Source organism: Megalopta genalis, chromosome 1 (assembly GCF_051020955.1).
Source record: "Megalopta genalis isolate 19385.01 chromosome 1, iyMegGena1_principal, whole genome shotgun sequence".
NCBI classification, from domain to species: Eukaryota; Metazoa; Arthropoda; class Insecta; order Hymenoptera; family Halictidae; genus Megalopta; species Megalopta genalis.
This window is the reverse complement of record NC_135013.1, coordinates 28,085,393-28,157,481: the sequence shown is the minus strand read 5'-3', so window position 1 is coordinate 28,157,481 and position 72,089 is coordinate 28,085,393. Positions and strand designations below refer to the sequence as shown.

Below are 72,089 nucleotides of genomic sequence, written 5' to 3'. Positions count from 1 at the left end.
CCGTGGACGGTAATCAGCTTTCCTAGAGCGCGGACGCAGTAGAAGAATTTGTTATTTACCCTCGGCGTAGCTCGAGCGAGCAAATTAAACGTTCCTTGGGGCGGTATCGGTGGGAACATGCCGGAGGAATTTGCCTCTTCCTCGATCTTGAAGGCTTCCGGCTGAAAATCCTGAAGATATGTTTCCCGGCGACTTCGAGTCTTCCGGAGGAAGAAGATTACCCGAGTTTACTCAAATTATTGGGGCACTGGCGCCGTAATACGGCCATTGTATGAGCAATATTATTCCAGTGTTGTTAATGGTATGAACTCCGTGCCGCGTATGAACTCCGTGCCGTCTCTTGTGGAAAATCGTCCAATAGATTTCTTAATTCTGGCACAGACTGTATCAAAAATAGTAAAAGGTGTCTAAATATATACAGTGACTCACAGAAGTGAGTTTAAAACGCGATAACATTTTAAAAACTGGCCTAAGTGACTTGAATCTTTTCTTTAGATAATAGTGAGACTAGTTTATCAGACGATGACCAAAATGCATTTCTTTAATTTTGCTATTACTTGGAATGGCAAAAAAAAAGTAAAAAACTCTCGTTTTAACTTTTTTGTCTGAGTCTATAAAGAAAATTTAAAAACTGCCCCCTCGATAACTTAGACTTGATTAATTACGAAAGGCATTTTTAAAATTTTCGTCAGAGGCTCCGATAAAAAAAAATCGAGAGTCAATCTTTTTTTGTCATCCCAAGTAATAGCAAAATTAAAGAAAGGCATTTTAGACTAGTCTCCCTATCATCTAAAGAAAAACATTCAAATCGTTTAGTTGAGTTTTAAAAAAGCTACCACGTTTTGGAAGTTGTACGAACCCTTTTGTGGCTCACCGTAAAGTGGAAATCTTCCAGAGAAATGTGTACTGTTCTGGGGTTGAAGTATCTTCGAGGGCGACGAATTAAAAATGTAATTTCCAGGAGCAGAAAGTTCCAAGACGCCGAGAAAGTAATTCGATGCCGAAAACAGCTAGCCCACCCCCGTCGGAGTGGCGAAAATTGTGGACAAGATCGCAGGGTGGTCCGTGCAAACCGGCGGACGAAAGGCGGCTGCAACGCCGCGGAGAGGAGATTAAATGCCGTTCCCGGGCAAAAAGCTTTAATTCCACTCTTTTTTTGCTGAGGTTTTAATCAACGGCCAGTTTCCTCGCGTAATCCCACCGGGGACGCGCTGTTAGAGCGAGCTTCTGCCAAAAACTATCGGATCGGATCCGTTCCGCGCGTACGATGAACGTTCCAGCGAGACGACGGGGCCGAGGGAAAGGCAAGGAAAAACCCGTGGGCCAGGGAAATCGAGCCGGTAATCCGAGCCGAAATGTTTTCTTTGATTCGCCGTTTTATTTCTCTGCGTCCGATTCCGTTCTACATGGTGACGGGCGAAACGACGGAACGTTTGGTATTCTGGGTGGTCGATTTGCCTCGACCACATCGATATATTCGTCACTTTTGAAGATACAAGCGTTCTATATCCCTTCGAGATCGTTATTTTGCGGACTTTCAAGTTATTGTTATTTTGCGTTATTTTGCGATTTCTCAGCAATGATGGCATATTTGCATTATTTTATACACTGCTCAAGAATATTATATCATAAACACATTTTGGATCAAAATTAGCCAACGTTAACTGACGATAACACCGCGAAAAATCATCGTAGGATGACGGCTTTTTCTTTAAATTAAAGCTTGAAACCTCTACTTTAAGATGATGTTTCTGTTTTTTATGTTCGATGCACCCTCTCCATCGTAACGCTTAAAATGCGAGGCCATGTTCGTCATATTGAAAATTGCCATGTTTGACGAAATGCGCGAATTTCGTAAAAAATATTTCGATGATTATTGCAAATTTATTTTGACTTTAAAGAAAAGTCACGAAATAGCTTTGGCAAACATTCACGAGTCAGGAGGAAATGAATCGACGATAGAAAATCATTATTCGCAATCTCTTTTTATTTCTGACATGAACGCAAGTTCTCGGTCGACGACGCTTTTATTCAGTGCTTTTATCCTCGTGGCACAGCAGTTAAGTATACTTACAATATGTTATAGGTCGATCCAATAGCCTGTAGCACTATGACCTTCGTTCAACCTTCGCCGCGAAATGTTCGAAAATAAATCTACCGTAAATGTCTGCGAGAGAACGTCAATTCTGTGCGAAAGGAAAGTCGCAGTTTCATTGAAAATCGTCGCACGCGACGAAACTTTTGCAGTTTCGCTGTAAAGATTTGCTCGGGCCGGCTCGTTCCCCGTGCGAAATAAACTACAGGGAAAGCTTGGAAAGGGTGCATGAGAATGTAGGACGAAACATCGCGGAGTTTCGCGGAGCGTTGGAAACAATGATCGCTCGCATTCGCACGGGATCGCGTGACTTCGTGATATCCGGCCCGATATCGGACACTTTCGCCGGCCGGCCGGCCGGTAAAAAACGCTCGCCGGAATGAAAACTCATCGATTGAATAATTCCGCGCCGAGTGTCGCGATCCGGGCTAACGAGATTTATTTCGTCCGCGATTCCCGGGCGTTCCCCTACCGGGGACCCGATAAAAGTGCAGCAGAAAGCGTAATTCGAGGAATCGAGTCGCGAATTAACGGAGCCGACGGAGCCCGGCAAATCCGAAGAAAATGAAATTCCATCCGGATCAACGGGATATCCTCTTCTCTCTGCAGTCGAAACTCGAGCATCCTCGCTGAAAGGATCCCTCGGCTCCCTCGTGGACGTTGAATGAAGACGTTCCGCCATCGCAGTTCTCCTATATCGAGCCTGACGTCCCGACGTGTGTATCCGTCGCTCGAGTTAACGAGAGATTTCCACGGAATGAGTTATTTCTTCGTCCGGAACACCGTATCGCGAACTTCCATTTTCCACGTAACTTTTATAACGCGAATCCGGTGCAACCGTGACTTTAAAACTGGTTGTTTGCGTTTAGAACAGCAGGCGATGACACGATTTGATTCACGATTCGACGGAACTGCGATTACAAAATCAACGAGTTTCCATTGCCGCGATTGTATTTATTATAATGTTAGCGAATTTTGAAAATTCGCTCGGCCGGGGCTGATCGCGACGAGCAAACACGAGTGTCAACAAGGTGGGTAAATGTCGCGGGTTAATCGATACGTCGCGACTAAACTACGAGTGTTTATGTAAATTTCTGTTTGCGTAGAATAATCGACGAAGGCGGCGATTAAACCGGCAAATTTCGCTTCATTAAAGGATCAGTTTAAGCACATGTAGGCGCAAAAGTTTTGGCAGCATTATCCAGTGGACCGGGTCATTGTTTCTGTCACGGAGAAACAGTGAACGTTTAAGTATTGCAAGATAGATAAGCAGCGTGGATAATTTGTGAGTAGATTACGGATCTCTATGTGAATTTTTACTCTCATGTATGTACTTATTGCTAAACTGCAAATTTTACTTGTTAGTACATTGGACATTTTGCTTGTTATTAGATTACATATTATGGATCTATTATTGGACTGCAAATTTAATTTATTGTCTAACTGGAAATTTTATTTATTATTAGACTGCAAATTGAATTTATTATTTAACTGGAAATTTTATTTATCATTAGACTGCAAATTTTACTTATTGAACTGAAAATTTTATTTGTTACTAGAGTGCAAATTTCGCTTGCTATTGAACTGAACATTTTACTTGTTATTAAACTACAAAAGTTTATGAATTATTGGACTTAAAATTCTTCTTATTAGATTATAAATTCTGACTTTAACAGCATTATTATTATCATCAAGTACAATTTCTCTGTGATCAGAAACGCTTAGTTTGCGCAAAAGATTGTCACTCCAGAGAAGATAAATTATTCCTCGCGGCGAAGTTCGGACAACGAATAAACATATAACGAGGAGTAAGGATTAGGTTTTCCGAAAACGCGGGGCCCGCAAACGGAATCCTTCATTTTGTTGACCGGAAGTTACCAGACGAGTCCTCGCAGAAAAGAGAGAGCGAGAGAGAGAGAGAGAGAGAGAGAGAGAGAACCGGCCGACGGAAATAATTAGCCAAACACCGCGTCGCTTTGACTCGGCTCGATCCTTTATCGGCGGCGATCCCTCGTCGTCAAAAGCTTGTTTCCCGAGAAATCACGGCGTGTAGCAACTGATAAAACATTTACTTTGGAGCCGTGCGACGAGCCACGAATATAGGTAAATGGACACAATTCTCTCGAAGACACCAAAACTAAACAAACATTCGGAGCTCGAAGTCGAAATTGAAATACGGTTGCCGCAAACCTTTCCGCGCCAATCGAATTTAATTAACCCGAATAAAATCGACAGTCGATGTTAATTGTTGTCTACATCTGACACAAAAGTTATATCAGCTTTCTTCTGCGAAAATCACATTTTCTCGATGCGTTCGTAATTAGTTGAATCCAACATTTCATTCACTTTTCTCGAACTACATCGGACACTTCAGAATCACTTCAGTACAATAATTTTTTATTTTATGTTAACCCGAGAAAGATAACCTACGTCGCAGAGGCGCCTGCGAAGACTGTTGATTTTTGTTAATTTTTCATAGAGGTCTTTAAAATTACTTAAAATATAAAAAAATATAATATAAATGCATTTTATTTTTACAATAATGCCAAACCTTTAAAATGACTAGATTAACTTAAATAAATATCCATTGTTAGTATAAAATTGACGCCTTAGAAAAGCATGCGCCTCTGAAGCGTATGGTTATCTTTTACGTACGTTGTCATATGGTTATCTTTCTAGGGTTAATACTGTAAAAATAGGAAATCCGCGAATTAGAGTAATTAAGTAGTTCGAAATCTGGCAGTTCGAACACAATTCGAAATAAGTAACCAAACAATGGCTATCTCCGCTTCATCCCGATTAAAAATTGCTATAATTATAAACGCAGGACTAAAATAAGAAAACCGATTATACATATGTTATATTCCAGATAGTACGATTAAAACTCAAGATCTAGTTCATTGCCCGATCACATCGTAAAGTTTGTCCCAATGATCCAGTTTCCTTTCACATTCCGCCGAATGGTTCGAACTAAACGAACCTCGGCTATTAATAGCCGGGGACAGGAGAAATCGTCGCAGCGAGGATCATCGTCGAAAGACCCGCTAATCCGATATGCAGTCGATGACGTACCCCGGTGGCGACGACCTCGTAATTTCGTTTTCGTCGACAATAGCGCGACGACAATAGCGGGCTACGTGTTTTTTTTCGAAGCGCCCGATGACGCCCGGGTGCCGCCCACGCGCGGGGTCCATACTCGCCGAAATTTTCCACGTTCCGTTTGGACGTTCCGTTGACGGAACGGCAGCTGCCAGAAGTAACTCCCGTTGTTAGCGGCCCGTGGACGCGTATCTGCGTCGCGATCGCAAGACGAACGTCGATCGGCCGACGATTTTTTTCGACAGCTTTAAACGAACGTCATCCTGTTATCCCGTGATCCTCTGGGACGGTCCGAGCTTCGGTTAGTCAGCGTTAGTCACTGTTTTGTTTCGGGTCGTTGCTCCTTCGGACCGCACAGTAAATTCTACTTAATTTTCCTTCGGCTTGTAAACAAAACTGGACAGTTTGGGAAGAGGAGACACGATCATTCGAGCCTCGCGGCTCATTTTTATAGCTGTCGACAGTTATGAAAAACGAGGTGCAAGGCTCGAACAATCGTATCTCCTTTTTGATAAATTGTCCATTTTTGTTTGCAAGCTGTAGGAAAATTAGGGAGAATTTAATGCATTTGTTCATTCGGTTGTTCTTGAAAATCTGTGATTCGGAGCTGGGCATTTCTTAACCCTTTACCATACTTCGACGAGTTTGATGGGTTTTTCTAGTAATGGCCTCTCAATTACGAATGTTGATCCGTTCTTTTTGGTGTTCTCTTTTCGTCAATGTTTAATCACCCAAGTAAATCTAGACGCATAATGGGTACTCCTTTTTCTTCTAAGAAATTAATACAATCGAAAAAATTCGAATCATTGTAACTGTGAAGGTAATAGCACGGAAAAGGGTTGAGAAAAGTAATATTATAGTTTCTCTATCCTGCAATTAACGCGGACAATTTTTATTTTGCACAGACAATCCGCAATCTAATTATCAAAAAATCGAAAACATTTTGAAAGAGACAATCAGAAACCAATTTTTATTATTATAGTATTAGAGTATTAAGAATGGAAAGAAGCTTCATATGATTTGAATAATTCTTTCAGATCTGAAATGACACTATCACTTTAAAAGTCGACATCACTTTGACTCGTTATCGATAATGCATCATATCGGTTAAGGCATCTAATAACTTTTTTTAGGATTATTATAGCATTATTATAGAATTTATTATTATCATTATTGTTATTATTGTTATTATTGTTATTATCGTGGTAGGAGATTTTGAAGGTCGCCGAGAGTGTGCTGTGAACTCGAAAGAATGTCAGAATGAAAGGAAAACTGAGAATAAAAAATTGGCAGTAGATCTACGTAGCACTGGTACGTTTCGTACCGCTCCAGGTTCTCCGAACGGTAGAACGTATTCATTTCCCGTATTCACAGCATGATGTGAAATAAATTGGGTGGAGACAATTCTGAAATTCTGATGCGGCGCTGGAGTTCCTTGGCAGCCGGTCTGACAGTCGGTGACGTCGGCGTGTCACGAAAAATTGACTGACTAGACGTTCTACGCTCGTGTCACGAGCGAACGAACACGTAACATCCTCGTATACGCGTGCCGAGTCACGAAGAGAGAAGCTATTTCGAGAGAAGAAGCGCAGATACTTCAGTCAGGTCTGGACACTGCGAGAAACAATGTTATTTTAAGGGTGATCGGTCGAATAACAAATTCTATTACGCAGCAGGCTATTAAAGGATCTACGATCTACTAGCGCCGGGACGCTGCGCTGCGGAGTGCAGAAATTTGTGTCTCTAAGTAACAATTTCTTAAACAATTTGAATATTTATCTTGGCGCTTTCGCGTTGGTCGGTGTAAAATAGCGTGGAGATCGCGAAGATAATAATAGGAACGGTGAATAATAATAATAACAATAACAGTGAGTAATAATTTGATAAATTGTTATATATAAATATGATGATAATTTGATAAATTACATATATATACATGTTATTACTATTATTACTACTATATTATTACTACTATTATTATTATTACTATTATTACTACTATGTTATTACTACTATTATTATTATTACTATTATTACTACTATATTATTACTACTATTATTATTATTACTATTATTACTACTATATTATTACTACTATTATTATTATTATTACTATTATTACTACTATATTATTACTACTATTATTATTATTACTATTATTACTACTATATTATTACTACTATTATTATTATTACTATTATTACTATTAACTACATATATATTACATAAAATACATATATATACGTACGTATGCATGATAGTGACACATTCTCTTGACAAGTTCACTATTCCTATTATTAGTGTTGCAATCTCCACACTTTAATTATTTTTTATTTTTTTCATCTTTCCTATATATATATAAATGTTTCACCTTGTTCGCTTAAAATGCTCTCATTGCCATAATTATTCTCCACAACAGTTAGAACAAAGGAACTAATTAAATTTTTCAGGTATAACATGTTATACAATGTATTATATTAGAAATAACATTTCATTGAATTTTGTAACTGAAATTATAACATCTCTATCGATCGATTATTAATTATGTTACTGGGTCGTAGAGGAAATGTCATTCTTTCGAGCATAGAGATCGTGTCATTAGCGACATAATGGCCCGTTTTGCCTCGAATTAATCGGAACGAGGTGTGTATTACGGAGCGTGTCGCGCAAATTCGCGAAAACGTCGAGCTGACGCGTCCGATTCGATTATTTATCGGCGTGATCATGCTACGATGTATCGGCGACGACCAACGGATTGCAAGTTGAACGAAGCCGACGTCAATTTTCCCAGTGTTTCCAGTGCATATTCGATCGGCGATTTACTAGCCTGTCCCGATAAATTCCGACGATAAAACCCGCCTGAAAGAAGCTCGATCCCTAGCGATGTTTCGTCGAGCCACTGGAAAATTAACTGCAACAATGTTCCAGCCGCTTCGACCTTATCAACGTTCCTCCAAGGAATATTCTTAAACCGGTCCACTCAATTTGCCATAAAAATTCGCAGTTTTCATCCAGAGGAGAGGTCGCTTTTCGATACGCGTGCAAAATATTCTTCCATTTAACATTTAGCTCGGATGAATTAATTGCACACTAATTTCTCAATCAGAATATTAAATTCCGATCGATTCGCCTAATGCAATAGTAATTTACCCACGGGTACCTCTAATAACAAAATTATTGCTAATTGGAATGTCCCACTTTCGTAACTGCGCAATGAGTCCTCCACATCGGCGACAGAAATCAATGAAGATTAAATAGCTGAACTGTTTTATATTATAAACTGATAATGCATGAAAGCTCAAATACGGTTTCTGTAATTACGCTGCGGATTCGTGTACATCCGGTCGAAAAATAAGCAGATAAAATTTCAGAGCAAAGTCATATATAATCTACAACGTGTGAATGTTTTTACTTAACTCTTGTATCTTGAAATCGATGCACACAATTTTTGCATTAAAAAAACCTGCGATCTGTACATTACACAGTGTACCTCGCTCTCTGGTAAAATTCTTGAAAATCGTATTTGTATTTTGTAATTTAGCCGCAAAGTATGCTGAAGCACTTGAAAGCGACTTCACGGAGGATCGCAGAAGGCTTTCGCGAGCATGAGAGATCCGCTGAAAAATTTTTTACCTGAATTTACATCCAAGCTCTGCTCTGTCCGCGTCGGAGAACCGTTCGCCGTGTCACGTTCCCCGTATAAATTCAAGGGGGTTCCGCTAAAAAATCCGCGAGACGCACGCAACACCGGAATCCCGTTGAAAAATCGGCAGAGCGAACGGCCAGAGAGTCGGGGCCGATCACGTTTCGTGCGTCTTCTTGGAGAGGGGGGGCAGCCGCGAAGAAACGTGGAGCGGAGAAGCGGCCAAGAAAATAGAGAAAACAAACGATGTTATCAGGATGACGAAAGCCTCGGCGCGGTTCCAGGATAATTGAAAGTTATGATTGCCGAGATGCATCGCCGGCGTGGATCGCTATCGTTCCAGAAACGATTTCCCAGCGAGGATGACCCGGGCCCAATCGTTTACTCCTCTTTACGATCGCGAACCGAAAGGTCAGGTGCTAATACGATGCTAATGGAAACAGCGGCTCGAGCAGCTTCCGTGGCCAATTCGGTTCGCCGAGCTGTCTGCTTAAGCAATTCAAAGGTGCAAACGTAGTTGGCAGTTCGGCAGTAAGGGCCGGAACGATGTCAATCCCTTGACAATGTTAGCCGTGTCAGATGTTTTAAGAGAGATCATCCAATTATCGCTTCAGCTCTCGAGAGTTCGGAAATTCGAAAGTAGATTAAATATAACTCAGAGAGTGACAAATAACAATATATATATATATATATTTTAAGAAATACGGAAGTGTTTTTAATAAATTATTTTTGCTCGAAGTTCGATCCGCGAATAAGAGAAACCAAACTACGAACATATCGAAAATATTACATCATAAAATACCATTCATATCGCTGTACTCCAACAATTTTTGCACAGCCGATCGATTCTATCGTAAACTGCAATCTTTCGGCTTTAATTTGAATCCTTCAAAGTATGAAAATTCCCAGAGCAACACATCTTAAAATCGATTCGACGCGATCCTTCAAAGTACACCGCTTATCGTTCCCGATGTTGCGCAAAATCGATTTTTCAACACGATCTCGCATATTTCTGGAAACCTAGATGACCCTGTCGCAAAGTCCATTCTTTCACCTTTAATTCGAGACCTCGAGGGTTAAAAAGTTCTCACGGGAACGCGGTTGAAAACTTGCTGCCGCGTGTAGAGTTCCGTGACAAAGTAGGCAACGTTCCTTGGAGGTAACGCAATTACGCTCGGAATCGACGCGAAGGTAGTAGCTCTGTGCGCCGGTTCCGCGGTTTCAGTGCAATCGCGGATAGGCCATCGCGACGGTAATCACGTTAATACGCAACGATATTCAACAACGAGACCGTAAATCGCCAATAATATTGGGCCTGTCCGCATAAATTTACGATTGCGGCCGGGCGGTTCGGCCGCGGCCGGGTGCAACGAAGTTTGCCCACGCGGCAATAATTGTGGAATAAAACATCGGATTGGCAAACGACGACAATCATATGGAAATGATACGTTCGATCGGTTACGATGCCGAGGATCCGTTGGTTCGACAATGATTATAATGCCAGCGATCGTGGCTGGTTGGGCAATCGTTCGCTTGGATCGTGCGGACTTGATATTTGAGATTTCCGCGGTTTCGTCCCTTGTCGGCACGTTCAACCGTTTAGTGATTAACAGCATATGTCATTAAGGAGAAGTGCTCATAAATCTTTTATTGCAATTACACTGCTGATATTTAGGCATTTACGATGATCGAAGTGGGTACGCGCAATATCAAATGCTGCAAAAAATACGAACAACCAGACATGCGAGTTGATGTCTTCTAATTTATTAGAATTATGTAATTAAAAAATCGAGTGTCTAGCTTTCTCCTCAACTGATAGCGAAGATTTGCATTTTGCATAAAAATCTACAGTCTATTTACAACTACTACTAAATCATATATTGACAAGACAAGTGGTTCTTAATAAAGTTGTATCCAGTCTCAGGTGATGAAAAAATTCAAATCTCTTATCGGACCTGGTCAAAAATTATCTGATCAAATATCTTTCAATAATTGATACGAATTCGAATCTTTTGACAGTGTTCTCTCCAATAATATGTTCTTAGATCTTCCTGCAATCCTGCAGAAATCCTGCTGCATCCTGCAATCTACAATCTCACCATAAAGTATAAAAATTCACAATTTAATGAAAACTAAAATTTGTCATTGATTATAGAAAATTGCTGGTTGCAGAGGGCTTTGGTCGCGAGACTGAATTTTAGGAAATTGATGAGAACTGTGATCTCGAATAAACGATTCATTCACACAAACTAGAGAGAATATGGCAAACTTTTCCGACGGGGACACTGCTCCCGGAAGCCTAAACGCGCGTAGAAACTTAGGCGAGGACTCGGGTCACTTCTTAAGTTTATTGATCGGGGATTGACGAAGGGTCCGATGAAAGCTAACCGTGCAGGATGGCGTGCCTAGACGCGTGGGATTCGCGTTTTATCTGGCCTGGCCAATCGGTGGAAAGGCACAGGTGTGCACGCGCCCGCTCGAATAATAAATCCTAATCGGATCACGGAAGCGCGTCGGTGCATCTTCGACTGAGAGTGGCAACTGCGACGCCGCCGCCGCTGCGCCGGGTGCAGCTGCATCTATCCTAGGGATCGACGACCTGCCTGCGAACTGAAACTTGCCCGACCCTCGAGCGAATTCATGCGATCCGGGGCCGAGAGTTTTAGGCTAATCCTAGATGAATCCGAAATTTAAGAGCTCGCGCGATCCAAATTTCAGTTTCTTAACGCGGACAAACAAATTCGCTCCTCGCTTGAGAAAAATGCATTTGCACTTTGTCTGTTGCATGGGCGACCTTAAAAATTTCATAATGTTAAAATACTTGATTTCGTCGAATTAAGATGGAAAAATTGAGTTGTATAACATCAATTACTTTCTCAATATTCTCACGCTAATTAGGGAGATTATTCAGAAGAAGAATTAATTTCCATATCTGAGCAAATTATTCCGTCTCCCACGCGTCGATGACGTGCAGTCGAAGTATCAATGCGACATTTATTTTTATTTTGATTATATTATTTATTTATTATTTTGATTATTTTGATTCTGACCTTTATTTAAGATTATTATCATTAAACCGTAGATTTTGTGAATTCGTGACAAAAATGGGAGGGCATAATTTGAAACAGTGAAAAGAATAAAAGAATTTTTATAATAAGTAAACTTTCTTTTCTTTTATTACTTGACTTTACACACTTGACTTTATATTGGATAAAAATCCGCAGTCCAATTATCCAATTATCCCGCCTGAAACCCAGACCTGCCGATCACCATCGCTAAACTGTGGATCGTTAAGCTTTTATGGCTCGTGTTACAACATAATAGCGTTTTTATTTCACTTTTAAAACACGGGGAATTTCACAGGCCAAGATTTATAAAGTAATCTACTCGTTAACCATCACTCTCGTTCAGGTACAATCTAAAAATCCCCATGCATCAAATCTGTCGACCGTGATGACCTTTAGACTACCATTAGCCTGCGCAAAAAGTACATTATAGTTCTTCGGACTCAATTAATTAATCATTCCTAACCGGTCGTTCTTCTAGCATCTTCTACCACCGACAGTTACAAATCAGATGGCTGTCGTTATTTCCTCTCGGTCTATTGATACGCAACAATCTAGAAAATTGTGGAGGATCGTTAGAAGACTTCGGTCTATAAATCTGTAGTGGATTCAGTCGCGGGAAAAATTCTTGTCGGGGACAGAATTCTATTTAGATTGTAGCATTGTTTTTTTTTTTTGAGTAAACGCCCCTAGTTTTCCTCCTATGCGATGCTGTCCGATGCAAAAACATTTCAGAATGAGCGATGAATGGAGAAAGTAGAGGCATCGAGCTTTAAAACTAGTCCAGTTTCAGCTCACCGTCGTGATCGATTGAACGTGTGGACAACGAGATGTTTAATCTGAGTACCTACAGCAATACTCTCATCTTAACGTCGTCAATATTTCAAGATTAGCTATCTCAAACATTTGATGTCAATTTATCTTCACGAATCGTTGATCGAAGCAAAAGTGTACAAAATAATCGGGATTCGGAGTGATTTCGCGATATTTTAGGACGATTTTATTACAAATCGTTTTCGCAAAAAGTCAGCTCTGTTTCATCGAAAGTTAAGAATTCGATAGAAAATTCAATATTCACGTCGCGAGCGACTGCACAAAATGAATTTCTCCAGATCTATGATTCTTCGTTGCAAAATTCACAAAGTTTACGAACAGTTCGGATGTCGACAGTTGTTCGAAAATCGGAAATATAGCATCACAATTCGTTTCGCGACTGAATGCGTGCTCAAGGAGACATTTAATCAGCGTTCTGGCAGTAACGTCTGCCTTGAACTAAAAATAAAATTGACGAAGTCAGCAATTTTATCAGTCGTATACATAGATAGCCTATTTATTCCGATCAAAAGTTAAGAATTCGATAGAAACGCTCGTTTCTCGAGCGACTGTAAACATGAATTTCGACATCTTAAGATTCTCCTTTACGAAATTATTTACACTAGGTTCGCGGAACCCGACAAAATGACGGGTCACTAATCTTTTAATGTATGATTATTCAGATCCCGAAGATACGTTCATGAGCTGTTTGTTCAATATATCTATTCAGCTATTGCTATTGCTATTCGGCTATTACAATAACACTCGCTCAAAATCAGAATAAATTATCGTTGCTTTCACAAACTAATATAAAACGGCTGCTTTCGGTGCTCCGTAAATCCAGCGTTAAACCATTGTTGTCCGATGATCAGAAATTTATTGTTCCGATTGTTCAAGCGTGGACAAGCATTTAAGCAGCGCACCTGCGGTAACGCCGCAGAATTTTCTGTTCGAAAATCGAATCGGCGATGCCAGACAATTTTATCGTTTGATGAAAAGTTAAGAATTCGATAGGATATTTCATGTGGATTTCTTCCGGAGGCTGCGGATATTTTCGCCAACTTTTCGCCGAGCCACTGCGGCGGACTAGAATTTCACGGGGACAGTTTCCAGGTGACAGGGAGTCAGAGATCGGCGAAACCGCGAGACGATCGGATCGAGTGTTAGAAGCCGGAGGAACTGTCTCGCGTGGTACACGGCTTTCCTCTAAGGTGGCCACACTCGAGCGCACAAGTCCGCAACGTCGACCAGGATACCAGTTATCCGGGAAACGGAGTTCGGAACTGCGACAGCAGAGATTGCTACTAGGATACTCCATCAGAGTGGAGAGACCCTCTCCGGTGCGGATTGATGTTTGCCGTGGCCGATCGAATATTGGCAAAATTACTCTGCCGTGGGGACAGAGAACGTTCTCCTTTCGTCCGGCACCGGCGCGGCCCTCTGATTGGCCAACCGGTCGGAGGGCTCTTACCGGGGCCGGAAGTCAATGAGCTTTTTTTTCGCCTCCTCTTCCTCTGGCGTCGAGGAGCGTCGCCCGGGTCCCGATGAATTTCGATTGCGGCCCGCGACGCGTGAATTTCGGCCACGTTCGGCGAAGTTTAATTGGTCTGCGGGCTGCGATCAGCATATTTCGAGTGGGCATGAGTGGCACCGGCTAAAATGCCGGCGGATTTGAATACCTCGTTATTTCTTCCAGCGGAGCAATGTTCTGGTCGAGTCCGACTTTTCCTTCTTCGTATTAATTTTGCGTTCGTTGCGTCGATATTCCTTGACGAGATGAAAGTCCACCGAATTTGGACACTTGGATTGTACGTTGTACAAACGCGAAGTCTGATCTTCTGGTAGCTTGTTCGACTTGTTGCAACACCGAAACAGTAGGAATTCGAAAATGTTGTAAGGATATCGCTGGACATGAATTGACTTTGCTTGAATTGGGGGATATCGTCGGACTAATTCGATTCACGAATTTCGTACGCGTGTAAAAGTGTAATAATTTTGATAATCATTCGGATATGTAGTGAATGTAAAGAATAAACGAATACCTGGTCAATCTCCTTGGAAATTATAATTATTATGATAGAGTACACTCTACCATAATAATGGAAAAAAATAAACGAATACCTGGTCAATCTCCTTGGAAATTATAATTATTATGGTAGAGTGTACTCTGATCAGGTATTCGTTTATTTTTTTCCATTATTAGAGTGTACTCTACCATAATAATTATAATTTACAAGGAGATTGACCAGGTATTCGTTTATTCTTTAGATTCACTACATATCCGAATAATTATCAAAATTATTACACTTTTTATAACGACAGTGAAAGGAATCTAAAAACGATCGTCCAGACTGGCTGATCAATCGAATGTTTTATTTCTCTGGCTAATCTGGTTCCTCGTGAACAGAGCCAGTATGATAGCAAACTAAACAGATGAAACAAATACATCGATTGTCATTTAGAAAATATGATAAGTTTTGCACTGATTACAACAATGCGTTAAATTCGCGAGAAATTCTATCGAAGGGACGATTGAAGGAACAATCGATGCGTTGGAGTATTTATACCTCGATGCTGGGCGTGTCCCGCGACGAGATTATCAGCTTAGGGTATAGCAAAAGCATTTTCGTAAGAACAGAGGGAACCGGAAGTGGTGCCGGCATTGTTGGCCAACAATCGGTCTCTCTGAATTATTCTCCGAACCGCGGGCGCGAGTAACCGATCGTGGAAATCCGAGCACAAAGGAGACGCGCGGTCCGCGGCCGCAACGATCTTTTCTCCATTGTGCGGGGCTCCATTTTTGCGCGTTTTCCACGTGCCCGGTTTCCTTTCGTGACGGTTTAATGAGCTTCGAGCACGAAGACGCTGCGGGGCACCCGCGATCCGCGAGGATCCGCCGAACGAGTCCCGTCACGAGACGCTTTTCATTTGCCCGGACGTGAAAACCGGCTGAACCGTCTCGTTTTGACCCCGCGATCGATCGTTCTGACAATGGATTGCACGAACGGCCAACTGGAAAAAAAAAGAAGACTAAACACGAAATTATCCCTGTCAGTGGATGTTATTTTCGTACCATCAGATCTTCGATCGAAGTCTTCCAGGTTCGATGTGATTTCTGTAAATTCTGGACGTGTAAAAAATCCTGAAAAAATTTACTAGAACACTCTTGCTAATGCACACTATTGTAAATGCTTGAAAGAAGTAGAATAGTTTTATATTTACGATTATTTTGTGATAAGAGGACTTAAATTACACAAGTGATAATAATAATAATCGCTTCATTAATCGACGGGCTAATTAAGATGTTCTATACGGTGAAATCAACTCGAAAAAGTAAGTCATTTATTTATTCACACTACCAGTGTTCCGTTAAATATTTGAAAGGGAGAACAAGGAAGAAATCTCGATAATAAAATAACTTTGTATCTCAAGCTTTGTCTCGTCCGAGACATGTCGGGATCGAGGACGCAACGTTTCAACGCGAACGGAGAAGGATCTAAATACGAAATTAATGCGAAAACTGTTTGACAGAAGGTTCTCGCGTTGAGGAAGTTTGATGTCGCGGCGCGTATCCCTCTTCGGATCCGATTTTTATTCATTCCGGAATAACTTTAGTCGTTGAATCTAGTTAATTCTTTCGCGGCGGACTTACTGTCGAAGCTTCTTTGAAAGATCGACGAACAAATTCAGAGGTAGCTGGCACGGGCACTATGTAAACCGGCCCGTAATGCCGTTCGAGCTCGTTTAGCAGCTGCGCTTAAAATGCAATTTTAATGCTACTTAATAGAAGTTTTTATTTCAGTATCTCGAGGGCTCGCTTAATTTCAAGGGGCTTCGAGCGATTAATAATAAGTACTCTTAGGGAACTCGCGCTGCTGCTTCGCGGAGAATCGTGATCGAAGATCTAATGATCCGTAAGAAGCATAAACTTTCAGAAGCAATATTAACAATTCAGATCACCGTGTAATGGAGCAACAGCTTCGCGTAATCTTCTAAGGTCGGACGTGTTTGTATCGGTGCAAAATGGCCGATGTGACGCGTAAACCAGCGAAAGAAAACCAGGAAACGCAATCCTTTTCGACGCAAATTAACAACGAATTCGCAACCGTTGAAATTGTTCAAATTCGCTACGACGTGTAAAATAAAAGTTCGCAAAAGTTGCAATGCACAATCTATTTGATTACGAAGGGGAAACGACTTAACAGCATGCCGCATTCTGGTTAAAAATGAAAAATGAACGTTGATAAATCAGCATGTGATTTCTCAGAATTACAGCGAGCTATACTGGGTTAATAAATCGGGTTACGTGCATGCTTGCCGTTCCGCTTCATCATCGTCTCGCTTCGCGATTCTTAAGTAAAAAAGACAAATATAAATTGGTTTCTCGTTTTCTCTTATTTTTATGCGAGCGTAAAAATTGTCGATATAACTTGAAACCGGCGAATGTGGGAACGCAACCTTTAGACATAAATCAACAACGGATTCGCTATTGTTAAAAATGATCAATTTACTCCGACGTGTAAAATAAAAGCTGAACGTTGTAACGCGTAATCTCTTTGATCACGATAAAGAAACGCATTGTGCCTAAAAATGGCGGAATAAAAAACGGAATAAAAGACATTGATAAATCAGTACGCGATTTCTCAGAGTTACAGCGAGCTATACTGGGTTAATAAATCGGGCTACGTGCAGGCATGCCGTTCGCCTCATCATCATCTCGTTTCCCTTTTGTTAAGTAAAAAAGACAAATATAATTTGGTTTCTCCCTTTCGCTCATTTATCCAAGTGAGTGACGGACAAGCCGGCCTCTCTAGTTCGCTCCTCTCACAGCTACATTTACACCAGCCGGATGAACAGAGGAATGCACATATTATGCAGTCGCAACAATTCCTCCATTGACGGTACTCACGATCTCTGCACTCGGATCCTCGAACACCTGTCAACCAAACGAATCGAATCTCCTTCGTGTGTGAGCTGCATCAAGGAAGGTCACACGGGATGGCAGAGTGCCGCTATTAATTATAGTCCATCACAGTCATCCGCGTTCAATGTTTTTGTGCCGATCTGCCACAATAGCAACTTTCTCGCGCCTATATTTTCTAAATACTAAGAACCGATCGATCTGTACACATCATTTTCTATTCGGAAAATTTATAGAACCTCCCAAACATCTTCAATATATTCTCGATTTTCTATTCGAACAGAAAGCATTGCTTCATACCATTTTTTTAATGGGAGAATTCAACACGTATAGATTTTATTATTACATTTATTATTATATTTTACATGAATTTAAAAACGTTGCTATTAAATAAAAATTTTAATCGCTTCATTCGTTAAGAATTCGACGAGGATTGAAACAGAATAAAGATATTATCAAACTGCATTCTATCTTTGTAATAACTGTAATATTTCTGTAATGGATACGCAATACAGTAATCAAATAATTCGATTTTCGTTGTTTCACACTTTTCAACACAATTTTCTCTCCGATATTTTTCGTTGTTCAAAAAATTGTACCAAGATGTGATTCCCTTTCTGCATTTCCTTGCATGTGCAATATTTTTTGATTTTTCTCCTCGAACAGAATCCATTGCTTCCTGTAAAACTTTTCGATGAAAGAATTCACATTAAAACACAGATTTTATCTCTTGAAGAAAGTCTATTTTATAAATTGAGTACACATCGATTTAATAAAGTTGCAGTCAAGTAAGAATCGTATTCAATGCATTAAAAATTCGACGAGGGTTGAATTGAAATAAAAAAAAAAACATTAATCTACCTTCTATTTTTGTAATAAACGTAACATTCTTCTAACTCATTGTGCTCTCACTGTGCTCATTGTGCTATCACCCATCTTCATTGCTTGACATAATTTTTTAACGCAATTCTTACCTCGATATGTTTCACGGTTCAAAAAATTGCACCAAGATGCAATTTCCCCTCTGCATTTCCTTTACGTACTAATCCCGCTGTCCTGGATTTTTTTACACGATCCGTATCCGTTCTTTTTCTCGTCTCTCTCTCTCTCTCTCTCTCTCTCTCTCTCTCTCTCTCTCTATGTCGTCTCTATGCGAACGCTTTTTCCTCGAGAGGTTTGTCGCGTGATTTACGCCCCGGCCGTGGATTAGCGATGCTCGAGCGTGCAGAAAAATCCCGTGAAAGACACTCGACGCGTTCTGAGGCGTCGAAAGGATCGATCCTTGCGAGCGAATAAATCCTCGTCGCGGATGAAAGCGTGTTTCTCAGAGGCGTGAGCCCGTTTCGGAATGAACAAAAGCGCGACCGAAACAAAGCTGGCGGCCGATCGACGCGGATCCAGCGATCTCCCTTGCTGCTGACACCGGTTAATCAATCTTCCTTTTGTCGCGCGCTCAACGTCTTATTTGCTAATACGTGCACGATGATGGATGACCCGAGAGGTCGGCGATCTTAGCACCGGAGACATTCGGCCTGTACAAATTGCAGTTCTCTCTGACGCTCGTCGAACTGTTAGCTAATTATCAAAAAAGTGGACAGCTTGATTAATACGATTCGCTTAGTATCGACACCCGGAAGAACGTCCGAAAATCCAGAACCAGAATCTTTAACTGCTTTCGACCTGTCCGAATTTATGTACGCTGCTGTAAGTTTCTCCGAGCATGATATATAAATTATCATATTTTAGTGCAAACATTGACGGCGACATGAATATTCGTACTCTACGAAAACAGAGAAGTGAAAGCAGACCTCGTCGTATATTTTCGCCTTATCTGCCACGGAAACGTACGGTTTTTATTTTATGTCCCGGGGATCGCAGTATATTTTAGTAAAATCGTTCATGGACGACGTTGCGCGCGATCGAGAAACGCGCTGAGAAAAATAGAATCGATTCCGGGGACCGGTGACATCGGATCGGGCAGATCTCCCTGAAATTCTATATGAAATCGTGAGCGACAGCGAGCATGGAAGCTTCCCTCGGAGCTCCTCGGTATTCCGGATTTCCATGGAAAACCGGCGTGCTCTGGTTTCGAAAATTTTCACGAGCGTCGAATCGCCCGGTTCGCAGCTCGCCGGAAAATTTACAGCGCGGCCGCACGCTCCGCATCGTATCGCGTTGCATCGTTAATGCAAACGCGCCGGAATCACGCGACTCGTCGCCGTTTTCCTCGGCGAACGTTTCTCACGTGAATCGCTACGAACCGGGAAACACTGGTGAACATGTTCCCGGAACAAAGAAGCGAACGAGAAGTTCGCTGGAACTTATCTTGTCCTTAATTTACATTTTACGGCGATGTCTGACAGTCAGGTGACCTAAAACAGCGACGCTCGCGAGTTTTATCTCGAAAGCTGCGAGTCTTTATTAAAAAAACATGTTTCCGGTTTGAAAGAGACTTGTTTCGCAGAGTATCTCGTAATTTTTTTATTGGAAAATATTTACGAGTTACGGAGTTATGGCTGACAGGGTCACAGCGGACGTGATCAGAGGCTTTTTGACAGCACCTCCAGAGATCAGCTATAACTTTGCAACAAATACATTTTTTGGAATTAAACAATTTTTACGTACTCTGAACAATCTGCTATTTTAAGTGCGAGAGGATTTTTTAAAGGACGTCTTTCTGTTTTTGAGAAAAAAATTCGCTAAGATTTCTCTTTTTACTATGATCTCACGAACCTTTGGTGTTGCGTACCTAATAATGCGGATCTTTAATAAATAAATAAAAATTCTCTGCGTCGATTTCAACAAGCACGAGTTGAATAAAAATTCATGTTAATTTTTAACATTTTTAACAGCTGAAAGTAATCTGCCAGCATTGTTATATTTATCATCTGCATTTATTCCACCAGTTTTATAATAAATGTACAATGAAGATCCGCAGTCCGGTAATAATATTCTTACAGATGCGTGAAACCCAAGGACTAGTTCTAAGAAATGTTATTAGAATTTACACTTGCGTTACGGTAATTCCGGGAAAGCGATGTTGTCACGAATTAAAGCACCATATAATCGAATCGTCGCCAAATCAGGTATCGGAGGACGCAACCGGTTCGTTCTTCTACGAACCAAAGGCGCCGATAAACTCGCAGCAAATAGGGAAAAACAATGACGCAGGCAGAAGAAAAAGAAATGTAAATGAGTGTCGAATGATGGGTAGGCAGTGGCGTTGACTGACGCAATCAAACAGTTGGCTGACCGATGGGTGAAAGGTGCCAGTTCTGTCCTATCCATGAGAAACGTCCCGCCATTAGGCCGCCGTTAAATAGCCTTTCGAGTGCTTTTGTCCGTCGATCTTCCGTAGACGTCCTTAAGGAGCGGAGATCTCGATGCAGTGGTGTCTTCCGATCAGCGGGATCCACGCAAGTTTCGTAGAATAAAGAAAGTTGCACGTTCTACTCCGTCGAGGTGACTGATCCCTTGTCTACGCAGCTTAAACGAACATTAATCAAAACGTGATTCCGTTTCTCTTCTCTTTGTAAACCATGCAGGATGATTTGCGAATTGTATAATCGAGTGTGTTGGATCTTCTTACGCGCGAAATGCGAGAATGGACACGGCACGGGAATGGTCCTCTCTGTGTTTGAAATATTTGTTCCTCTGACGGATTGCTTGTTGCATTTTTCTTTCGTGAGCGCTTTCTGCGCGTCGCTTTTATTATGCGATATTAATTGCTTAGGAAGGTGCTGAAATTTATCGTTTTTGTGAAATTTCGATCTTAACCGGAAACATTCCTGCCCTTTACTATAGTCTTTGTTACCATAGAAATCGCTCGGCGAATACTTATAATAAACACTCAGCGTTAATTGTACAATTTTTATTGCCTGCGATAATTCTTCTCCGTTCATGAAAATTGTAATTTCTCCGTGAACAATGTTTCAACTAGTTGCAAACTCGAACGTTCGAGCATTTATGGTTCAGAGAAATCTTTGAAAAATATTGTAGCGCAACGATGTTTGACGTGCGACATCGTGAAAATCTGCAATTACTGCGCGAATTAATTGCCCGCAAGAATGGACGATCTACGAAGCGTCTGCGAAGATAAGTCTATCCGACTGGAACATCTTGAAAGGTAGCTTAGCTCGTTGACTTTCGATCGAAGTCGAAACCGGTGGAGAAGGAGACAGAATAATGGCTCGCTCGATATCGCAAGAAATAACAGTGATCCGCTCGAGCTCGCTGAAAGGGGGAAGCGATTTAAAAACTAATTACCGAAGGAACACGGTGATCTGTAATCGTGGAAAGTCCGGGCTTTCGACGGGCCACGGTTCAAAGCGGTTGGCGAAAGTGACGACAATTGCATTCCGCGGCGACCAATTGATGGAACGGTTCGTTTCTCGTTTGTCGTTTAATTCGCCGGAAAAAAAGAGTCGTCACTTTTGCACGCTGGTGATCCCGCTTCCTCGCTTCCATACCGATCCGCAGTTTATTGTCCGCTGAAACGCGTAGAACCATTTCCTTACGTCGATTCATTAAAATTCACCGATGACAATTCTGAGGAGAGATAATTAAGCGGAAACGGTATAGTTTCTCTTATTACACACATAGGGACTTATTTGAACGAAATTCAATTAAATGTAGAATTACGTTGGAAATTTTTTATTACACCCATGAAACAATAGTTTTCTTGAATCATTGATTTGTACGTTCAAAGAGCACTCCATTTGTTTTCAAATTATCGCGTGTTTCACGCTTTTCAACGAGATTTTCGTAACCAATATTTGTTATTTAATTTTTAAATATTATTGGATATACTATTGTATTGTATTTTATTAAAAATATTTATGACAAAGGCGGACCTAATGCGAAGGCTAAGAAAAGGTGAAGAATAAGCGAAATATATTAATATAAATATATCTATAGCTTTTCAACTATAAAAAGAAACTTTCTCTTCGAGCCAAATGTACGGATTCTCCAGTTTTTAGATCATTTCAGAGACACCCAGTATATTATCAAGTTAATTCCACGAGTTCCAAAGTGTTTCAAACCGAAAGGAACTTGAAGACGATCGTTTCCAGCTCGTTCGAAGCAATCGCGGAACACGGAAACCGAAACGTTTCCCATTTCGATCCACCTGGTCGTGATAAATATGCAGTTAGCTTAGTGATACGTGACTAACCATAAGTCGAATGCTTCGATGAGCACGCGTTCCGATTCGAATTGCTCCCTGGTTAACTCTGAGAATAATCGTCGCCATTGTGCTCAACTTATTTTAGCCTATTCAAAACATATTTTTTTTTTACAAAATAAATATCCTCCTTTTGCATTAATCTGATACAGTTTTCTTATACAGAGTACTTGTTGCAATCGACTAAAGATCTTCTGCATATTATGACAAATAAATTTTTACTTAACTCTTGCTTTTTTTTGCAAAACATTTTGATTTTGCATGAAGACTCGCTGTGTAATTATTATGCAGGCGCAACAAAGATAAAATTGTTAATAATCGTAGTCTATTACTTAGGAGAAGAGACTACAATAGAAGAACTGTCTTCACGCTTCTGCAATTTTCAATGTTGACTATTATATGAAAATTGAAAATAAATATCGGCTAATAAACAAAAGTGGCTATTGTGTATCGTTGTATTAAAATGACGAGACTGATTCCATTCAGCTTTTTCGCCATTTTTATTATAATGTATGCTCGAATTAAGAAATCTGCTCAATCATATTCTATAAAAAAAAATCATTATACCGTAAAATCTCCTTAATTGACCATCAGCTTGTACACAAAAATTGTTTTTATAGTTTATGGCAATCGGTAACTACAAAATTGAGCCAAAAAAGGCTCGAATAGTCGTATCTTCGCTTCCCAAAGCTGAGGGTCAATTACAGAAAATTAGAATTTACCATAGTAAAGTATAGTATAGTATAGTATAGTATAATATAGTATAGTACAGCATATTATAGTATAGTAGAATTTACTATAATTCCAGATATCTTAAAATAAAAATCTGAAACCGTTCATTTTGACGCGGTTTCAGTGTTAAAAACCAATTCCATAATGAAAAGAGCTCCTGGTCATTAACATTCTAATGCACAGAGGCTCTGCCTACGTCAAATTGTCACCAAGAGAAGCACGGGCCCGAGAAAACGAGGAGAACGTGTTCGTTTCCCACTTACATCCAATTCCCGGGAAAACGAAGTCGAATGCGCGCACGGCCGAGACACGTTTCTCTCCGTCGTGGTCCTAGACAGAAGAAGCGTGGAAAAAAAAGGGGGAGTATAATAATGTCTGCACGACGGTTGATTTATATTTGGTCCCGTAGAACGTGACGTCCCCGTGACGTAACGTAGCACGCGTCTCCAACCGAAGAAGCTTCTTCGCCAGAAACGCATCGCCGTCTCTCTCTCTCTTTCTACCCTCTCTCTCTCTCTCTCTCTCTCTCTCTCTCTCTCTCTCTCTCTTTCTACCCCCCCTCTCTCTCTCTCTCTCAGCTTTTCCCCTTCGAGATAAGATATGCCGTGGGTTACGATGGGATATCCATTCTTGTCCGTGCTATTCTGGTATCGATGAATGGATTCCATCTCGCGGATGCATCGGCGAAGCCGCCCACGGCAAATGGGCTGGCAGATTTCTAATAGACCGAGAGCCAGCCAAGGGGATGCAGCCTGCAGCCACTTCGGCTGGAATTCATTATCTGCTCGGATCGGGGAAAATACTTGCTAACGATTGCGTTCGGGCAGGATTAGCGGAACTGTCTGGTTAACATTGGCAAACCCTGGGTAAGAGGATAAAAGCTCTTAGTGGTTCTTGCGGAGGACTTGACAAAGGTCTTTGGGAGGTGAGGATTTAGCTTCAGCTGTGAAAGACTCAAGCTGGCTCAAAGGTGGCGAATATTTTATTTGTTTGTTCAATTATTTATTTATTAATGCTTTGAACCGGATGGTTTTCTTAGTTGGATTGGAATCACCGTAGATCGAGCTATTGACGTTCGAAGAGTGTTCTGATCGTGAAGACGCAAGGTTCCACTGTAATTATTAAACTGTGGATCTTTATGCAATCTTCACGCGTTATTTTACAGATATTAGGATTGAAGAGGAGTTTCTTTCGTCGATCGAAAGATTACTGCTTATAGAAAGAAAATAAAGATGTTATTAAATCTTATTAATTTACGAGTTTTCTTTGCTTTAAAAACCTGCCCATGCCATAAATTCGTAAGAAATTTAATCCATCATTTCCTCTATATAATTTCCAGAATTTTGGAAACTGTGGAAAAGTTGTGGAACTCGTCATTTTCATCGGCACGATGGATTTAGTATTAAAGAACGTGCGTGTAACAGCTGTAAAAGTGTGTGTGTGTGATCTTTACGAACTTCTTAACAGAAAACCAACGATTTAAATGTACAACGAAACATGTCGGAGATGTTTATTCTTGTTAACTTGACAACTCCATAGTTTTCAAAAAATTCATTCCATAGTTTTCAAGATCACTTCGTTATTCGCACGGAAAAAATAAATAAAAAAATACTACAAACAGAATAAAACCAATACCGACGAATGAGAGATGCATCCATAAAAATTAAGCATTTATGAAGCGAGAAATTTCGATTCGAAATTCAAACGCGCCCGAACTGATAAACCGATCGATCAGTTTCGTCGCGGTTAAACGTTCACGGTGAAATACTTTGTACACGATGGAAACCGAGGGAGAAAAATCCTCGCGGCTACCGCGAAAAAACTTTCGACGTTTGATTCGTCCCCGACACGTATCCCCGAATGGTAATATTTGGCGGTAAAATATGCACTCGATTTTCCAGCATTTGTTCTCGCGCGCGATTCGTCGGGGTTTCGCATTTCGTTCGCCCCGCCATCTTGACGAAGGGATATTTGCGGAGCAATCGAACCGACAAAATCGTCGAACAAAATCGCGTAACCGGCGTTGTCGTCGGCCGGGCGCACACGTGTCCGCCACGATATTCCGCTGCTTCCATCTTCGTGGAAAACGGGGCCGCGAACCGTGAAAAGGTTGTACAGGATCCGTCGGCGGCGTTCGGGAGCGTTTTCGGTCAGAATCCGGCCCCGGCGCGGAATGATATTACGCGGCGCGAAATGACGCCGGTATTTCTGGAATTATGGTAATCAGCGACGCTGCAACGCCGGCTTATCGCCGGCTGATACGGTCGGTTGCAATTCGAACGTTCCGCGAGGGAGATGATCCAGTTAGATAGGATTTTGAGATTTCGAATACGCCCGGCAGGAAAAATTCAGGCTCGCATTCCGCAGGCACGATATTGCCGGGGATTTCTCGAATTTCCGGCGCGCGGCGCGGCTCACGTTCTATCTTCGCGTAATAAAACCGACCGCTGCCTTCGCAAAATTACCTTCGGGCCCGAGGTTTTACCTCGCCGCTTGATAATTACTTAACCCGAGCCACGGCGCTCGATTACACTCGCAATGATCGGAACCCTATTTGCGTTCAACGTGTTCTTTTAACGGAGAGGAAAGCGAGGAGGATTTTCGAAGCGGCGCGAATTTTCTAAATTATTTCTACGTCCACAAAATTCCGTTGGGAATACCTGCGAGAGCTCAATTATGTGGACTTTTTAAATGTTCTCGTTGGTTGTACACCTGCGTAATAATAATTATTCTTACTGTCCGGTTGAAGTTTCGCTGACATTGTTCGCCGTAATGAAAGGCACGAGCCTTTTATCGATAATAAAAATTAACAAAAATCGTAGAAATAACGAAGAAGTAGAAGTAACAAAAATATGGATATTCGTGATGAACGTTCATCGATGTTTTATAAAATCAACGATAATATGTACGGTAAACGAAGTTCCGTTGTTGATGGAGTGTATAAAATCAGCGTCAATGAAAAATACACATACAATACGTACTACGATAAAAAGAAATTTAATCATGAAACGATGTCGAGTCTCTGTTAATAATTTCCTCTTCCTAACAATAACGAAATCGACGCAAGAGAGTATCTACACGGTAAATTTAAATATTTGAAAGCAGGAGCTAATAAAAATGAAGCAAAATAAAATCGTACGTTCGCTACAAATACCGATAACAATACTCCAGAAGAAATGAAATTCTGCGACGTTTTCTGCCCTGATCAAGGCGTCGACACACCCTAAACCGAGGAAGAGTAATATCTGAACACGTGACTCTTGTTGAGGAAAATTTATTTTATTCCCGGTACCGGTTCGAGCCATAAATTTCGTAAGCAGCGTAGCCGCTATCACATTTTCATGGCAGTTCTTTCATCCCTGATTCCCGACAGTGATTCAGAGGCGGCCCTAAAAATTTTTGAGTGGACCATAAAGCGTAGGAGGTTCGCCGAAAACGAGCCCGCGAAGTGTCCAGTCGAGTGAGAAGGGTTCGCGAGTGGACCGCGAAGGGAGAGGCTCGAATGTATCAGGGCGGCGAGCTGGCACACCGGAAGTTGCTGACCCGGAAGCTGGAACGGGGCCAATGCCGGATGCCCGGCCGCAGTTTGCGGACCCTGCGAACCTCGCGCGGTATCGCGGTTATTTCCCAAACGAAGAAAAGGATCGCGACCCAAGGTGCATTAAACATCGGACGGGAGGAGATTCGAAACCGGTCCTTGCAGCATTATCTCCCGGGGGGGGGGAACCGTGCGGCACCGTGAAAGCCTTTAGCGTATTCGTTTTTTGCGAGTTTTTACGATATTCGACGGAGGATTTGATCCCGCCGTTTCGCCCGCTCTTTTATTCGGAAACGGGAAACGCGAACCGGTGAACTGCGAACGGCGTTGCCGGGATCACCGTGAACTTGCATCCTCGAGCGAGCAGTGGAAATAAATACAGGGTGTCCCAAAAATGTCTCGCAATCCGAAAGTGACGGGTTCCTCGGGTCATTTGAAGCAACTTTTTCCTTTAGAAAAATTTTCTCCGAGGCACCATTAACGAGTTATTAACGAAAAACAGTGACCAATGAGAGGCGAGCTCAGCTGGCGCGAGGCGACCGAGCCAGTGAGCGGAACTGGGCTTCGTGCGCTGGTTGGCTGGGACGCCTCGCGTCGGCCGTACTCGATTCTTATTGGTCACTGTTTTTCGTTAATAACTCGTTAACGGTGCCTCGGAGAAAATTTTTGTAAAGGAAGAAACTGCTTCAAATGATCCGAGGAACCCGCCATTTCCGGATTGCCAGACATTTTTGGGACACCCTGTATATGATTTGTGCAAAGTAATAGAATAATGTTCTTAGAACCGCTTTGACAACAATCTCCCAATTTCATACTAAAGTTATATGACCACGAGTTCCTTTGTCAACTTTCTGTGGTGTTCATAAAAACTTACACTAATGATGTACAGATTAAAATGCGCATATCTCGAAAAATTGCACTGTAATACTACAAAAATTACACTGTTTTTCAGCTTATTACATCAGAAGATAGATGAAGTCATATAAAAATGCGAAAGGGAAAAGCGAAGAAAGAAGAAAAAAGGAAAATGTGAATTAAAAGAAAAATTCATTATTACATTTTTAGAATGTTACAATCAATTCTGAAATAAAATTTCCAGTAATTTTGGTGGTGCAAAGCAATAACGCGAAGTGTACTTTATGGTGACGAAGAGATCGGGTTAAAATATGAACAAAAGAAACGACTAATTTATTTGCAGAATCGAATTTTGACTCCGATAACGTGATAATTGAACAAATGTATATAAAACCAAGACAAGAGATCTGTCACAGAAACTGAGAACGCCATGGAAAAGACGATACGGAATTCAAGATTACATTAAAGGATCGCATCGAACGCGAGTGTATAATAGCGAGGATGATTATCGGCGGTAACGTGGCAGTTAGCATGCTCGGTTATGCTTCTTTCCGCGCGTAACTACCGCGAGCGCGTATTTCTTGCGTGTAGTAGAGCAACCCCATGGCCGAATGCATAGTTCGCCTGATACCTTTATGACTCATGGATCTACCGTTGTCTGGTTGGCAAACGACCACAATGGAGTTGCTGTGGACATCAAAAGCGGTGCCATCCAATTTGCCGGGCAAATTGTGGATGACTTGTTTCGTTAACCCAGTTACGTACCGGCGTGGGACGGGTGATCAAAGAAACGACTGTTAAACATTCTCCTGCATTCGTTTCTCGGGTCGCCAACTGATCCTTTCGGAATCGATGATCCTTCATTAATTACGATCCTCCTTGCGAGATACCTCGAATCGATTACTCCGTAGATCTCTCAATTTCAGATACGTGAGAGAAACTAGATTTCGCTAACTAGTGTTAAAAAAATGCAGTCTGAGATAGAGTTGTTTTAAATGACGGAATTGTCATCTGCGTTTGCAATGGAAAATTCAAGATGTGCGATGGAACCTCGATTATCCTCCAATATGAGAATTATTAAATATTATTAAATATTATTAATATTAAATGTTATTACATATTATTAATATTAAATATTATTACATATTATTAATATTAGATATTATTAATATTAAATATTATTACATGTTATTAATATTAAGTATTATTACATGTTATTAATATTAAATATTATTACATATTATTAATATTAAATATTATTAAATATATTATTATATATTATTAAAATTTGCTTAAATATCGTTTAATATATTATTACATATTGTTAAATATATTATCAGATATTATTCAATATACATATTATTAGATATATTGTTATGCATTCTTAATCAATACAGGATCAATACAATAGAAATTAATAATCGTACAATCGTAGTTCCTCCGTATTAAAACCAACGCTGCGTACGTTCGTGTAAACAATTATCATCGCGCTTTCCTTTCAAACTTTGTATTAAAGAACAATTTCCTTCGTCAACCGGTAAATTGCGCATTGCAAGAAGAAACCGGCAATCCAGTATCCGGCGTACATGGAGAAACGTCCAATCACCGGCGCGGGCACCGAAAAAGAATATTGCAGACGGAAATCGCAAAAAAATATTTTCCAGGAGGGAAATGCAATCAAGACAGCCATAGAAACCCCATGGAAAGTTTCGCCGAGTAATTACCGAAACGCTCGGTAACTCTATCAGGCGTTCCAGGTGGAAGCGAGCAAAAAGTGCGCGTTACATCGAAAGGGTGGTCCAGATGGGTGGGCGCGCAAGTGGCGGGAGGCGCGGGTAGGGGCGAGTGAAATTGATTTCCGATCGAAGGGGGTGAGCGTCGTATCGGGTGCAGCGGAATCAGAGCAGCGTCGGCGTCGGCGTCCGCGTCGGCGTCCGCGTCGCCGGCTGTCGTTGCGTTTCAATCAGCCGAAATTCGACAGCGGGCCGCGTGGCACGCGCGCGATTAAATAAATTACAGAGTCTCGCGGGGTCCGGCTCGTGGGAGAGACAGCCAGCCGGCTGCATAATCTGTCATTGTGTCAGGCGCAGGACGTTTTCACGCTGCGGTGTGCGGCCGCCGAGTAGCGTGCGTGGGTGTGCACGCGGTCGACGACAGGCCTGCTCGCGTTGGATAATGAGTATTCGCGCGAGGACACGCGGAACCGAGACCGCCATAACCTAATTCCGCTGCGGCCGCCGCCTCGGCCCCTTCGAGGCCGCCGGGCTGATCCATTCGCGGGCCACGTCTGATCTCTCTCGGTTTCTGGATCGACGATTACCGGCCCTGAATCGTGATTTCCAAGAGAGACCTGTTAATCACGCTTCCACGGAACAATTTTTTTCCTCCGCCAGTTGGCGCGCCGTTTTGGTTCCTTCGCTGTCCTGGATCGGCCGCGGAACCACAGCCGTTGCTTCCAGGACAATTCTGTGCATTCGGAAGAAAGATCGGTAAAGACATGTTACGTATATTCGATTTATTGGAAGCATTGGAAGAGGAAGAAACGAAATTTAACAAGAGAGTAAAGTACGCCGAGATCGGTGAACGTAAGATTGTCCATGATCTAAATTTAACGAGGTCCTGATCTTGCCTGGTTGCATCTTCCATCACCGGCTGCAGTATTATCCAAAGTTTCGCGTAGTATGATAATTGCGCGGGTGAAACACACGCATAATTACCGTAAGATTAATGGTATATTTTATTTCGTTAATGCACCGTTCCAGAGTGATTTATAGTGAGAGGGACAGCCTTGAGCAGCCGATACGTTTTCCGCCTATGCGTTAGGCGCGCTCTGTTCGATCCACGGTTCCCGAAGCGCTTTATGCAGTTATACCGCCGTTGCAAAAGTCGCTCGACGAGGTATCGCATTATGTCGTTCAACGTAATTAGCGACAGTTCGTCATTAATCCTGCCTTGCGCCATATTCGGCTGCTGACGCAAATGCACGGCGTAGCGTCAGCTCGTTGCGCGAAAACATTCAGCCGGGAATGATCGCGCGTCACCGCGTCCGGATAACTGCGGGTAACGCGATCATGCTACCACGGTGAACTAGATCGTTTCTCGAAAGCTTACTTTCGACGTTCACCTGCGTGCAACGTTTCGCTTCGCAGCGAAATATACGCGTGTCCTGATACGTCGAACAAACGCGGCGACGAGATCCTTTTGTTGTTGTTTACGATCGACGCGGATTCTAATTAAAGTTCTCGTTCGTTCGTCGTATGAGATAGTTTGTTTTTGTTAGATCTGAACGGATAATTGCGACTCGGGCATCTGTGAAAATAAAACAGAAAATAGGGTGAAATATAGAAAAATTGTTCCGTGTCCGAAATGTAGGAAGTTCATTTTTCAGTTCTGAAGAAAACATTGTCGCTTGTCCGACATCTGTCGAAGTATGACGAATGCAAATTACATGTTCTAAAAATTCAAGCAAACAATTAAAAACGTGCGACTTACTGTCAGCTGAAGTATGTTATAACGTTTTTGTATAATCGATGCACGCTACGGTGTAATCGATGCGTATCGCATCGTATTGTCGTTTGTAACTTGTTATCTGTACGCCGTTCTCGTTATCGTACGCATTCGTTCGACGTCGTTCGATGCATCACGTTTGTACAATTTATCGTTTTCATTGTGTTACATCGAATATATATTTCGTCACGCTGCGCGAATTCTGTTACTTACGATTCCTGTGTTCGCAACCGTTCCTTTCAGACGTTCGATTCGACTCTTAACCCTTTGCGTTCGAGCGACGACTCCGAGGCGCCATTAAAAATTGTTGTGTCACGTCTCAAAATAATTTTATTAATCGAATTTGTTTATATTCAAAGAGAGCTGTTGAAAGCGTAACTGTTGCACGGGTCACAATTTTAGACAGGGTGTCCCAAAAATGTGTCGCAATCCGAAAGTAGGAGATTCCTGAGGTCATTTGAAGCAACTTTTTCCTTAGCGAAAATGCAATCCGCGGCTTCGTTTACGAGTTATTAACGAAAAACAGTGACCAATCAGAGGCGAGATCATTTGGCGCGAGACGGTCGAGCTAATGAGCGGAACTCGGCTCCGTGCACTCGTTGGCTGGGCCGCCGCGCGCCAGCCGTGCTCGTCTCTTATTGGTCAGTGTTTTTCGTTAATAACTCGTAAACGAAGCCTCGGAGAAAATTTTCGCAGAGGAAAAAGTTGCTTCAAATGACTTCAGAAACCTCCCATTTCCGGATTACGAGACATTTTCGGGACACCCTGTATACATAAAATGCACTGGAGAAACTATTTTAAATTTTGCGTTAATTCGGCTTCGAGTGCAAAGGGTTAAAACGTGAAAGTTTGCTTTAAAAAGACTATATGATAACTATGCCGTTTTAAACGAGAACCGCAAATATCGATAAAACGATAGCCTTTTCTATTGAAAAAATCTGTTATTACAGATCGTCAACAGGCAATCTTATAAATGCACTGTCAAAGATGTCTCATTTGGAATTTACCGAATGCGTGCAACGTAGCAATGATGTGTTTGATGGAGACCATGAGATGGTCGTTAGCATTCAGCAAACCGGCGAATTTATTATTCCGCGCGCGATCCTAGGATAAAACAATTGTTCGGTAGTTCCCGACCGTTCTTTCAGGGAAACGCTGCGGTCGCACTTCGAGGAATCCGGCAATTATTAGTTTTGGACGATGACCGCCTGCCTAATGATAGCCACGGATGGTGACGTTGATTACAGACTTCGCCGAAGTAACGGAGTAACTAACTTGGCGCGGGGTTGATTAGAGGGGCAGCCCGATGTGGCGACGCGATAATAACGCGAATACTAATGACGATCGTCTCCCTTGTCTTGTACCAGTCATTGTAAGCTGATACTATCTCGGGAAGCGGCGTGCGGCAGACATGGAATCGAACGTCGATTACCTTCGACGGTGTTCCTCTGCGAGAGACCGGCAAACAAACTCGATCCCCGGTCATTATTCTCGAAATTGTACGCCCTCGCTAAATACCACTCTCTTCCTGTTTCTCCGGGCTTTTGCAGTATCTTTATCGCCTTCATTAAATATCTATCGAACACACGATTCGGGAGAAATGTTTGATTACCGCACACGGCGGATCTTCGCGCGATAAATGAAACTTCTCCGAGTCGAATCGAAGCGACGAGATAAAACTGATCGTCTCGTGGTAACTTCGGTAGTTACTGGAGATGGTATAGTATTATTATCATAGTAATATAGCGTAGTATTTAGTTATTAATATAGAGAAATCAATTTGTCGCCCTTTCAATTTTTCATCGACGAAGCATCTTTTAAGAAATCGTCTCGCGAGCTCCTGCTTTATTAATTTCCGATCGCGTGGACCACCAATTAGTTCTCCACGAGGATACGATTCTGTAGCTTCCCCTCAATCGAAAAAATAAAAGCACGGATATTTATACAAAAATCAAGGAATAATAAAGTTCTGGTTGAATCATCGACCGCATCATCGATACGTTGGCCGCTGCGGTTCGAATCTGCGTGGCTGCACGATAAATCATCGGCATCCAGCATCGACGGGCCCATCGCCCGAGGATAAATCGTCATAACGAAACGAGGTTACGCAAATGTTACCGCTAAAACATTGCCGGTAGCAATTCCCTCTTAGGCGATCTCCTTTAGAATCGAACCGATCGGACGCCGATAGATCTCTGATATAAAGATATCGATACAGTTTACATGAAAAATCCGATGTCCTAAAAATTTGAAAGCCGCAATGCAAGCAGAAAAACGTCGACAAGAATGTGTTAACTGTGTGCTTTGTTTATCACATATTTGTCCACTTATTTTTGTTCCTCGAACGAACGATCGATTGTTTTGTTGAACGTCGATTACGTATCGTTTCGGCTTCTCGGTAAATAATCCAAGCATTGTACGGAATAAATAAAAGTTAGGTTCGCGACGATATCGTAGGTTCAATTAAATCTCATTAATAGCTATTCCCTGTATCTGACCACTTAATTTTGTTCACATAACTGTGTATCTATCCACGGGCCGATAAATCAATGTCGGAACGGCCATAGAGCTTCTGTGTCCCCGCGATTATTGGTCGCGGTGTATCGGCGATATTTCATTGTCGTCCGACAACCACTTACCACACCCTCGCAACCCCCGTTCGATCCGGGGGTCCTTTTTTCGACGATCACCGAACCGGGAACACCGGAAACGACGCTTCGGATCACGTCGAGTTGTTCCTCGATTTTTGAACCCGGGCTTCGATCACGTTCGTTCGACCAGCGAACACAAAGAAACTGCACGAAGAACGCAAAGACGAGATGTTCGAATAGACGAAACTGGATTGCGGACCTTTTGTACGTCTGACAAAGATGAGTCAGCGAAATATGAAACAGTAGAAAATGTACGTGCCGACACATTGTCATTATGTTATTATAATTATTGACGGAAGCATTATCTTGGATTTTTTAAAATAAACGGAACGCGTGTGTGTAAAGGAGTGCAAAATAAATTGCATTTAAATATTAGTGCTCTAACAATTAAGGGAATGCGTAACGGTACCGCTGGTACAATGAATGGTTATAAATACTAAATAGTTATAAACAATGAATTTGTTAACGGAGTTTCTTCGATTCGACTGTCCCGTCGAATGCTATTAGATTTTGATCATTTACTCGTTTTCTTGCATTTGAAAAATCCACTGTGTCGTGACACAACAGAATATCGAAAGTTAATAAATTATACTGATTTGATTGAACGCATTTAATCGACATTAAAGCGAACATATAGTTACCTCGAGAAAGGAAATCTCATCGGCGCGCAACTCGACACGAAATCAAGCTTTCCGTTCATCCGTTTGTTCTGGCTTATCGTTGTCCGTCGCTTGTAATTGACCAAACACGTTTTGCAATTTATATTCGACAAATTGTATGATCACGTCGTGACAGTGTGGTACACACGAGACAACGGATCGGGACGGCATTTAATCCGGGCGAACGAAACGGGACGTCGTCGAAGTTGTTTCGGGGCTGGGCCCCGGATAGTGCAATGGCGCATGTAATTTCCCATAGAGATTAACATGCAAAACTACTCCGAGTAACCGGCCGTCGCCTAGATAAGCAGATACATACATTAAAATGCTAATTATTTCGGGGCCGTGTCGGAAGTCCGACGATAAAAGTAACAAATGCCACCCCTGCTGCCGCCGCCGCCGCGTCGACCCTCATTAGAACACGGATGATGCTCTGTTTTGCTCGCGGCCCCCCCTGTTCTCTTTACCCCCCCCCCCCAACTTCCCTCTTCGTCCCGTCCCCTGTCCCACAATTCCTCGCGTGTCCGCTTTGTACTTTTGAAGCCGGGACAACGATAAAATCAGTTCAACCGCCTGTCATTTTCAACAACCGATCCGGATTTAATTAACTTTATTCGCGACGTCCGTTCGGGAAATATGAAAAATCTCTAGCCGGAGACAAAATGTACAATCTCGCTACGCGAGAGAGACTTCGTTTTATGATATTGCGCCACGAGATATTACATTGTTTAAATGTAGTTACCGCTTCGAGATTTTAGAATTTTTTTTTTTTTTTATTTATTTTGATAAGTACATCTGCAATCTGTTACAAAATAACAATAAGCAAGATTTTATAGCTATTTACTCATAATATGTAGATATTTCGCCCACTGGCTCATATCTTCATTGGTTTTCTTCTAGCTAATATAATTGCTATAAAGGTTTTATCACGTTTTGTTTTTGAGATTAACTTATTTCCTACTTGTCTAGTATTGCACCTCGAGTATCTTGAAATCTGTGTCTATTGTCTAGCGGTTTGAAATTTTAGAATTTAGCCTCGTTTTTATAGTTGCTGATAATTGAGCCGTTTATTTTGAAAGTGGCATAAGTCACTTTACCGTAATGAAAAGTGGTGACTTTTTCATGTTTATACGAAATTATTTATACTGAGAAAAATATCAGTATCCTGAGATAACAAATACAAGTAAATCTTCTCGAAAGTTAGCATCCATATTTTTAAACGTTTTAAAACGCGAGCCCTTAAATATATCGACTTAAAAACAAAGTGACTTATGCCACTTTCAAAATAAACGGCTCAATTAGCGATGATAAGAACGAGTCGCGAGGCTCGAATAATCGTATCTCCTGTTCCACTTTTCTTTGGAAGCTGTAGGACAATTGGGGAGAATTTACTGTATATTATAAGAAAAGTTAGCTCTGCTGATTTTAATTAATTCTCTGCTGTTCCACTGGTCAAAATGTCCCACATTTTCTTAATTAACAATGAATTCAGTGTACTTGGAAATGAGATACCGAGTTCTAATAAAGGAAACGATGTTTTAAAATGTCCAAATTATATTCCCAAATTTTCGGGTACACGATAGTATTGCTAGCATTTCAGTGACAATTGTTTGAAAAGTGAACTGGGCCTGAGGGACCCAACAAGCCAACACCTGTTTCACATAGGAAGTGTGACAGCGAAGGGATAAGATGGAGTGCTGAAATAAATTATTTTGATTCCATGGTCTTTTTACAGATTGCTGGATTGCTGATCGAATTGCAATTGTTTCGAAATTACCACAATCCCTCCCCAATCTAGCAGAGATTGTTACGCTTCGTGCCAGCATAATTTTTGGGAGTTTGAAGTCATTTGGCCGTTATTCTGGCTGCAATTTCCGCGGATAAGACGTCGAGTTCATTTTACCACGGTTTCCGCAGATAGAATTTACGAAACTCTAAACGTTCTATTTTCCTTCTAAATTGGAATTTCTCGCACTTGAGGGAAAACGAGGTTTTTCTTTCGCGTTTAATTCGTCCAGATTTTTGAGGGCCGCGCGCGGGAAACGCGAGAGAACTGTTTTCGAGCAACGAAATTGCTTTCCATTCACTCTGAAAAACTGCGAGCACACGCGTCAAATATTATGAATCGCTGTTTAATTAATTTTATTAGCCAGCTCCCTCTACCTCCCTCTCCCTCTCTCTCTTTCTCTCTCTCTCTCTCTCTCTCTCTCTCTCTAATTCCAAATCCTCTTGAGCCGCGCATTGAAGTAGTATTTCAATACTGGGTCAAATGAAATACTGTTGGAAGCTTTCCGTGCAAAAGCGTACACGGCATTCGAAAAATTGCGGTATCAACGATGCCGCGATCGGAGTCACAATACTGTCGGCGTTGTATAAACTCGTACGTTCCTGAAGCATGCACGGATGCGTGCCAAAAGCAGCTAGCCGAATTATTATTGCTGTTGGCACGTTGCATAACAATCGAGGCAACCTTCGTAAATTCTCGTCGCGTGCAATTCACTGTCCGATGGTGTATTCATTCACCGATTCGCTGCGCGAAATCAATTTTACGAAAGAACGTTTCATTAATTTCTTCGTGAACTGGACATCGCGGCGAAATAAATTAATGTGAATTGAAACTTCGTTACGTTTCGTCGTTGTTGCCCCGGTTATCGTTAATTCTCTTTATCCGAGCTTGGAAACAGAAAATTTAAATAATAATTGTAAGAGAGCTTCTTAACAATTACTGCTTTGATTCACGATTGAATTAGATGAAAACTATTGGATTCTAAAGACTTATGAAGCTAATAAAATATACAAAAGATGCACTTATTTGATGGCAATTACGATGCAAACTTATGCACGATGCAAATTTATACTAAAATTGACTGGGTGAAATATCATGAAATGAGACCATTAGAAAAATTTGAGAATTTTCTTACAGCCGTCGTAATTTATTGAAATAATTGAAAAGGAAATACACTTTTAATTGATTACTTCTCTTTCTTTACTTTTCTTATAATTGATTCTTATAAGTAATAATTTATTATAATTAACTTATCCTATAAGTAAATTTTCATTTACTTTTCTTATAATTGATTCAGACAGCGTTTATTTTGCATAAAGATCCGCAAGCTAATGATCATCAATTTATCAAAATTATGAAAGGAAGAAACAAACATTCACTTCGTTCCCTTACCTTGCAGTTAACACAGAATACAGTAATCTTTCCCGGAAATGCCAAATTTCGGGTTGCTGCGAATTTCCCTGTGCTAGTCCTACCTCTATGTAATTTATTGCTACGTATTGCTTGCAGCACGCGACGCGAATTCCCGGAAGGCAGCGCAAAATGGTCAGTTTGAGACCCCGAATTGCCTTCGAATCGTGGCAAGAAGATTAGAAATAATAAAAGTTAGTACTCTCAGATCTGCCGATTTCAATTCCGACCTCCGAACCATTTCTGGGAGAAATTACCGTATCATTATTTTCCCTGAAAATCGGCGATCCGACAGTACTACGATAAAATCACCTCGTGAATCCGATTAGACGGGATTCAAGATGATCACTGAAAAATCGCACGCGGTATAATTATTCGCTCGCAACGCAGCATTTCCTTGGACAGTTCGCCCGCGGCTCGCGACAATGAATCCGGCGAAGCCCCCCGCTCGCCGGGCAGAAGAGTTTTCTTCTTTTCGACCCCGGGTTTCCGCGCGGATAGAATCGTTATCGCGGCATATTTACGTCTCCGGTTCCGCGAAAGCATAACGGCCACCTTCAAAGCGCGCTAACGAGTTTGCACCAGCCGCGATAATTGCCCGCGGCGTCGCCGTTGTTGCCTCCTCCGGTTGTGCCGGCATTGTTGCCTCTGATCGACGCTTAAAAAGCTCGAGCAACCAGCAGCGACGCGACGCGTCCCGTTTCAACAATTATTCCGCGTACAATCGGGAAACCCGTCTTCTTTTCTCGTCCTGGAGCCGTCTGCGGAAGATATACACGGTGCCACCGAACTCGCGACGCGACCCCGGAAAGAGGTGAATGCACTCCGCGGAACAAGAAAATCTTCGCCGCCGCCCGTCCGTGTCTGAACTCCATAATTAAATAAATAACATTACAATATTATATATTATATTATATTATATATTACAATATTATATATATATATATATAATAAATATATATATATATATAATATATAATATAATATTATATATATATATAATATTGTAATATATAATATTCTAATGTTATTATATATATTACAATATTCTACACTATTTTTAAATAAATACATCGGACGATTCGTTGTACTTCAATGTTCCCGCCTGCATCTCCTTTCAGTCCGTTTTCAATTGTTTTTAATTGCCACTGCGGGTGATTTTTACATTGTAGACGCTTCGTGCAAACAATTGCATGTAAATCATTTTATGCGTCGTATATTATTAGTGAATATCGCTACCATTTTTTAAAACTGAATTCGAAAAGATTTCATACATAATTTACTAAACATGAATATTATTAATTTCTTCTACGTCGAAACGATTCTTCTGTAACCAAACTCTATGAACGATACAAAGTTGTCTCATTCTGTTAGGGAAATTATTAAACACGAAGAAATGTTTCATTAACATATGTAGGCATATGTGAAAGAAATCGCTGTGCAACGATTTAAGATAAACCAGTCGATGCGGCATTAACACGTTGAATGTCACGCCGGTTTTACAGAAATTGTCCGTGGCGCCACGATGAATTTCTTTTATGTGATACATATAATGTTGAAATATTATCTGCAATAGATAAGTTACAGTGTATAACCATGTTTGGCAAGTTAATTGCGACAAGGGTCACTGTTTGAATTGACGATGGTAATCATACGAAATTTTAGATATTGACATTTGTTTTAAATTGTATATATTCCTATCAATTCGAGCGCGCCGGTCACCGGTGGCCCCCATGGCGTCACCGCCAAGTTAAGTGCCGGTCACCGGTGACCCCCGTGGCATTCAACGTGTTAAATAATAAACTTCGAGGTCAATTTCACGGATTACAGCCTGAAATAATGAATTCGCAGCATTGCATTAAATTACGAAAAATAGTTTCGAGCATCCCCGAGCTTCGGCGAAGAGTAAAATCGGTGGTGGGGGGGGATGAGACGTCGCGGAGACTAACTGGAAGTCGGTATTCGGCATATTTACAGCCGGTGGGCGTGTTTATGGTGGTTACGGTTTCTCCGATCGTTTGCACGGGTAATTATGTTTGGCTTGAATTAATACTCTCTCGCTCGCGCCTCCCGTCCCCGTCTGCCACCCAGGTGGTTCCTGTTGCCGTCGTTTTGCCCCCTCCCCCCTTGCCCGTGTAAAAGATGCTGTAGATCCCGGCACGCGCAAACAGTTTCTTAAACGGTCTCGCGATGCGGAAGCCGACTGGCCACGGTTCGTTAATCTGTGCACACAACGAGCTCCTCGAAGATCTGTTCAGGAATCGAGAGCGAACGATCTGAAAGGACCGGCCGGTGATTAACCGTGCCAATTATCGAGACGATACGGTGGCCGACGATGATCGATGATCATCGGTTCCAATTGGATTAGGATTTTTATAGCAATCATGGGCGTTATTGTTAACGACTAGATCGAGGATCTTTATTCTATGTTAATAGCAAGATGCAAGAAATAATTATCGATCTAATAATTAGTACCTAGAAAGCGATGGTGAAACCGTGGATCTTTGTGCAAAATAAAAATTACGCGCGTCAGTTACAACAAACAAAAGCTACTTTCTACTCGTAATGCACTTAATAAACTGCGAACAATATGATTATACCGCCGAGTTCTTTTGAAACTTGAGCACCGAGCTGCATAGACTCTAAATTGCATAAAATTTAACGGCGACGTCCAGAAAAATGTACATACATAAATAACAATTTATTTCTTTGAACAGCAAGAGCAAAGAATGATGCAAATTAACAGTCGCTATTTGTACGAGTAAAGTAATTCGGGTAACGAATAATTAGCCACGAAAGTGAACTTTCTCGGTTGCCCATTAGGTTTGTTCTGCTTCGCGGAAACCCACCCTTCGACGGTCGGGCGAGCTTCCACGACGTCCCCGGCAGATCCTTACATAAATCTCGCGTCACACGGTCACGTAATTGCGCGGGTGATAACGAGCGTTAACGAGGAACGGAATTTTCGCAACGGCCGTTTCAATTCGGATCGACACGCTAATCGCGAAGCGTTACCGAGCACGCCTCCCTTTCAATTACCCGCCACCATGGCCGCGCGAAAGTCTCCCGCGTGTGTCGATCGTCGCGATCGACGACCCGCCGTCTCTAATTATTCCCGGTAATTAATATCGCTCGTCGATCGAGAATTATTGCGGACCGGTTTTATCGTTAATCCTCTCCCCCCGTTATTACACTTCGCGATGAAAGTCACGATGTAACGCGCGACACATTCTCACTCGTTACTCATTATCCCGTGGCTTCTAACATTCGAATGGTGGATCTTCCCAGCAAAAAACGCAACCGTGTATGCTATCAGGATCATTTATCAATTTAATTGCCAATTTAACTATCGTTTCTATTATCAATTCAATTATCATTTTAATCGCCGATTTAATGATCGTTTTATCGCTTTTCAAGGTATTCTTCTAGTCGCTTTCTCCACAGATCTTGGAAATTTCAATTAATTGTTAGAAACTGGATAGTCGAGTGACAATATTTATATTTGCAGTTCAAACGGACCCAGGTCCCAAGTTTACGTACCAAGGGTAATTAAATCGATAAATTATAAATGGACGATTTCGAACCATTCGAGGGGCTATATTTCACCGAATTTCATATTTTGCATGATTTTTGAAGATTTCTGCACGCTATAAAAGTATAAAGACTATAATAGAGTTGATTAGTAACACACCAGAATTTATTCAGTCTCTCTGTCTTTTACACTTTATAGAAAATCAAGATCCAAATCGTTTCACGTATGCTCGTCCCACGTGAAAAGTAGTTACAATTTGTTGTTTAAATTGCAATTTTAGTGAAAACTAACATATACTCGTAAATTTGAAGATGCTTCGAATATTTGATGGCCACGACGAAATATGTGTAACGAACGAATAAGATGATATAAATAATTATCATGAAAGAACTATACGTATATAATGCGAAAAATATATAGCAAGCTACATCGTTTACCTTATCGCGACATATATTAGGTACACACTTGTTAAAGACAACGGTTAACTGGTTAAAGATGCTGACGATGGTTTTTCGGAGCAGAAAGTGACTCGGCAGAATGAACATTGACATAGTTAAGAGTTAGACCCGCGGTGATAAGGCTCGACTCGGTTTTACTATATACGGTCCACACACGGTAAGTGTAACAGGAAAGCTCTCGAAATAGAGTTGAGTAAATTGTGGCGCTCGTGTGTGCTTCAAGGAAACTGCGATAGCAACTTATCTATCTGCAATCGGTGTGTCAATAGAAATTAAACCAGGACAACTTTTCATTCAGCTACGTGCGTCTCAAGGAGACGAGTCGTCAACGCGGAGAAGACGCCGCAGATAATCACTCGTCTGCAAAGAAATAAACAATTATGACGCTGCTTTAACCGTATCGTTGACAAGGACGGGGGAGGGGGGGATAGTATCCCTGGTTCAAAAATTACTACTCCAACAAATAATTATCGATGTTATTGATTCGAGTATACCGCGGCTATCAAAGTAAACAAACAGTTGAAACTAATGTTTGAAATTATGAAAATTGTTCCGAATATTTCCATAGGTTCTCTAATACAAAGGCAACAAGTTATAATTAATTACAGCTACGCGAAGCAGAACCTTAGCCACGGGGAGCCGTTCCGCGTGTCCAATTAAATAAACATTTCCAGCATCGGGGATATATACTAATTATTTTTACGAAGCAACCGCTGAAAATACGCCGACACGGTTCGGATTATAAAGGAAACACCGCCTACGGCGATCGTACCGACAAACATTTAAACCGTGAGGAAATTATTCAGCGGCATAAATATTTCAATGAATACTAAAATATTCCTAGATCAACACCGCTATCGAAAACGGAGCAGATCGAAGAGCGTCGACTGGGGACGGGGAACAAAACCGTATGCAAAATAGAATGCAGAACGAGGAGGCGGGACTCTCGTCCGAAACCGGAGAAGCGAAACGGGGCAGCTCCGTTGCTCCCGCAAATATTTGCACGCCGACGACGCCGGCTAAAAAATTAAGCCGACGCTCGTGTGCTAATTCACGAATGCCTCCGCGATCTTGCTCCTCTGCTTGCGCTCCTATTCGCACGGTCACGGATTGCGTGCGCCCGGAACGATTGCACCCTTTGTTGGCGCGTCTTGTTAACACCGCTGAAAAAATATCTCTGATCTTCCCTCTTTCGCGCGGAACTGGGTCACGCAAATTTGAATGGTATACTTCGAAAAGCCTGGCCTTGTATCGCGCACCACCTCCGATCGATAGACAAATTCTTCGTTCGACGAAGTCGCGAAAAATCCGAACGCGGAAGCACGTGTGAAAGTGTGTGCTAGAATCGGATCAAAGGATTCGAGGTTTTTCGAGATGATGGAAGGGCTACGCGATGCATAAACAATTGTTGCGAACATTGCAATTGGATAGAACGCAACTTTTTCATCCGATCGTATGAAGAGAATTTAAACTGAAAATTTTCAATTTTCAGGCCCAATTTAAAACAGGTTATTTCGTCTCAGACAATTAATTTATGTAGAATTTACATTTTATACATTAATTTATGTAAAAATATGTACAGAATTTGTCCGTTCAAAAATATATAAGTAATTTATTTGTAGATTAGGAAATTTTCGACGGTCTTTTAATTATCTTGCAGTATCTATGATTTCCTCAAAATCGAAATAAAATGTTGCTTCTTATTTTATAATATTCATACGAACAACGCAATAATCGACCGTGGAGGCTCTCGCAGGTCACGGGTTCGATCGAAATCGCGGCAGAAATTGCTCTGGCCAGCGAAATGAGCAACGTCCGTAGGACAAATGCTATTGAAACGTTTCCCCAGACACAAAATCAACGATGTCTTTCCGCGGAACGATGGTCGCTTTCTAAACGCAATCTGTCCCCCATCCCCGGTCGGGGAACCGTGGAAAAGAGAATTTTCAATGCGCGGATCACGGAGCACGACTTACCCGGGGCGAGACCGAGCGCAAACCCGTCCCCCGAAACGGAGTTCCGCTCAAACAATCGCGACGCGTTTTCCCGCGGGAATAATCGAACTGCCGGTCGATCTCGCCGCGCCGGAAGAAACAAATATTTGAGAAGGAACGACCGAGTATCGAGGCTGCGGGGGCCTGCGGACCGAGCAGCCCCCCGGTTCGACCACTTAAATCCGCGCGGGATCCGTGATCCTCTAAAAATTTCAGAAAGGAGAGCGCGCGGCTGCGGATCGCGTGCGGTCCCACCGACATGTTTACATTCCCGGCCTGAAATTGAATTGAAATCTCAGCCGGCACGTAGTCTGGAAAGCGGTCGCGTGGCTTTCCACCCCTGTACTTCTTCCCGCCGGCCCTCGCGACGCCCCCGAAAACACTCTGGGACCGTTCCCCGCGACCCGATTGATATCGCGTTTTCAAACGACCTGAAAGCACAAGCTTCTCTCTTCTATCTCTCCCACCCTCGGCCCTCCTTCGCCGCGTCTTTCAACCCCCATCCCCCGCCTTCTGTCCCGATACCGCCGCCTGCACGAGCTTCTATTACATTCGGTAGATTGCTTCCTGAAAGACGAAGCCTTCGTTCCACGGGCCGGATAGAAGGCGCTAAAGGAAACGAAGCGAAGAGCGGAGAGGGTCGCTCGAGAGGCCGGGCTTGTTTCTTTACTTTTAGCGCGAATTCAATTTCCAGGCGTCTTTGGTTAATTGCGATCGCACCTGCCGGGGAGGAGGAGACCACCATCGGGAACGGCTCTCGAACCCGCCGCTAACTTCCCGACCGGTGCCAACCCCCGCGGCCCCGAGCCCCGGGCGCCGCCGCCACGGTTTTGTAGCCGTCTTTGATTTATACACCGGGAAATCGCGACGCGAGAAGGATAATTTCGCCCTGTAAGGAGGGAGCGCTCGTTCCACGGCTGATTTAGTGCGCTTGTTCTCCGCTCCGCGTACGACGAACCCTCTTCTTCCGGCGTGGGCGGATTTTGCGGTGCGTAGACCGAGGGGGGACAGGCCTTTGTTGCGTCCGCTCGACGGAGACGCTTAAATGGGGCTGTTCGATTGGGCGCTTCGGGCCATTTTGATTTTTCGGGCTTGATATCGGCCCTCCGAACGCGACTCTCCGCGTTTTAACGCGCGGAACGATATCGTTGGGAATAAGGAAACGATTAGAGGCTCGTAGATCGTCGTAAATCCGATTGGGAATGGGCGTTTATGGTACGCTCGCCGTGGAAAGTATGTTGACACCTTTTAAAATGGTTCATTGATTCAACCGAGTGAATCTTTTTGAGATGATGGGCTGATTAGTTTACTAGGCAATGAGTAAACTAATTTAATTAAAAAAAAAAACTAAAGGCATTTTGTAAACATAATCAATAACAATTTGTTAGAATGATGAGAAAATAAGTAAATGGTTATATCATTGTGCAACAAAATAAAAGTCTCTTCAATCTTCTGTACTAAACAAATTCATTAAACGAAGATACGATTTTTATAAACTGACAAAATGGCAATTTTTCATGTCTATGCTTCTCAAATTTGATTGAAACATAACCAATAGCGACTGGATAGAAGGATAAGAAAATAAGTAAATAGTCATATCATTGTGCAACAAAATAAAAGTCTCTTCAATCTTCTGTACTAAACAAATTCATAAAAGAAAGACACGATTTTTATAAACTGACAAAATGGCAATTTTTCATGTCTATGCTTCTCAAATTTGATTGAAACATAACCAATAGCGATTGGATAGAAGGATAAGAAAATAAGTAAATAGTCATATCATTGTGCAACAAAATAAAAGTCTCTTCAATCTTCTGTACTAAACAAATTCATAAAAGAAAGACACGATTTTTATAAACTGACAAAATGGCAATTTCTCATGTCTATGCTCTTCAAATTTGATTGAACATCAACAAACGTCAATCAACACAATCGATTCATGGCATAATTCATTTTTTATTTCTTTCGTGAATATAAGCAATTTCGTAACTTACACAATTTTCCAGGAGAAGTTCCTCGGTCGTCTAAAAATGGAAGCAAATCGAAAGAAAATGAAAATAATTGAAGTAAACGCGTTATATTTCCTCGATTCGCAAATCGAATAAAACAAGATCTAACGTTGTTAGCGCAGCTGCTCGATCCCGTCTATAATACTTTTTCGCTCTCGCTTTATTTAACATCGCGCTAAATTGGCTATCTGCGTCGGTGAAAAAAATCAATCAGTTTGCACAATATTCCTGGAAACGTGTTTGTTTGGCCTGCTCAAACTTTCGCCGGACGATCGGTCGAATTTAAACTCGCGGCCGATCTCGGCATTCATCGCGGGTTCAACGATCGTCTTTTCATACCGATCAAGCAAATATTACTCGGCTACGGTTGTCACGCGCGTGTATACGCGACGTTTGGGACGTGTGTGCTCACCTTGACACACTGTTGCCCTGATTCGTACCGTAGTCATGCGCGTCCCAGACTCCAGACAACAGTCGACCGATAATAAAAATCGAGGCTAGCTGGTCTAATTACGGCACACGCGTTGCCAGAGATACCGCGAAATTACAAAACGATTACGCGACACCAGTCGTCGCCGCCACGCACTTGGAACGTTGTAGGATCTCATCGTTTATACTTGAGAATTAGTATCGTTATTAGATCAACGGAGAAAGTTCTTCGTACTTTTATACCGTAATTTGTAGCTAGCAAAATTTCTTCGCACTTTTATGTTGTTACTTTTCGCGCTAAGAAAATTTCTTCGTACTTTTATGCTGTCACTTTTAGAGCTAAGAAAATTTTGCCGTACTTTTTATGCTGTCACTTTTAGCTAAGGACATTTTGTCGTACTTTTATGTTGTCATTTTTGGCTAAGAAAATTTTGCCGTAATTTTATATCGTAAGTCTTAGCTGATAAAATTTCGTCGTACTTTTATTCGTACTTTTATACTGTAATTCTTATCTAACAAAATTTGGTCATACTTTTATGCTGTGAATCTTAACTAACAAATTTGATTTAATTTTCTGTGTACAGCTGCGAAATTCTTCTCGTTTCCAAGGCTCTTGCTAATACAAATCAATTTAGCATCTAACAATAAAATAATATTACAATATATAATACATAAATTTATATTATATTATTTAATTTAATTTATATTATAAATATTATAATATGTAAAAAATAAATTATTACTAAGTATGGTGATAAACAATAACAGATAGAATTGCTTCCAACGATTCTATTCCATCAAACGCTTCAGCAAGATTAAAAAATCGAGATTATACTAGATTCCCGAGAAGTCGCGTCTATATTTTCTCGAGTCGAAATATTTTCTAGAAAAATTCGATTTCTCTCTCCGCGGTATATTCGGATTGCCGGTTGGAATATTAAAGCGACGGAAGCACGAAGTGTTGTACTCGAATAAATATCTTGCGATCCGTTATCCCGCGTTCCTGCTTTCACTTAAGCGTTCGCGGTTCCGAGCGTAAGCAAAAGTCTCGGCGATCTTCTTAGCGGGCAGCTTATTTCCTAAAAGGCAGCCGGGTCAAAGGAAGCGGCGAATATACATATACATATATATATATATATATAACAGGCGGAGGAAGAAGTGTTCCGCAATGTTTATACATTATGTATCGGGGGCTGAATGCGAGCGATATAATGGATCGCAGGATCGTATTCGTCGTCTCATTAGAACCACTGTTGCTTCTCGATGCATAATGCGATGTTACGCGATAATGATCCTCGAGGATCGCTTGGATCCCGTGATTTATAGCGGACGCGTTCGACCTCTTCACCCGCTACTGAAACTTCTATTATCCAACCGCCGACGAAACGAAACTGGCCACGAAAATACCGCGTTTCGTACGAACGCAAACATTGTCATTTGTTTGAACAGTAATTCGGAATTTTAGCGGGAATTAAGACAGTTTTTGGACTGTCGATTTTTCTGCATTTTTGGCATTTGTATGGTCACGTGCAAGCGCTTTCATTGGTAAATATTAACGATACTTGTTTCTTCATCTTCGCAAAAGAAGATTCTGATTCGCAAAAATTGAAGATTCGCAAAAGAAGATCCTGTTCACTTTCATTTCTCGTTCACTGTGCTTTATTTCACTCCGTGAAATCACCTGTGAGAGAGAGAGAGAAAATCAAACCGCATGCATTTCGCTTAAATTAATTCAACATTTTATGCGCACGTGTCGACACGGCGTCGTTAATACGTTAATGCTATCTTAATAGATAATCAAATAATTTAATCGAACGTTTTATACGCGCATATTAAAACAGAATTATACTTACAATATATCTCTGTACTCCGGTTTGCATGAAACAATTTACACAAATAACAGTCTGCATGAAAATCACATAATATAATTCAAGGAATACGACGTAACAGAAAGTTACAGAAAATGTTTCCCTCGGAATAAAACGTTTCCTCCGTCTTAAATGAACAACTTTAAAAGCCCAAGAACGTATCGGGCACCGAGTGAATTAAATAATCAACTGGCAATGAAGATAAAAATTCGCACGCGTAAGGAGAGCGGAACCGTGACGCGTCCTTTCGATATCGCCGTAAACGGCTACCGAAGATCCGTTGGCATAAGTGCCGTGTGGATAATTTCGCGGAGAACCCGGTTTCACGGCATTCGCGGCGCGTCCGCGCCGCATTCCAGCGGCGTTCAATTATCGGCACGATCGTAAATAAACCTGTTAATAAGACCGACGTGTCTCGCGGAAAGCAAAACGCGAAGGCAAATAAAATTCAAGGGTTGTTGCGCAACGCGCCGTCGCCAGACCGACGAATTAATTTAATTAATCGAACTCCCCGGTGTTTCGAGACGTCGAGACGTTTCTCCCTGCGTATCGTAATGTTATCTTCAGCAAACAATTGTTGTAAGTCGAAAGAAGGCAGTCGCACTTCGAAAAAAAGTAAACATAATATGATCAATCTGATATTAATGAAACACCTTTAGACACGGCAAAGTACAGGGTTCCCCGGAAAGAATCATCCGATTTCAAAAATTTATATTTTAAAAAATTACACACAGAAAATTATAATTCAAACACGAATATAACGGGAAAACGTGCGAGTTTTACTTTTTACCCCATTGGCACTTGGAGGTTCGGAATTTTCTTAACACGGAACTACCAAACCGTTAGATTGGTCGCAGGTCATCCGATAATATGGTTCTACACAGTTGGCCTCCGAGATCACCCGACCTAACCCCATGCGACTTCTTCCTTTGGGGATTTGTGAAGGATCTTGTCTTTGTACCACCTTTACCTACAAGTGTAAATGAACTGAAAAAACGCATTTGTGATGCTGTACAAACAATTGCCAGAGATACATTACACCGTGTTTGGCAAGAACTTTCATATCGCAATGATATCGTACGTGTAACGAAAGGAAGTCATATTGAACGCTTGTAAACAAAAACTCACACGTTTTCCCGTTATATTCGTGTTTGAATTATAATTTTCTGTGTGTAATTTTTTAAAATATAAATTTTTGAAATCGGACGATTCTTTCCGGGGAACCCTGTATATTGTTTCTCTTTTCATTGTTCATCGGTCTTAGATTTTCGTTCGGCCGGCACGAGTTTCTCGGCCCAATATTAAGACATTATAGGAGCAAAAATCAGTTCACCGTTCAGGGATTCGGATTACTTCGTCGAGGGATTATTTTCCATAGAGTGTCGATACAAAAGGCGCGGATTGAAGCCTGAGAACCACGGTAAATATATTTTCTCCACCGCGTCGCGTACACCCCGGGAACCGCGACATCCTGCGAATAATCTCGCGCGACGTTTCTCTGAAATTACGCCGGTGTCAAGCATAAATAAAAGACCCGGCCCTGAGTGGATATTATGCAACGCCGGTGTTTTGCGGTGTTCCTCCCCCTCCCCGTCGACGGGATCCTGTTCCTTCCTCGCCGCCTGGCTTTTTATTCGTCGTCCCTGTTGCCGCGGCGTTCGAGCCGCTCGACGAAACAATGGGACGTGATTTTCGCCGCGGGGCCTCGGCACCGATGCAACGACCGTCGGAAAATTGGAAATTGATCACCGCGATATCCGCAAGTAGCTGCTCGACGGATCGCGAAAGTCGGCGAATAAAATGTACTTGGTGAGCGCGCGCCGAAAATGTACTCGGCGCACTTGCAGGCGTCTTGCTGGTGCTGTACACAAAACGCATCGTTCTCTGACGAATAAGTGATTACATTGTGACACTGGTGAAGAATATAATATATAAAACTATAAAATTATAATATATAAATCATGTCAAAATGTATTTTGTCAATTCTGATCGAAGTCTGTGTTCTAATTTTTATCGATGGTTTTTGGTAACAGCAGCTTGAGGCGGAAATCGGTGAATTTAGAGTACACTTGGAGTATAATTATAATATATTGTATATCCAAAGTGTTCTAAAAATGTCTCGCAATCTGCAAATGCGAGATTCCTGACGTTATTTGAAGTAACTTTTCCCTTAGCGAAAATGCAATCCGCGGCTTTGTTTACGAGTTATCAGCGAAAAACAGTGACCAATGAGAGGCGAGATCAGCTTGCGCGAGACGGCCAAGCCAATCAGCGGAACTGGGCTTCGTGCGCTCGTTGGCTGAGCCGCGCCAGCCGAGTTCGACTCTCATTGGTCAATGTTTTTCGCTCATAACTCGTAAACGAAGCAGCGAATTGCATTTTCGCTAAGAAAAAAGTTATTTCAAATGATCTCAAGAACCTCATATTTCCCGGAAGTGATATAATTTTGGGACACCCTGTATATGTAATATATAGTATAAAATTTCACTAAAGAGTACACTATGCCACTGGCTAAGATATATTTTGTCAATTGTAAATGAAATCTGTGTTTTAATTACTATCGACGGTTTTGGAAGGAAGACGACAAATTTTCTCTCAGATCCTTAATTTTTTAAAAGTAAATTGAGCGATGATTTAAAAAAATTGCTTCGATATACCAACATTCAGTTAAGTCTTCACATCCTGAAAAACTGAAGTACTGAAAGCGACTAATCAAAATGACAAAACCTAATGTATCATTTTTATTGTAACGTGAACTTGAGCAAAGGGATTCATCGAATCGTTTCTTATAAATAATCTCAAAATAAATAATGCGAGACCGGTTGTTTTGATCGGCGCAGTAGCCTCGGTGTTAAATACCGGTGTCGCGCACAGATTTTTAGTGACGCGTAGTTTCCAATCGATGCTCGCGGGGGGCGGGGCGGGACACGCACACGCACTAATTCTTTGCAAACAAGCGTGCGCCGCGCGGCAAAACGTCGGCGAAACTCGCATGCACCCGGCACATATTATTATGCCGCGTGTTCCTTTCATCCGAGGCTCGGCGAGCAAACAATTCTTCCGCCGATAAACTCCCGCGGCCCCGCGACTCCGCTTTTTATTCGCACTGGTATCAGCAAGAAGTTACGAGCGCCCTTTTTGCCGACGTTTTATCGCCGCGACGCGATGCGACACGCTTAATTACGGCGACGTTTCTGTTTCCGCTGTCATGCCGGTGGCCGGGGCGAGGCCGCGGCGAGTACGCTCGCGGAAAACGCGTGCCGACGTTCCGGGTACCCTCGCGACACTTCAAAGACCCTTTCAGCGGTACTATTGTCTGATTCTTTTGTGGCTGAATTTGTTCAGGCTCCGTAAATAACTTTGCTACATATTTTTAATATTCGTAAGTGCTTGCCAGTGGTTCTTGTCTCTGATCCGATTTACGGTAAAAAGAGAAACTTAAGGAACGTACTTCTTGCGGAGCCGTTTCATTTCTCCAATAAAACGTCGCGTTGTTGTCTTCCTTTACAGTTTGAGGAACGTTCGTTAAATGATCGCGGATGACGACGACGAGACTGAATTTATTTAAACTTCTCACAATTTTTATCATAATGTGTGCCTCGATCAAGAAATCTGCTCGATCATTTACTGTAAAAGAGTCCTGAAAATTTCAACAACTGTGAAATAAAAAGTGAAACGAATCACTGAAATATCTGAAAGAAGTCTCGCGTTACGGCCGCCGCTCTTGCTCCGAACAATTTTTAAACATGTTCAAATGTCTATAATATTAAAAAAATATATATCGTTGCGTTTGAAAGAATCCACAGAATCGTCTCATGCGAGAAACATCTGCGCAGCTGTTCAATTTGAAACGGGAACAATTTATAAAGGTGGAAATAGGTCTTAATATTTGTTAAAAAAATAAACGACACTCGCGGTGGACGACTTGAATGTTAATTTAACCATGAAGTATTTCTTATCGCTTTATTCGATCGTTTTATTTACGAGTGAATCAAATAATCTAAACGAGCCGGTCGTTTCTGTTTGCTCGTCGGGCCATCGAGAAACGGTGCAGGCAACTTTCGCCAGCGGTTACGAGCAGATTCATCGGGCCGTTTTGCAACGTGTAGTCGTCGGAATGGATAAAATCCCCCGTGACAACATGTTGACATCGATGCCGGTTGTTAGCGGCCGCCGAGAGAAAAAAGGGGAGACCGACGCGACGCAGACGACTGCAACGACAAGATGGCGGCTGTGGCAATGGCAACGGGTGAACGTTGATTCCGTGGAGCTCGTTAAACGGTTTTGCTCGATCTTTGTCGCAATCCACCGTCAGATCGTGAAATCTCATCCATCTTTTTCTCGGTTTAACAACCGATTCGCCGACGATTAAAATCGTTCGCGTTCCCTAACAGTGCCCAATTGCTGATGATCGAAGACGCTTTCTCATTTCAATGGGTCCTGAAAAATCTTGAAAAATTCTGTCACATCCATAGAAATTGTTACTTAAAATCGTAACAGCCGTTTAATGAAATACCATTTTACAAGACCCGTGATTTTTATTGTATGATGTTGTCATCGGAATAAATAACTTGATTCGGTAATTTATCCGCGCAAGTTCAATAATTGTGGAATAACTGCTACAACAAAACAATACAAGAAACAGCGAACTATTTCTTAGCCTTTAATTACCATTCTACAAATAGAAAAATGATATTCAATTAAATGTCACCGCAATGCATTGACAAAACAATGCAGCGAACGACGCGCGCATTTAATGTTTAATTAAAATCGCGGCGGTTAGAGAATACCGTGCGCGACGTATTTAATAAAAACGCTCGAGATTGTGAAGTAGCCTTTAATTAAATGTCACTTTTTGGTTAAAAACAAAAAAAAAACACAAAAAAACGTGGCGAACTATTCCTTAATGTTTAGTTGAAATCCCGGGAATCATGACACGCCGTTTAATTAAACGTTCGCCGCCGCGTATTTGATAAATACGGCGAACTAACTCGCGGATTTAATGTTTAATTAACATTCCAGGAATCACGGCAATGTGTCCCGGCACCGAACTAAGAATTCGCGCGTTCGCATTTCACGGAGGGCCGGCGCAGAGGAACCGGAAGAGGGATTTATCTCGGAGATTCGTGGAAGGGGGTTGACGGACAAAGGACGAAAGGGGTTGCACGGGGACGTGGTTGCGGCAAGCAGCGCGTGGTAAATGGATTTGCCGGGGAAGCCCGACGCGCTACGTGACATTGATAATTTGCCACGAAGACCGGAGGAGGAAACGCAAAAGAGCATCGGGATTAGATGGTCGGCTGCGCTCTTCCGGATTGTCTGCGATGCATTTCAGTTAGTGGTCGATCGTGACGGCCGAGGAACGCTCGGGAAACAGCTCCCGGAAAATTACAGTTATTAGCGATTAATAGCTGCAAAACCTGCTTGCCAGACGACTGGTTTCGAGCCCCAGCCCTCGACAGGCTTAGCATTATTGTGAGCATCTTGTATAAATTGCGGAGAGGCAACGGAACTTCGTAGATGATCGTAAGTTTAGATTATAAATCATAGAATTGGAAAATATTGAAATTTATTTATTACTGACGATCAGAATTGCAGGTTTCATTTTTGGTGGATGCAGCAAGGGAGCAGCGTTTGTGCAGTGCGCAAAGAATGTTTGTTACAATTAACAACCAAAAGAATTTTTATAATAGTCCTTTTGTGATCAGAGATCAGCAGAAGGGAGTTTCTTAAAAAATGTCTGAAAATAGATAACAGTTTCATTAATAATTCGCTTAACAAGTTCTTCTGAAATTATTACTCGAGAGGAGATTATTTATTTTCTTTCGCATACAGCACAGTCGTTGAAAAGCTTGTCAGTAGGCTTCCGGTGTGTAAAACGTTAATTAATTGGCAATATTTATGTGAAATAAAAATGTTCCACATCGATGGTTAAAAAAATAGCTACCTCGACATTAATCTTTTCCTTTGATGTTTTCAATCAGTTGCAAATACAATCTTTAAATTCTTCTGATGGTTTTGCTATTTTCTATGACAACTAGTAAGCTTCGTTATTTGATAATATAATTACTTATTATATAAACGCATAAAATGCGCTGTCTATTATTCGATCAGTAAACGAAATTGTTCAATAGAAGAAGGAACTGTTACGATTTTATTGTCCGAAGCTGAAACACTTCGTCCTTCAAGGCTTCGACAAAGAAATTTTAGCGAGTCCGCGACATTGCTCGAAGTTAGAGAACGAGCTGATAACGAAACGAGTCTTACTCTCGCTACTTTCTTGCGAAGAAAGGACGGCCCTTTGATTTAGCGGGAGCGTTAACGATTATGCGTCGGCGATGAATGCCGTTTCCGTCGCAAACAACAAGCCGCGGCCCATTTTAAAGGAGGTTATTGTCTCAAATAAAATCACAATGTAACGAATTTACAATGAGCCGGCGCGGCGACGGTCGGCGAGGAGTCGAAGCTTTGTTCCGCGGAGGCTGAATGCAGCTTTTAAAAGCTCCGCTGACTTCCAGGTAATTGTACAGGGACTATGTGACGAATTAACTACACAATACGCCGGTTACGACTGGGAGTATAGTTCCTTCTGGCCCGGTGGATCGACCTCTCTGGTAAAAGTCTCCCTCCGACAGCGGAATGATGACGGTCGCGCTGGTCAGACACGGCGCCTGCTTCGCGAAAGACTCATTTCGCTATGAGGCAACGACAGGACCGGCAGATATTAAAGTCTAACCGCAATAAAAACTCCCGAAAGCGGCCGAAGCATCGCGGAATACGGAGCTCAAGAGATTCATAGCGGCGGGAACCGGGCCACGAAAATTATTAAAATTCCTCGCCCCTCCCACGCGTGGCCTACTGAAAAAACTAGGACGATCTTCGTGCAACACGCTCGGCCTTTGTCGCTACAAAGTTTCCTCGCGGATGGATCGCAAGCTGAACAAAGAATTTGAACAGAGATACGAGCGTAATCGGAGAGTTCGACTTCTGAAAAATTGTCGACGATCCGACCGTTCTAATTTCCTGACAAAAATTCGTTCGACGGTGAACAGGAACTGTTTCGATAGCTTGAAGCCTCTACTTTCATAATATGTCATTTATGTATTTCCAAGATGTTTTTTTCATAATGTAATGTGGGTTAAATCGGAGGCATGTTCTTTCTTCAAAATACTTGAAATTCAAACGACACGGAAAACATTGGAAAATTTCGTTCCTACCAATATTTTTTCTGAGAAAGTCGATCATAGGCTGGAAGACGGAAGTATCCCCTTTAAAATGACGCCTCAAAACTTGATGTGCGATTTTTTGTCACTGTTTTACGGAACAAAAACGGGGACCCAGTTCGGTCATGCAAAGTCTCGTGTGTAGGGTACACCTTTCGTTCACAGTTCAATAACGAGGTTAAAAAAAGTCGTAGATCAAGTTTTATCGGGTCATCTTAAAGAGGAAGCTTCGATCTTCAAATACATGGTTCAAGCAAAATTTTAGAAGAAAATCAACGACGATTAACAAAAGCGATGATCGTTGTCACGGATTAGAAAATTTGTCGATGATTATCCGAATAATTTTTTCTTGGTCGAGTCGTCAATTCGCAGCCTCGAAGCGGCGACAAATCAACGCCAGGCGAAGTTGTCCAAAGTTCACGGTCTCCCAAGCCCTGAATTGCGGATCGATTAAGCTTCAATCGCCGTTAAACTGCAATTAAATTACCGGTCTGTTGCGCCCCCGCAGTTTTATATCGCCCGGATGGTACCCGGTGTCGCAACGCGATAAAGTTATTACCGTGGCTGCGCGGTTGGGATTTACGATGTCACGTTTTTCAGAGCGGCGGATGCGAAATCGCCGTTTGCATAATCGCGTCGAATTACTCGCGCGCGGCCGCAGGATATTCCTCGTAAAATTGTTTGACCTTTCGCGGGACTATCCGCTCGAACCCTGCGCTCCTCTTTCGAATCCGTGTCAACGGCAGCGAGTCCTGTACGACCCGGCACCAGTGTCTATTGGCATCGTATTTTTCAAGTGTTAGGCTATCTGAAGTGTGTCAAATTCGTAGCATTTTCATTTTGCAAAATTACAGATAAGGAACATTGACTTTAGAAAAAAAGGTTTTTAACATTTTGTAAAAAGCTTAGCTAGATTGCAGACAGGAAGATCGTGTGAAAACCTGAAGTCGGATGAAAATTGTAGAATATATTTATGCTACTAGAATGTAATAATTATAACGAGAGTAGACCAATCAATTTTATTTGATTTTATTGTACTATATCATATTTTTTCCGTCAATTAAAACATGTACGTTCCATTTCCTTAAAAATATGTTAATGTCTGTGCAACAATTTCAACAAGATAATTATTCTTCACTATCTTCTGCAACATCTGATTTATAAAAGATAATGTACGATGAACTATTTGACAATTACCGTTTAGTTCTAAACTGCACTAATCCGACATTTGAAATTATAATATTTAATACCTGCTTAACCGTTAACCGGATTATGATGGCCGCGGTGTCTCCGCGCAATTTTAAACTAATCATCATTATTATACGTTAATGTAATTGTTTAAAAATTAATGCACGCCACTATTAACTCATCAAGCTTGCAATGTTTCGACGCGGATCTATTTGCACTTACTAATTTGGAAATATGGAATATTTAGTGAAACAATAGCTGACAGTGTAATTAGCAGCTCGATTAATGTTTGATAGTTGTCTACTTTTCTATTTATTTGTCCATCGAATCGTACAATCGGCTGTGCCATTTCGCGTTAATGTATTAATAATATTCCTGCGATCCCACGTCAATATATCGGCGTTATTTGGTAACGTTGGTGTTCATCAATAATGCCGTGTTAAACTCGCGAACACTCGAGAACAGTTTCCCACTGTTGTTGATGCAAATAGTGTAACAACGATTCTAGTATTGTGATCGGACCAACGTGAACACTGTTTGGCAATGTTTTCCAGTATTAGCGGCACTTCGTGGGCGTAGATATTGGTTGGACAGGGTGTTCCCCTCTGAAACTGCTGGCGAACTCTCCTCGTCGAACATTCGTATTTAGAAAGTATCAAAATACACTGGCAAACCGAATGTATTGTAGTTCTTTTACAACTACGAACCAAGATGAAAATGTTAGTTGATTGTCTAGTTACTTTCGATTCAAAGGTTATTTCGTATAATTTTTGTATATTTCGAATAATTATCTTGAAACTGTTGAGCGTCATATTTTTGAGGAAATGGAACGTACATGTTTTAATTGATGGAAAAAGTACGATAAAATCAAATAAAATCAATTGGAATTTAAAAACAACTCTACTCTCGTTATAATTATTACATTCATCCGACTTTAAATTTTCACACAATCTTCCAATCTGCAATCTAGCTAAGCTTTTTACAAAACGTTAAAAACCTCATTTCTAAAGTCAATGTTCCTTTATTTTGCATTATGAAAATGCTATGAACATTCGTATTTAGAAAGCATCAAATACATTGGCCAACGAATCTACTGTAGTCCTTTTACAAATTTTTATGCAAATTCTAGTTAATTTTCTAGTTACTTTCGATTCAAAGTTCCTCAAAAAATATCGCCCATCAATTTTTTAAAGGTCGATGAAAAAGGGAGGCTTCCCTCTGTGAAGCGAATTTAAAACGAATAGCGAACAAATTTTGTGAAACTCGATAGGGTCTTTGTAATCTTTGTAATATTATTTAAAAAAAATCAAGTTCAATTTAAAACTCCGTTCTTTTTTAATGTAAAGGGGTCTTCGAAAAAATTCAATTCAGGGATGCTTCATCGTCAGGATGATTCTTTAATTTTTCAGATTATTAATTATATAAATAACTATATAAAATAAAAATCTTCTGCCTCAATTTTAACTGCTAAGAGTTAAATCGAAGTTCATTTTTAGTAGTATTAAATATTCCAATAGGGGATAAAAATAATACAACAGAGTTTCTTTATTCTTCTCTCTGGAGTTCCTGGCATCTTATACTTCGCCAATTAATTTTTGCCATAGCTTCATAAAATGTGCACTTTACTTTCAGCTGCACAAAACGTACAGTCTATTTGTAACTTCATAGTCTGCTTGTATATGCACAAAAGTTGCATTCTACCGGCTGCATAAAATTCGCAGTCTACTCGTGAACCGCCGCGACTGCATTTTTCACCGACACGAGATGCGCTTAATTCTGCGTCCATGCGCGGCCGAAATGAATTCAATCTAACAGATAGTGCGAATAAAAAATATAAAATGGTGACGGTAACGGTAAAATATTTATCAGCATTCATCGATGTTTCGCGTCCTAGTGCAAGTTGATCGCAGCGGGTTTCGCAAACCGGTCAAAATCGTCGCGCGAGGTTTTCGCAATGTGCTCGACCCGTCCTCGGCTACTTGCTATTCGCCCAGCGAAATGCACGCGCAAACACCGACCCGCATCGCCGCATTATAATTCGCGCACGGACGACCAATGGATTCGGCCCGTCCATCTCGCTCATTAATATTCCGTATCACGGCCAGGTATACCGATTTGCGGGCAGGTGCGGTTCACGCTAATTACGCGACGCCGCGCCGCGCCGCGCCGCTTCGTCGCCGAACGCTTTCGTTCATTTTTTAAGGGCCGGCCAAATTCGCCGTTTCATTGATTAACACGTCGCTTACCGTCGGCCATTTAACGCGATCGCTGGCAACGTTTGTTAAATACTTTATTCAACGTTCCGTTCGATATTTCATCGAACGCTCGCTGCCCCATTTCTGGCTTGCTAGAGAAACCTCGACGCTAACGAGCGTGCGGGACCGTGCTTTACGAATTTCTTCGCGAAAATGTCTAGTTAATTCGTTAATTGGATTTTACCGAACAACGAAAATAAATCGGCGCGGTTTGATACAGTAGAAACTTCCAAATCATTTAAGAATATCGATCAATTATTTTCAATTGATTAATGTTATTGAGGGAAGGAAATCTGTACGGTTCACAATTCATGCAGACAATTTTTCTCTCACTAAAAAATAATAGTCTAGTAATAGAAGAATCTGTACACAAATTCAATTATTCTTAATTTCATTTAATATCGTGGCGTGGATTTTTGTTGGACAAAAAAGATGATTAAATCTGAACTCGAATATATAAGAGTAACAATTCTCTCAACAGTTTTGGCATTTTAATAAGCAAGTGTAGCCCCTTGAACTGCGATTTCTTTCACAGCTACGTTGATCAGCACTTATTTGTACAAATTCCAACACGAGAAAGCCAATTCGTATTTATTGTATGCCAGCCGTTACTTTGACGTTTAATTATTGACATTAAGCACGAATAATGGCCTAATAATGGGCCAAAACTTCATAACGAGTCTAACAGTGCAAGGTTATTTTAAATTATTAATTAATAAACCGTTCCCCAGAGTAAGCGGCACGTGCTCGACCAAACAAATTCATTCAACAATTTCGCTTGCGAAATAAGAGATTCGAAATCAATGGTTTCGGTACGCGGAATTGCATAAATTCGCAGAGATCTGCGATCAAACGATGACCCAGATGCCAGTTATCGGACTGCGAGCGTATTAACAGCTCGGAAAACCGGTGCCAATGAACGCTGCCAATTGTTGTAAACAATAGACCTGGACCTCCGTCAATATGCTAGGCACGAAGAGCGTTGGATCTCGTATCCGCGCCGAAGGTAATCATTGCGAGCTCGGAGGAATCGCACGGTGCCGGTCACGACTCGATCGTCGATGCCAAAGGACGTTTATCGCGATCGCGAGACCTCGTTCCGGAATATCCTCGAGGAGGCACTCGCGATCCCCAGCTTCCGACTAAGCTTTGGCAGCCGTTTTGCACAGCGATTCCTCTACTGCCGATCGGCCGCGAGCTTTTGGCAAGGCCGTTCGGCAACGCGCCCTCGCCTTTCCGTCTTTCGCTGCCGAGAATAGCAGCGGAAACGTGCTCGCCGTTGCGCGCGGATTAATTTGGAAACGCTCGGACAATTGACAGCAATGCGCTAGAGAATCGTTAGGCAGCATCTGACGGCTGTGTTTTCGATCAAATGTTTCGAGATGCTCGCCGCTAAATTGCGGATTTTATGACATTTTATGACAGAAATGTCTAGCTGCTGTTTGACGCAGCGGAAGGGTATAAAAAATTGTTGAGCATCGAAGTATTATTTACGACTTGCTAGAATCGTTGAACGAGCAAAGAAACGACCAAGTGACACTTGTTTTTTGTGACAGCTGGAAGAAGTTTAATTTTGCATAAAAATTTAAAACGATTTTTCACGATTGAATGAATCCACTCGAAGATATTAAATTGTTAGCACCGTATTAAATAAAAACAAAAGTAGCGTATATATTGTTTGAAATTACAGTATTGTGATTGGTGCCTCGATAACTTCAAAGTTGTATTCCAAAGTAGGGTTGTTCCTAATTAGTTAAGAAATCGCTAGAACCACAGGATCTTAAAATTTACACTTTTACAGAAATATTTACAGATTTTCGTTGCCATAAGTCTGACAAATTTCATTAAAATACAATTATACTGAATTTATATGCATTCATTCTACAATGCGCAAAAATTCACAGTCTATTCACAAATAATATTTATCCTACTAATGACTTTATGCATAATAATAATCGTTTAGCAATTATATGAAACTAGAGCCAACTAAAAATGTATTTCTTCTTTTAACAGTATCAATCGATCCAAAAAAACAGTAACAGTGTTCAGAAATTCTCCAAATATTATCGCTGTCCCGTATTTCTCGCGTCTGAATTTTTTCAATAAATGCATAAAATCCACCGTCCGTGGATTGCACTTTGTTGCACTTTACCATAAAACGAACATAAATTTCCATCGATAGCGTGCTCCAATTGCGTTAGCAATAGAAAATGAAGTATCCACTCTAAGAATCCATTAAAATCACAGCCATGCGCGTCCATTAGAAAACCCGTAAAACACGCAGTCGAAGCGCATCGGTTCGTTTTTACTAGACCGCTGGTAAAATCATCTATCGCGCAGCTCTAACGCCAGGTAATTATCCGTGGATCAGGATAATGAAAGGGTTTGTCGCTTTTACTACGCTGAAATGAACGATGTCCGATCGCTTTTACTCCGCCATTACGATTGACGATCGCCGAATAAAATTGTCCGGTTTTATTATCGGCGTCGTAAACCGTCGCGACACGTCGACCGTGAAACTGTGCCAACGGGGAGAGACTAGGTTAACCGAAACCCTGTTAAAGTGTGACGGCCCGATGTTAATGATCGGGCCTGCCTAGCGCACGAATTTCGTGGAACCGGGCCACGGAAATAATTCAATTTCATAACGCCGGCAATCTTTAAAGAAACGTCGAAATAAATTGCCTACCGGGATGGCGCGACAGGAACAAGAAGATAGCAAAGCAAGAATTGAACGTGCGCCTGCAAGCTGTCTCCTGCGACTGAAGTAGCGCCGAAAGGTGAATTACAATGAGAACTAATTTCGTTCATGATTTGTGCTGTTCGAAATCTTTACGCGAAATCTTGATGACCGAAGAAGATTTCAATCGAGCGGATCATAGAAAATGGCGAACCCCCTGAAACACTGTAAAGCTGTCGAATATTATAGAAAATAATGCGACTGCGTGCCACGATTTTTAAACGATGCAACGCGGAGTGTCGAGATTATTTTACACATTACGGTAATTTCTCCCTAATTCGCGCCGAGACTGCGCACAAAAGTGAACAATTTTGGAAGAGCAGACACGATTATTCGAGCCTCGCGGCTCGTTTTTATACTTGTTGACAATCGGTAACTAGAATCGTGTACTACTATCGTATCTCCTCTTCCCAAATTGTCCACTTTTGTGCGCAATCTCGGCGCGAATTCGGCAGAAATTACTATATTTCGAAACTACGAAAAAGAAACGTTTCGCACATCCTTTCCGTTCCATTTCCGGAAACCGCGGTGACGCCAATTTCCATCGGCAACAAAATCGTTTATAATCGGCGAGCCTAGAGTGTTCCATCTAATTGGCAATTAGTCTAATTCGCGGAGTTGCCGAACAGCTCGATAAAAATCTGAATTTAGACAAGGCTCGTTGGCAAGGCGGAGCTGCTGCTCCGTTTGGAACAAATCGATCCGGGAAGTTGGCGGACAAGCGGTAGATCGCAGGAAGACAGGACATCCGGCGACGGGAGTTGAGTAACCGGAAATCAAGGTGCGAGGGAGGGGGGGGGGTGAAGACGAAGCTGGAGAATAGGGGGCCCGCGGCCGGGTCCGCAGGATTAATTCAATTAAACGGTAACGGAGATACATGCCGACGACGGGTGACCACAGCGCGGCTTTAGACCGGCAATTTTGCATGCTCGAGCGTGTCCGTGCCACGCCGCGGGAATGCACACGCTCGGCAATAATTACTATAACGACCGGGGATCGGGTTTTCGCGGAAAGTGCCCGCGGATTCGACGATTCTACGTGCTTAATGGCGTCCGCTGGCTTCTTGTTGCGCCGGGGCTGTTTCATCGCGAAGATCTCGCGGTTCGCAATTCTCCGACGAGAATTCGACGGAACAATAAACCTGAATTTAACGGGGCAGCGATGTGATACACTGATTACTCGCCGATTTTTATGAACCCTTGCACGATATGCGTGTTCAAGAATTTAGCCGCAATTCTGTTTGTTTTTTTATAGAATAAATTGTCCCCTTTATATGAGCCAACAATTCTTGCTTCGCAAATCGTAAATGTCAAAATCTGAAAATAGTTCGAATAAAAGTTATATTGTATTTATGGGCTAACGGATCTCTGACAAATTTTTATCAGAGAAGTCATATTCTCGTTATTTTCGCAGAAGACTGATTATGTTTTTAAGTCGATCAATGCCATACAAATTTCTTCTGCGGTACCAGAAATATTCCGTCGTCGTTGATCAATTGAAAAAGCAATATTTGATTTTGTTAACGTCATTTTTATTTTAACAGAAATCGTGTATGAAGAAGTGTTCCATTACGTTCTGTCTTCTAAACTCGGAACCGAGCGATAGCTAACGGACCGATGCTCGTGGTTTCATACACAGTTCACGTTAATGAACACAACTGGAAAGAAATGGTAGATCAACAACCGTGAAACAATAGTCCGCGGTGTTTTTTACTTTCCCTTACGTTTAGAATCTCGTATGCTCTTTTGATGTCAGGGATCATTATTCGAGAACCGAAAGATACTTTCTTTCGTATCAAATTCTGTGCAATATTCCGAACCATTCGTTGGAACACAAATATTCTCGTGTATTATAATATAGTTTTGACATAGTGAAGTACATCGAGGATACTGAGAAATAATACTTTGGTCAGTGCACTTTGTCGCTGTTATGTATTTAAGTGTGCACTTTATAATAATACAGCGAGAGTGCATTATACGAGCCGTTCACAGGCTCCAAATCGATTAACTCCACTTTTTGAAATATTTTTAATTCAAGTTTCTATTTATAATACATTTACAAAAATGATACAGAATACGACACCATTAAACAACAAAATTTTCTTGGTCGTCAAATAATTTATTTCAGCCAACAATAGTCAAAATCAAGACTATTCTATCTTATATTCATTTTATATGTCTTTATATGAAAGCTATATCTGTATTTATGCATTATACAATGTTCATTTCAATTTTATATACAATATTATATAATTTATTATTATATATATTATATTATATATATTATATATAATATTATATATTATTATATTATATTATATATATTATGTATTATATTATAATTTATTATTATATAACTTTATATACATTTCAATTTTGTATACTGTTTCATCACATTTCTCCACGTTTTATGGAGTTAATCGATTTGGCAAATGTGCGGCTCATAGATCGAACAATTCATATAAAATATTATTATACTTCTTCTTATTATACTTTCTGATATGCATACTTTGATGCCATGAATATCAGCGGTACAAAAGAAAATAGCTACCGATTCGCGTCTATAAAAATGTCTAAACGTTTTCGAATAAATCGAGGCAAATAGTAATAAATGTAATAAACGTAGTAATAAACGTAAAAATAATTCCAAAGTAAACTCGTACTAAAATAAAATAATTTAAAAAGTCACTCGTTCACGCTCGAATCCTTGTATTCCGCTTTTCATGTACAAAAACGATTCGAATAATTTCGACCAAGCTCGTGAGTCGAGCTTGCGAGCTTTTGCTCGTCGGCGACAAGTTTCCCGGTTTGATTACAGAAAAAAACTGCGCGGAGGGCGAGTTCCGAGGGAAATGAGTCTGTTTATGGGCCATTGATCCACGGGGGTGGCGTGTTAAAAGCGAACGTTAGAAGTCGTGGGAGGAGGAGCGATCATCGATCGGCCCCTGTAAAACGTAACATCGTCGTAATTCAGAGCACGCGGTGTATTTACTCCGGGCTTAAGGCGCGATTTACAACGGTGTGCAGTCGCCTGGTCTCGGTGGCGAATCGATAGAGCGACTTCGGCAATTGTGTCGATCGGTTGCCCGGCATATCCGACGTCGCCGCGCCGTAACATGCTCCTAAAGAGCTTAGTTGCATTATTAAATTAATCGTCGCGGGGATAGAAGCGACCGGCTCGCGGCGAAATTCGTGAACTTCGCGCAAACGTTCGGACAACGGGCGAACAATCCTGGCCAGCGGCCAGTTATGCGTTGTCGAGGGCCTCGCGCGTTTTCCGGCCACTTACGGGGCCATTCGAGTGTACACAACGTATATTCGAGCATTTTGGAGGACTTTTTAACTAGAAAACTGTAACTGCTTTTGCAGACAAAATTTCAGGACACGTTGGTTCGAGATCATCGTTTTTGTTGAAAAAGAATAGAAGTTGGTAACACTGCTCTTGTACGTGATAGTGAATGAAAACGGTCTTGGTATTTGATTATGCTAGTCTATTAAGTTGGTCGGAAAGTTTGATGGCGTCTTTTTATACACACCGATTTTTATGATGTCTTGCGCGACAAACCTGCCCAAGAATTTAGTTGTTTTTTACAGAATAAATCGACCTTTTTATCTGAGCCAACCCTTCTCGCTTCGTAAATCGTAAATGTAAAAATGTGAAAATAGTTCGAATAAAAGTTATATCGTATTTATGGGCTAATCGATTTCTGACATATTTTTATCAGAAAAGTCACATTCTCGTTATTTTCGCAGAAGACTGATTTTTTTTCAAGCCGATCAATACCGTTCTAATTTCTTTTGCAGTACCAGAAATATTCATCTTTTTATGTTAATTGTATCGATTTAACATTTGGCACAGATTAATGAATTACAGATTGTATTTATAATGAGTTGTATTCGTAATAATATTGCCCATTGTTGGGTATTATAATTATTACGTAGGTTGCAGATTTTATGAATTTACGTGAAAATGATTGTACGTATAATTTAAAGCTGTTGAAATATTGAAATAATTTCATGGAAACCTCAAATAAAGGTTTACTTGGTGTCTACATAATACGGTCGCTAATTCGAGGCTTCCATTCAACCGAAAAATACACATTAACTATTCCCAACTTGTTACAATTATTTTTAAAAAATTATTTAAAAAAAACCTCTATCTCCTACCGTTGCGATTGACCCATAAAAAGTTGATGCCGCCTACAAATGCGCGGGTTAAACAACCGATCGCGTTACAAACGAGTCGCCAGGATTTCCCGATCTCGCAAGCTCCGGATTTGCCTAATCTCCGTGGCGATGGTGACGGGAAGATCGCGACAGTTTCGGCCTGTCGCGGCGTTAAAGAGGACGCTAGGAGTTATCATCTGTCACTATCGGGGCCAAACAAGCAGCCCAGTTCAACGATGATAAGATAATGCGTCTGGAGGCAATAATGACGCCGCGGTTGTCTATCCGGCCGCGGTAGCGGGCCCCGAAGAAACTCGTCCCCATTATTCTGGTCTAGATAAGGCCGACAATGCCGGAACAATAATCGCCGTTTCCGGCCGAAGGTCGGAGGTCACTCGGTGACCAAGTGGTAGAACATTATCGGGAATCTTTGCGCGGCTCGCTTATGAATCCTCTCCGGGCGGTCGAAGAAAGGACCGAGGGAAAGCGAGACACGCCGAGATGAGTCGGAATGATAGAAAATTGCTGGCAGCTCCGTCGTGGAACGGCCGCGCACGCTTTGCCGGGTAAAAGTGTCACGAGATGCCCACTTGGACACGATCTTCGAGAGAGTTTCGAGCTCGTCAATGGCGGCTGATGCTCCGCTAGGCAACCAGGTTCCCAGCATTTCGTGGCGCGGCGTCGTGCAGTCGTTGCTCTTTGATGCAGCCTGCATCTTCGACAAGTAGAAGCGCCGGAGACAGCTTACGTCGAGCGAATGCGAAATTTTTCGCAGACGTTTAGTGGGTGGCTGTCGTTATCGTTATTTCGTGCACGCGATAAACGGTTTAAAGTATGGACGATATTCTTAACAGAGCTTTGCACTTTAATAATAGAACGTGCGCGTTAACTAATTGTCTCGAATCTATGCACTGTCACAAATTTTTCACTCTTAAATCGTTGAAGTTATGAGGAATTTTTCACGGGGAATGATTGAACAAATCTCGCAATTTAAAACGTGCTTCCTAAATGAATTCATTGTTGTCGTTTTTATGGTCACTTTTACGGCTCGCTAATGAAATCATTTTAACAAGATTCTAACGAGTTTCAGTTTAAAAATTAAAAATCCACAGCTACGTTGTGGATCTTTAAGAGAGTTCTAATATTCTCCGGTAGAAGCGAGGCGAAGCTTCTTCGAAGCCTTTATCCAGGTTTATGTTTTTGTTTCGTACACTTGTGCACGCTAAGACCGCATAAAATCTGCATTCTATTAGGAACAGCGTGGCCATTATTGATTTTAGTCGCAGGGAATAATTGAAGCACAATTTTACCGAAATCTGGACTTGTCGGTTTTCGCGCGAAGGTTTTCAATTACCGCGTTTATCTCTCGAGCCATTAGCTCGCGCGCTAACACGACGCCTCTGACACGAATTTTCTGAGCTTCGCATAAATATCGCGTTGCTTGCAGCAGTAATAGATCTGATTGCCTGCAATGATCAATTATTCAGTCACCGTGAAGATCTAATTTATGGTTTTATCTCTCCACTCGCGTCGACAAACTAGTCTCATTATACGACAATAGTTTGAATTATTGTTCGACTAAAGAATCAAAGCGTTACAATAGGTATTGTCTTCAGAAAAAATTTCAAAACCGTCTCGAAACAAATCGTATTTCTGCGATGTCGAAATATGAGAAGCATTTTGGAACATATGCCTGCCATAATCTCTCGAATCTCGCAATCCGGAAATGGGAGATTCCTGAGGTGATTTGAAGCAACGTTTTCCTTTGCGAAAATTGTCTCCGTGGCTTCGTTTACGAGTTATTAACGAAAAACACTGACCAATAAGAGGCGAGCTCGGCTGGCGCGCGGCGGCCCAGCCAACGAGTGCACGGAGCTCATTGGCTCGGCCGTCTCGCGTCAAACGATCTCACCTCTGATTGGTCACTGTTTTTCGTTAATAACTCGTAAACGAAGCCGCAGATTGCATTTTCGCTAAGGAAAAAGTTGCTTCAAATGACCTCAGCAATCTCCCACTTCCGGATTGCGAGACATTTTTGGGACACCCTGTAAATGTACTTACTACATTATCAATTTTAAATTACCAATCGTTACGCATCTCGACTAACAACAACCGACAGACAACCCGTTTATTTTTAATCTTCCAGGATCGATTGAACCTGTCAAACCGCACCCCTAAAGACTTTGTACACCACCCTCGTAATTTCCCATTGAGAATTCGAACGCACCGAACAATCGCCGGTCAATCATATCGAGCGTACGAAACAATTGCCAGTCGGTCATAATGAGCGCACAAAATAATTCTCAGTCAATGATATTAAATGTCCGAAGCATTTCCCAGCGCGCGCGCGAAACATATAATATTCATCTCTCTCCCCGGAAAAATTCGGTCACGGGCCGACGCGTCCCACCGAATCAGCGTCGGCGAGGGTTCAAAGAGCAACAGCGACGAGCCTTGCCTTTCCAGTTTCCGCGCCGGCGAACAAACGGCTCCGATTTTGCGAAATTTTCACGTGTCCGCCGTGTTCGCCGGATATCGACCCGGCGATCTCTGATAGCAGATTGAAATCGATTGAATCGCCAGTAGGCCAGCGAGTCCGCGACGGTTCGAGCGCGCCGGACGGCCGCGTAACCGCGACGTTATCGCGGAACCTGTTTAATTCGTCGAGCGTTAGTATCGATTAGTTGGCCGGTGCCCCGATTAATCACGAGAGCAAACATTGTCGTGGACGGCCGGAAATCACGTCGGAGAGCGGACGCTGTCTCCGCGCTGCTGCGGAGCCGGATCCAGGACTAGCCGATCCAGGGCCATCCGACGCCGTAATTAGTTAATGGACTATGAAAATCGATCGAAGCGCGCGCCGCGGGACGCGGCATACGCACCCGCGGCTAATAAAATCAGCCCGCGAATATTCCGCCTAACGCTCGTCGGATTGATCGAATTACGTCGTCGAGGATGGCCGAGAAAAAGGGCAGAAAAGCGCGGACGACGTTGGCGCAGACTAGGTTAAATTGTTGCAGGACATTGTGAAGAAGGGAGATTGATTTCTTGATAAATGAGAAGACTCGGTTTCGAGATGCAATAAAAGTTCGTTTATCGGAACCCGTGATAATTGAGTCATTGACCAAACGCGTTTCACGTGTTCAGTAATTAGATCCAAGGCGATCGTCAATCGGCAATTAACCGAACAGACTAATCGGCTTAAGTATGCAGGACATTGTGAAGAAAGGAGATTGATTTCTTGGTGATTGAGAAGACACGGCTGCGAGATACAATAAAAGTTCGTTTATCGGAACCCGTGATAATTGAGTCATTGACCAAACGCGTTTCACGTGTTCAGAAATTAGATCCAAGGCGATCGTCAATCGGCAATTAACCGAACAGACTAATCGGCTTAAGTATGCAGGACATTGTGAAGAAAGGAGATTGATTTCTTGGTGATTGAGAAGACACGGCTGCGAGATACAATAAAAGTTCGTTTATCGGAACCCATGATAATTGAGTCATTGACCAAACGCGTTTCACGTGTTCAGTAATTAGATCCAAGGCGATCGTCAATCGGCAATTAACCGAACAGACTAATCGGTTTAAGTATGCAGGACATTGTGAAGAAGGGAGATTGATTTCTTGGTGATTGAGAAGACACGGCTGCGAGATACAATAAAAGTTCGTTTATCGGAACCCATGATAATTGAGTCATTGACCAAACACGTTTCACGTGTTCAGCAATTAGATCCAAGGCGATCGTCAATCGGCAATTAACCGAACAGACTAATCAGCTTAAGTATGCCACCCTCGCTCGCGTCTCCAGCTTCTCGAACCGTGCGCCAAAAGTGACACGAATAAACACGAGATGCCTAAATGACATGACAAGTGCGCGATGCTTGATTTGCAGGCGAGGTTTGCCGGTGTAAAAGACGAAAAAGGCGGAAACGCAAGGAACGGGATAAACGGGAGAGAATAAACGGGCTCGCGGAAGGGCCAGCGGGACTGGAGGGCGAGGGGCGCGGAAGGTTCTCGATGCTCGGGTGCGTGTAAATGCACACAGGCGGCCGGGAATTGATCCATAATTCACGGTACGATTGTGCGGCGAATAATCAAGGAATACCGGGCGGGGTCACGCGATGCATAAAACTGCAGGCGCCGGGATGCATCTATCGCGGCCCCGTGAATTGGACCCGGCCGCTCGTTTCGGACACCGGCCCGGGTAAACAATATACCGAGGCGGTTCTATGGAGGGTCTCGCGACCGTATACGACGGGATATCGGCGAGGATGCCGAAGAAATTGCAGGGAAATCGCGGGCTCGATCAGGATTCGAACGTGTAGCCGGCGTCGATTGTACGAGATAGCGGAAAGGCAATCAGAGGCGATACCGATAGGGGAACCGTTACGAAAACTTTCGGGGAGGTTAACGCCGTTCCCAGAATCTCCAATGTTCGTTAAGAGAGAGAGAGAGAGAGAGAGAGAGACGGGGGATGAACGCCCTTTCTATGGCTGAATTTTACGAAAAGGCGGCTCCATTATTGGGTCACAGACTCCTCTTGCAACATCCGCTTTAACACGGTGAATGCCGGACGGGTGTTCTTCGCATCCAAATCATGTTTTCATGAAGCCGGATGTTGCATCGACAGAGACGCATCGTGGCACTTTCTTCCCTTGATGTTTCTGAATCTCTTCGAACTATTTTTAGATTCGGTTGCCTCTTGTTCTAATGACGCTGTTCGATACTGTGATGTATTTTAGAATTCATTCGGTGGAAAATGTTTGTGTAAATTTAGGTTCCAGTAGTCTTTCAGTTTTAAGAGCTTGAAGTAGTATAATAGAAGATCTTTAGCATGCTCGGTGTTGAATAGGCGAGTTTCAACCGCGAAGAAAATAATGATTCTTCCGATGGAAGGAAATAATATTCTTCTAATCCTCTGAAAACCAATGGAAGACAATGTTCGTGCTTATTCGTAAAACGCCCTGATCCTGCAACCCTAATCCGAATCGATATTATTAATCAATCTACTAAACTTTCTTAGATCTGAAGAGACTTTTATATAACCTCATTATAGTCGACGAAGTAGCATAACACGCTCTAGAATTGTACAAACTTGTAAGTACTAAGGAAAATAATAATAATAACAAATAATAATACAAAAATATTAATACAAAAATAATAATAGTAATAAAATAATTTCCTTTGCACGAGGACAAATCCCTCCAAAAATGCTTTCCGCATTTCCGCGCGACAATGCTCGTTCAAAAAATACAAACGATCCCGTATTCGTCTCGATGCGATCGAGTAAAACCCGTCCAAACCCTTTCCGCCAAGTTGAAAACGCATTAAAAGTACATTAGGACAATCGAAATCCCGCCGCGCTGCGTGCAACACGCGTTCAACGTGCAACGTCGACGAAAAATTGCGGGACGCGCCGTTCCCGGCCCGACGAATCAAACAGTTTCCATCTTCCGCGGACACAATTAGCAACGGCTAAAAAACATCAGCGACGAGGCGGGCATTACGCCGCTCCGTTGCCGAAGTCGTAAAACCGTGGTGCGCCGGAACGAGAGTAAAATCTGCGAATTCGAGCAGATCTCGCGAGCGTCGGCTGTCGGGTGCAGTTCTGCCGCAACATCCGCTTTAACCGGCGCGGATTCCCGGCGAGCAGCGGCAAGCGGCGGCGAGCGGAGGCGAGCGGAGGCAGGTGGCCGGGGATACGCACGCAGCAGCCGGACCAAAAAGAGATCGCCAGGCTGCTAGCAGGAAAAGCGAGGAAAAGCGAGCAGCGACAGCAGCCGCAGCAACAGCAGCAGCAACAGCAGCAATGGAGGCCGCGACGAGGCCGGCGGATTCCGGTTGCCTCGGCGAGGTCGGCCCAGAATCCCAGAACAGCGCGTCTCAGCGTCCTGGGACATTTCCCGGATTTTTCAATCGATATTGCGACGAGTCCCGTGACGTCACGGTTACTCCCGTGACGCCTACGTAGCGGCGACGCACGCGCGCCGCCCCACTGGGTTAATAGGTTAGGTTATCGATCAGCGGGACATCCGACAACACGCAGACCCCCCTCGATTCAATCCGACCCACCCTTACCCGCCGACTGGCCCACCCCCGCGCCACTACTCCTTTGACCCAGGCATCTTACGCAGCTCCGGCAACCCCCGGAGACCGTTTTTCTTCCCGCTTCTTCGCCCCGTCCCCGGCCTTGCCCCTTCGGCCAACCAATCCTTCCCGGCTCCCCATTCTTCCGGAATTTCCATACGAGCTGCCGCGGACTCGTCCG

General features: G+C 42.1%; 1 long non-coding RNA gene across 1 annotated transcript; it reads left to right on the top strand.

Moving 5' to 3' along the window:
• Positions 1–29,862: 29,862 nt before the first annotated feature.
• Positions 29,863–54,192, top strand: LOC117222339 (uncharacterized). Its single transcript, XR_004490669.2, has 3 exons — positions 29,863–30,432; positions 53,269–53,772; positions 53,845–54,192. It is a non-coding gene; the product is annotated as an uncharacterized LOC117222339 (long non-coding RNA).
• The last annotated feature ends 17,897 nt before the right edge of the window (positions 54,193–72,089 follow it).